This window comes from Centruroides vittatus, unplaced genomic scaffold (genome assembly GCF_030686945.1).
Source record: "Centruroides vittatus isolate TY-2023 unplaced genomic scaffold, ASM3068694v2 contig_877, whole genome shotgun sequence".
NCBI classification, from domain to species: domain Eukaryota; kingdom Metazoa; phylum Arthropoda; class Arachnida; order Scorpiones; family Buthidae; genus Centruroides; species Centruroides vittatus.
The window spans coordinates 67,375-139,463 of record NW_027122569.1 but is presented as its reverse complement, the minus strand read 5'-3'; the positions used below and the strand labels follow the sequence as shown (position 1 = coordinate 139,463).

The following is a 72,089-nucleotide window of genomic DNA, read 5'->3' as shown; positions in this document are numbered from 1 at the left end:
CAGTTTTTCCTCGTCTAAATAATCACCGGACCTTATCCATGGTCAAACTTTAATTATATTTATATATAAAATTATTTTCTCTTTAATTTTTATAACATTAAATTACCTTAAATTTAAGGCCTTAAAGAATCAAAAAATACGTTAATAAAATTATATAAATTTGAATATAAATAATAATAATAATAAATGACAAAAATTTAATTTAATTTTATAAATTTTAGACCAAAATAATAAAATTTTTTAGAAAAAAAAAATAAATTTTTTAAAGTCACTTTAATGTGCGTTAATGTACCTTTAATTATCTCCGAATTTTTTTATTTATTTTTTTTGTGTGAATGTGAATTTTTAAGTGGTAAAGTTTAATTAAAAATTAACTTTAAATAATTTTTTAGGTATTTAAAAATATAACAGGAAGAGGATCTTTCAAATCGTATTGAACTAAATATAGATTACGAATGGATAACCTGATACAAGTCGGACTAAATTTAACCAATAACCTAAGGCTTTATAACATAAAAATAAAGAAAGAAAGAAAAAAAAAACTGGATCAGGACAAGTTCTACAAAACATTTTTTAGAATGAACATTATATAACACGACTAATAATATTTTTTATTAATTTTTTCCACGTATTAAATTACCACATTTCCAAAAATTTGCGTGTAATACGCTTGAGGGTGGTCTAAAAGCCAGTTAGCCGTTTTCAATACTTGAATTTACGTCTTATTTTGTTAGAAAATTGTATCATAATTCATACCATATTTTTCGTTCATCCTGCACGATTTAAATTACTATAAATATACAGCGTATGGACCTAACTTTAAATACTTTTAATTATTACTTATATATATATATATAGAGAGAGAGAGAATGTGTGTGTGTGTGAGGTTTAAAGTCGGTTAATCATTGCAAAGACTTGAATTTCTATCTTACTTGCTAGTAAATTCGTACCAAAATCGGTACAGTTTTCGGCTTAGAATTCGAATTCAAGAGTGTACCCGAAATTCATAGAAACAAATCACGATTAACTGACTCTTGGACCATCCTGTGTGTATACATAAATACACAAATGCCTTTATTTTATAAAAAAAATACAATTTTTTTAAATGTATAATTACTTGAACATATACAAATTAATTCCTCCATTTTGTATAAATATATATATATATATAATTTATATAATTTTTTCTTAAGCTTTAAATTTGAGCAAGTGTAGTCATGTGGAAAGACTAGTTTATCTCTAAAATAAAAATTATATTTATCAGTTGAGTAATCAAGAAAATCAGGGAAATATTTTTGTTCAATTTTATAATATATATATATATAATTTTTTATATGTGGAGGAATATATTTAATTTAAAAAAGTATGATATCACAATACTCTTCGTTTAAGTACCATAATTTCGTTCAAATCTTTGAAGAAATTTCGTGAAGTTGTCGGAAATTTTTTCGTCTTCAACACTTATATTTTTCACATTTTCCAGTCTCTGCTGATAATGCTGCTGCTTTAAATATACCCATTTTCGGTTTCATCCACGACGGTACCAATTTTTCCATCACTCTATATATACAGACATACACACAGACGGTTAAATAAATTTGAAATAAAGATACGGATTTATATTAATTAATTAATAATTATTTATTTAATTAGTATTTTAACTTTGTAAGCATTCGTTTGAGGTCATTTTTATTATTATAGAATGCACGCGATTTAAATAAAATAAAATTTTTAATTTAATTTTAAAAAATTAAACATAAAATAAAATAATAATAAAAAAAAGAGGTCAAGTGCAAATGCTATTTCTATTCTCGGCCAATTGAGTGTACAGAAGCGTTAAATGTTCATGCAACGTGGCCAAATATTCTCTTTAACGTTGTTAAACGATGTATTTGTTCAGTCTGTTACCAGCTTTAATAACCTTAATATATATTTTTTTAATTTATATTTTTTATATTTTTAATTTTTTATAAACTTTAAACCATGTTTTTTAAAACTATACATTAAGCATAATTTTTTAAAACAATAATAATAAATTAGGCAACGAAATTCGGTCGTGTGAACAGGCTTCTACATTTATTCCAAAAAAAATATTAAATTTATATTTAAATTTTATATAAAATTAAATTATAATTTTGTAGTAAAAATTTATTTTTTGATTTTTCTTTATTTTCCGTTTGTAAAAATTCAAAAAAACAAAAAAAATTATTTTATTTCTTTGTTTTAATAATTTAAAATTAAATGAATCAGTTTCAGAAATTTAAATTTTAAATAATCAATTTCAACAATGTAAAATTAATCGATCGATTTCAACAATTTAAAATTAATCGATCGATTTCAACAATGGAAAATTAATCGATCGATTTCAACAATGGAAAATTAATCGATCGATTTCAACAATGGAAAATTAATCGATCGATTTCAACAATGGAAAATTAATCGATCGATTTCAACAATGGAAAATTAATCGATCGATTTCAACAATGGAAAATTAATCGATCGATTTCAACAATGGAAAATTTTAATTAAAATTAAAATCGAAACAGAACAATTAAATTAAAAATCGTCTGTTTCACCATTCAAACAATTGAAATTAAATAATTTATTTTTATATCTTAAAATTTAATTGAATTAATTGTTTTTCATTATAAAACAACATTAATTTTTGATTATAATTAAATAATTTCTTAATTAATTTTAAATTTAAAAAAAAATTATTTTTAAATAAATAAATGTGGTTTATTTAATTGTTTATTTAAAAATAATTTTGTATATTTAAATTATTTATTACGTTAAAAATTCTTTAATTATATTTAATAAATTTAGTTCATACAAACTTTTAAAAAAAATTAAAATATGTTCGACCTGATTTAATAGAAAAAATATTCAAGGACATGTTTTAAGTGTCTTAACACGGAAATATATATGTATATATATATTTTTTTTTTTGTGTTGGAAGATATATATTTATAAGGTTTTATAAAAACTTACCCTATCATGGGTGTCTTTCCTTGTAGATCTTTCATGGTCTTTCCAAGTTCACACACAACTCTATTCATGCATTCTTCATTTTGTAGAGCGGCTTGATACAGGCGTGCATATTTTTCCAATTTTTCACCATGCTCCGTTTCGGGGTCCGTGGCATCCCTCTTTTTTCTTCCACTGCTTACCAGATTACCACTAACGCTGGGTATGAGAAGTCCCAATCCAGCTAATGCTAACATGGGCATGATGAGGGAACTCAAACCATATCTCTTATTCTGATTGCTGGCCCCATAAGAGCTTTGTTGAGGAGAATAACCGGGGTAAGATGCCATCTGAGGGAAGTAACTCGAACCAGATGGTGCATAACTGACCGAAGGCGGGTAAGAGTAAGACGGGTGACTGCTATAAGATGGCATACCATAACCGTATCCACCTAATCCACTTAGTCCATAAGTCCCGTGTGGCGAGTAGGAAGGTGTTTGCACGTCATAATGACTTCCGGGCCTTATTGCGTAAGAATGGCTTGTGCCGGGTGCTGTTGCGTAGGCGTGGGTGGAAGAACTTCCGGAATACATGTTGTCGTGGTGTGCCTTCTTCTGTACGGGGTAGTAGTAGTAAAGATTTCCCTGAGATAAAGGTTGGTTCTTGAAATTTGTTGACGATGAACTAGATGATGGCGAGTAGGATGCATATTCCTCTATCTTCGTGGATGCTGCGGCTGTTATGCCCACGACCATCAACAGCAGACAATTTGGCATCATCTTCTGGCTAAGGAACAGGACAGAAAGGTGTCGTCAGTTAGAATTCTCGGGGAAGCAAAAGAGAAATATTGTTTTAAAGATGTGTTCTATCTTACAACTATCTCTTCGTGGGAGTAAGTGTGTCTTTATGTTCTTAATGGATGACCCGTGGTATTGAGGGAAAATATAAAGAGACGGCGAACAAACTTGACCTATAAACATACAACCTAGAACGTGATGTAAAGATTTCCTGTTATACACACGGGGACATGGTTACTAAATCAAGGTCAAGATCAAAAAGAAATTTTTAAACAGCTCCGACATGCAAACTGAAACTCTTCGCAAACTAGACATTCTTTTACATTTATACGAATTATGCGAAATCGTATGGAAATTTTGCCTCGAATTTCATGAAATTCTGTTATAAAAATAATTTAACGGGCGAAATTTTATAATAAGAAAAGCGAATGGTTTAAAGACACGTCTTCGAGTTGTGCTCTAATAAAACTACACTTTTAACAGATTTTCTACGTGATGAATAGTATAAATTTCAATTTTCTAAAGTGAATAAATAATTCTAAACGTTAAAAAACACTGTAAAATTTCTATACCGACGAGCGTAATTAAATTACAAGCACTTAAAAGACTTATATTTAACTTACCCTTTACCTTGATAATCTCACAATCCTGCACACAACACACAAATGACTACCTGACAGATCACAACTGTTAATTTTTTTAACTGATGGGGCTATGGTTAAATACAAAGGACGGTTACGTGACGTCGTCGGGGGTCGAAACACGAAAAACTATTGGCTGGCAGACGTCACGTGTACTCGAGTTTTTGGAAGAGTTACGTTACGTAACGGTATATGTACTTGAATGCCATCATTCAGACCTACTTCTGTACGTAGAAAAAAAAACAAAATAAAGAAAAGAAAGATACTAGTAGAGCAATAGCCTTAAGGTATATCTTCTGTTTGACCGTATCTACGAGAGGGGGGTCTATATTTAGGATAGTTTACCTTCAAATTGCTTCTGAGCGAGTCGAATCTTCCGCGTTCTCTTCAGGTCATTGATCCGATTCGTCAGGACCAAGTTCATCTGTACACTCTTTATAAATTGATTTTGATCTTCTCAACTATATATACATACATACTTTTACACGGAGGCATCTTTCTACTTCGTGTCTGACTTATGTACAACAGTACAATCTATTTATTTAATGTACAGCGCATTTACGGAACATATCCTGTTTTTTCTATATCGCAGCTTCAATGCCACTTTTTTTTTTAGTTCTAACAAAATTTAACCCTCTTCTAAGCCATTTTTATATACAGTTTTATATTATTTTAATTAAATTTTTTGCCAAAATTTCGAATAGGAATTAGACGGTTCGTAATTATGAATCGTCGTCTAATTCCTATCCCCTGAGGGCATTTTATATTCGATTTATTAGTAAAATTTTGCCCCTCTGTCATACAAAAAAGTAAATTATGTAGTTATATTATTATATTCCTACTGTAGAACGATCTAAAAATACATCTTAATGGGTTATACTTCATCATAAATGAGCATAGTCTCTACTAAAATAACACGTTACTACATTATAATTAATTAAAATTTATGTTTAGAAGGCTATAAATAAAAGTCTTGAACACGTTTCCAGAGGGTAAAATTAATTAAAACACGTGAAAAATCTGTACAAAGATCGAATATAATTTGTTACCGAAGGTAAGCAATCAATTACTAGAGAATTTTAATTCATTAAACTTATCTCTTGTTCCAACAAATTGCTTTTTTGGGGGATTATCTCGGCAATAGTAAAGGTCAAAGGTCACATTTTGAGTGTAGAAATATAGCTGGAATCTATAAATACATATAAATTGAACATAATATTCATTACAAGAGCATAAATCACGTTAAACACTAATAGATTAAGTTCCTCTAAAAAATCGTATTTTCTTCCTTTTAGTAAAAAAATATAAAATTATTATTTTCCTGCTTTTATATTTCCTCTAATCGTAGATTATGTTTCTAAAGAAACGTTTATATGTTCCTGTAATAAAATAAATTCTAATCTTTTGTACTAGTTTCGAATCTTGTACGCCAAACTCAATTTGCATATGAAACCGTTCTTCCTCCCTTATCTACATACAGAAGTATATATTAACACGGGGTTGGATGTTGGATAATATTATGTGGTAAATAAGTAATTTCTACAATAAGATTAGGTGTTATGTAGCTAACTATAAATACACATGCTCCATTTTCGTTAGATAGAAATCCAGCTTTCCCATGGAATACACGTAAAGATTTATGTTTTTGCATGGAGTTAGATATACAAATGAGCACCTAAACATAATTATATGGTGGAAAATAAGTCTTTTATACAATAGAATTAACCATTAATTGACTAGGAACACACATAATGGCAAATCCTCGATTCTTCATAGAACTCCAGCTTTCCAATGGAACACATAAAGATTCGTACTTTAACATAAAATTGGATGGTAAAATGTGTATCTGAACATAATTATGTGGTGACAAATAAGTAATTTATATAATATAATTAACCGTTAAACAATTAGTAACACGTATACGGCCTTAATTCTTCGTAGAACTCCAGCTTCCCAAAGGACACACGATACATCCTGGATTCTCATGGAAATCCAGCTTCCCAATGGAACTTACAAATATTTGTACTCTAACATAAAATTATATAGTAAAATGTGCTCCGAAATATAATTATGTAGTGGAAAATAAGTCATTTATACAACATAATTAAGCATTAAATAGCCATCTACACGCTCGTAACCACGATCGTTCATCAGACAAGACTCCATCTTGCTAATAAATTATAAAGAAAAATATATATTTTAATAGAAATTATATAGATTAAGTAATTCATTTAAACTTTTTATCAGGTTATCGAGTCTAATTTATTAGATAGAAAAAGGAGAAAAATTGGAAATCGGTCACATAACTTCTAGGAAACGACTTTATGGATCACTAATCCACATCAACAATTTCCGTTTAGACCATCTAAGCATAAATTTCTATATTTTCCCCTAGAAAAATTTAGCACAATTATATATGAAAAAAATCTAAAAAATCCTTTCGAAAATCTAAAAAAAAAATTAGATATACAAGACTACAATAAATGCGGAGATATACAAAGATACGTGGATTAAGTAGAAGTTGTATTATATCAGTGTTCAATTTATTATCCAGATAAGGAGAAAAAGTGGATAGAAGAGAAGAAAAGAGAATAAATATAGATGTTCGATAAGTTTTCTCGCAGCTTAATGGGTGGCGTGTAGCGTGAGAAGTGGATATCTATCGAGCGTGATATCGTATATCCTGCGAATTGGGTGGAGTACAGACAACACGAACAGACACTCCGTTATCGAGGAGAAATCAAAAATAAACTCGATCACGTACCGTACATAAAAGATTATGTTTCCGAATCTGTAACCTTATATGCCATGTTAATTCGATCCTCTTCTAATTGTTTAATGCAATATTTCGAACCTCCCGCGGAGGACACCACCAATTTGTATTTTACTGTAATTAAAGTGAACCGAGTAATTTAAAACAACCTGCAAACAACGGCCATTTCTTTCGGTAGTTATTTTTCTGTTTAAACAAAATTGCACACAAAAACCGACCTGCAAACAACGACCAAACGTCAGTGGTATTTACAGACAAAAAGAAAAAAATTCATTTATTTATTTTCTTCTATTTAAATTAAATTTAATGCTTTCGTATTACGAAGGATAAAAGGATAGTTTTATAATAAATATACGGCAGAAGTGGACATAAATAAGACTGGACATAACCTAGATAAAGTGTGTTACACTAGGCATAGGCAAAGAGCAAAAGTCTAGGTCATGTGGTTTAAGATTTTCCTGCAAAGTCGTCGAGAACTGCAAACTCTTTAGGAATACGTCTCGAGTGCAGAAAAGTTCAAAGATTAGGTAATGAGGTCGATCAATTTAGGACGGTAGAAAGGGCTACACTTTGATTCGTTTCGTGTCTGCACTTGGCATTATTATGTAATAAGGAGGAAGACCTTCTTCCTCAATTTCTTCGTTAATTTTCTTTTGTTTATTATTAAAAATAGAAAAAATTTTATGTGTTTTTTCTGGTTTTATTTTTATTAAAAAATTGAATTATTAACATTAGCTTAATTGTAGTTTTCGTGTACAACCTGCGAACAACGGCCACTGACGAGAAAACAAAATAGAAAACAATAACAGTCGTTGTTTGCGGGTTATTTTGTTGTCATATCGAAAAGAAACGTTTGTGAAAAATGACCGCCGTTTAAAGGTAGCCGTTAATGAAGGTTAGACTGTGTATGTATTTAATAATATATACGTTTGTCTATCCACTGCAGTATAAACTTCTGCTCTTCTGGTGTATTTATGTTTATGAAATAGACTAAACTTTTATAACTTAATAATATAAGGAAGTAAAGAGTGATGCAAACGTCAGTTAATCGAAATGTATTTAAAAGAACTGCAGGTTGCAGGCTTTTGGGCTACCCTATAATTCGTTTTTGCTTCCATCTTTTATAAAATACACAAAAATATTACTATGTATCGAAAATTCGTGCCCATTTTTTCTGCTAGAGTTTATTTAAAGAATCATTTGATGTTTTGGAAAGTACACTCGACTGTATCTATATATAGAAGAATTATTGTTAAAAATAAAAATAAAAAACCGGGATTTACCCATCAAACTTTTAGTTTACGTGCTCTTATATAGGGCTAATATATAGACCATAACATTATTTACCATTTAAATGATTGACAGAATGCCATTCCTGCTGGAAAACTCTAAACACATTGTCCTAGTAAACATCATTATTACCTTTAAAAAAATAATAAATGCAGTAAAACCTGTTCAAAACGGAAACCTGCCTAAACGAATAAAAATTCTTCGTTTCACGGCGATTTTTACTATTAAAAGGAGAAAAAAAAACCTGTTTAAAGCGGAAAATACAGTAAAATCTGTGTAAAATCTTCCCGGTTTGGCAAGTTTCCGTTTCGAACAGGTTTTACTGTACTGGATACCGTTCGACCCCGGTTTACGCAGGTTCTACCGTATATAAATAGAGTAAATAATATTATTAATAGGTTCTTCTGGGTGTCCTAATTTCGATACACGAAAGTAGGCCTATAGATCGTTCTGCTGTGAATAAAAATACTATCTAATCCTTCATCACTGATGTACGAATAATAATAATAATAATAATAATATGTATATATATATATATATATATATATATAAATCCAATCAAATCTTGGCATTCAAAATAAAACAATCTTTTATCCGTTCCATAAAGAAACAGGTTACAGGTTAAAAAGAATTAAAATAGAATCTTTTCATCCCTATTTTCAACCTTATCTTACACTTAAACTGATGTTAAAAATAGATTAACCGAAGAAATTACAATGAAAGAATATTTTTTATAATATTTTATGAAGATAAATATTGTTTTAAAATGTACACAACTCGGTATCAGATGAAGGAAAATTCGTAGAAAATAATAGAAGATTTCTATTTAAAAAAAATAATAAAATGATTATCTTCGATTTTTGGCATTGAACTTGTGTTCTAAATATTTTTATTTATTAAAATAAATTTATTATTTATTTATTTAACAGAGGGAAAGTATATGAACACGGTGAGAAAATCCCCCTAAAGTTGGGGATTTTTTCTGTGTTAGTGTTTGTGAGGGGCACGATTTTATTTGTCCTCTTTCGAGCCGAATAACTCCTATGCCCTTTGTCAAAAATTTATGAAATTTTGCAGGGGGGTTTGCGTGTTACGGGTACTAATGCTGTTAAATTTTGAGGGTTAAAGGTCGAGGGTTTGGGGAGATAGAGGGAATCGTTACGAGGGCATTGGCAGTTGTGATTTCTTTATAAAGCTCGTCTCTTACTTTGAAAATTAAGCTTTACGTCTTTTTTTTTTAATAATTAATAATATAAAAAAATCGTAACAGATGGTGCTACGTACGATTTTAATTGTTTTTGCCTGGAAAGTTACGCAACTCGTTAATGAGGATTTATTTTTTTATTGTTTTTTTATTCAAACATAACGGTTTTTACGCTTTCTGTTCTAACTTACTTTTTGGGAATCGTTTGATTTTTAACTTGAAAATGGTCTTTAAAAATGGCCGTAATACATTAATATTTAAATTTTTCTGCTGTATTAAAGGGTGAATGAGATTTAATATCTACTGAAGCGGTTATTTAATGGCGTGTTTAAATTAAAATATAAATACATTATTACATTATATAATGATACTATATGTATATGAAAGTCGAGCAACGAGTAGAGTAACTTTCCCGGCAAAAAAAAATTTAAAATTGTAGGGGCGCCATCTGTTATCTATCTATTGTATTAAAAAAACTTTTTTATGTTATTAATTATTATAAAATGACATTAATTTTGAGGGTAGATATGAGTTTTATAAAAAAAGTTTTAAATGCTAATAACGAGTAAAATCTTCATTAAGTCCGATCCTACTCGAGATATGACACACGACCCCCCCTCTATCTCTCCCCTCTCGACCTTTGACCACCGAAACTTCACTGCAGTAGTTTGTAACGAGTTTTGATATGTTTTTGTCACTGTATCAAGAACAACATGTGTTACGTAATACGACAATAATTCTGAATGTCAAAAAAAAAGAGTCTGTGTAAGTCAACAATTTTATGTAATTTGGCACTTGCTCGAGTGGCACCAACCACTGTGTAACTGAAGTAAATATTTGCCAGGACAACAAATAAAAGGAAGCGCGAAGAAACACCAGAGAAAAAAGGAACGTAAAGACGAATCTGCTGTGAAATCACAATACAGAACACAGAACTACAAAAAAGAATGGGAGAACTTGAGTATCTGTAAAGGTATTTATAAATTTCATTAGTAGCAAGTACTTCTGCAAATTGTATTTTGTGTGTTAATGTTTGAGTATTTTTAGGACGGTTAAGTGAGTTGCCATGGCAAAGAGCACGTGCCCTGAAACACAGAAATAATAGCAGAAATAAGTGTTAATCAACAGAACAATACCGGAAAGAAGCATAAAGGGAAAGTAACTTCAGTTCTACCTGACAAACGGAAGCACATTTGTCGGTGTATTTTTTCGTAAACAGTACATTCCTTTTAACGTAGCTGATCATTTGATGCATGTGCTAAAATACTGCTTTCACGATTCAAAGATTGCTCAAACGATTGCCTTTTGAGCAATCTTTGAATCTTTTGAGCAAATCCAATTACGTTTGTCAAAGGAATCAAAGATTCCTTTGACAAACGTAATTGGATTTGCATTTGATGGTTGTAATGCAATGATGGGAGAGCACAACTTGGTATGTCATGCCCGCCGGAACTATCTTAAAATGCATGTGTCGTTTGTAAGCTTCGCTTTGCACTTATGTGCAAAGCGAAGCTTACAAGCGACACATGCATGCTGTGAGACTGGCATCGCAAGGAAAATGGCAATGATAGATTACTTCGAAACGTGGTGCCGACAGTTTTTCAATCACTTTGGACCTAGCAGTAAAAAAAAGAGCTACATCTTCAGGAAGACATCGATTCTGTGAAAAACTTCCCGCCTGTAACAGCGACTATTCCAGCCAGCAGAACAAGAAGGCGTTTATATACATTAGCACCATTAGCTGGATATGTACCACGGATTTTGAGTCCCAATGACGTTGACAGGATCCAATCCATTGATAACAAGTGGCAAAAACTACCTCGCATAGAACTTCCGGATGGCATACGTGTGTCGAAGCAAGTCGATAAATCTGTTAAAGACTCGGTGGTCCACGCGCAGATTTAAATTAATAAACGTGAAATTTTGTTCAATGACGATTCGCTTTTAATAGTTAACGTACAGTTTAATTGTTTTTATATGTATTCAAAACATGCTGTTAGATTTATAATGTAAATGGCAGTATGTCTCAATTGTTAGTAATACACACATAGGTTTCAAAAAATTAGGCTTACACAACTTAGCACTCTGTAGAACTTTTCTCAGACATTTTATTGCTCCTTGGGCTTAAAAACGTTAAGAAACTCGGGGTTAAGGTATTTTTTTATTCTCTTACCTATTGTAGCAACTGCATTACTAATTTGATCTGTCCAAAAGGTCAAAAATGGGGTTTATCCACACCCTTAATATGCTTGGTGTTGTGTTAACATATAACAAGTTACTAATGCACATTTTGTTTTTATTGGTAGTTTTTTGGTGTTGTTGTTGCATGTTAAAAATGATTTTAATTTATGTAAATTCCACTATTACTGTTAATTGCTATAACTGTAATTGTTTTGTAGGTAAACCACTTCCGGACGACATCACTTGTTTAGCTCTGATGCAGATCTCGTGTACACGGCTTGCAAAGACCAAATTTATGCCTGGAAAAGAGGAATTCGGGTATTTATATATATGATTATTACATTTTTTGATATTTAAGAATGATTTGTTTATTAAACAGAGGAACCTTAACATTTGTTGGAGCAAATAAAACTTTCCAAAAAGAATTTATGCTGTACAATTTTTTTATTTTCGGAAACACATGCAGATGCTTTTATATACTACTTCCACCTGTGTTGTTAATAAATGTTAGATAAATGAAAGAAAATAAAAATGTTTTTGGTCACTTTAATGGCACTCCTCGGGTTACTAAAACTTTTTTACACTTTTAACCGAGCTTGTATGTTTGATAAAAGAATGTTTTACTGGCAAACTTTTTACATAAACTCGAATCACTTAAACATTTGAAATATGTAACATTCTAACTTTGATGAAGATATATAAATTAAATATTTCAGTTAAAGATTACAACATACTTTTTAAAGAGATAAACATAAAATTCAATATAAGACTAGCAGTGCTTGCAGCAGTGTTTGTCTGTTGTCACCCCCCTTTTTGCACCTGCTTATAAATTAAATGGCCTCTGCTGTTCTAAGTTTTGAACATCGTAAATTTTTTGTACTATTTTTGCCTCTCCCCTTTAGGAGGCAGATTGAATTTCTGCTAGACTTAACATTCAATCTAAAATCAACAGAGGTTATGTTTTTCCTATAAAAAATGTAATGTTTAATTTACATATTGTTATCATATTTTGAATGTTTAAGTCATTCAAAAGTTTGTTCATAAAGAATTCTTTTATTGAATGTACAGTACTATGGAGTCAACTTTGGTAAGGAACAAACGTCGGAAGAAAGAGTATGATTAATAATGTAAGTAATCTTTATTAATATTCGTAAAAGAAACTCTACGCAAATATTTATTATTGAATATAATAAGAAAGTTACCATTTACACCGGTTAATGTTACCTATGGTTCCAAGATGGCGGCTCGTCTCCGATTCCAGCAAATATTGGGTTGTTCGGAAAGTAATTTCGTTTTTTTTTATTACTAGAGGAATTAGATGTATTTTTATCAGCCAATTTGATTTTAAATCACATTTTCATTATATACAGTGGTACCTCGACATACGAGTTTAATTCGTTCCGTAACCTTGCTCGTATCTCAAAGCAATTTTCCCTATTGAAATTAATTGAAATGCCATTAATCCGTTCCAGCTCCCAAAACACCACCTCAGTTGTTTTTGTTAAGTGTTTTTGAATAAGAAAAATGTATTTACAAGAAGAAACATTTGTTTATAAATAACAAATACATATTCTATAAAAACATAATAAAAGAAAAAGTGAAGTGCTTACAGAAGCGCTTAATTTTTGTCACTGGTCTTCGCTTTTTTCGTCACGCTTTGCTCATTTTCACTTGCAGATCGTTCAAAAAAACTGTCCAAGGAGGTTTGTTTCTTCCTCCCTTTCAGGATATTGCGGAAATGAGTTAGGCAAGTTTCGTTGAACAACTCCGATGCACGACCAGTTGCAACTTTTTCGGGTTGATTTTTATCCACGAACTCCACAACTTTCTCCCACATTTCCAAGATCTCCTTTATATCTCTTGTAGAGATAACCTCCTCCATCTCTGGCTTCTCTTCAGAACTAATTTTTCGTTGAACCACCGTATGCTGCTGCGAATGTAGATCGTGTAACTCCTCGGTTGTCAGCTCCTGAGACTGTTCCTCGACGAGTTCGTTCACATCTCTCTTATCCACCTCCAGACCCATAGGTTTTCCCAGAGAAACAATCTCCTCTACCACTGACACTTCGGGTTCCAATCCTTCGAAGGCTCTTTCAGCTACAGCCTCAGGTCACAGCTTCTTCCATGCAGAGGTTAAGGTCCTCGTTGTAACACCCAGCCAGGCCTGATCAATAATTCTTAGGCATATCACGATGTTAAAGTGGTCCTTCCAGAACTCTCGAAGGGTAAGGTTTGTGTTCTCCGTCACTTCAAAGCAGCGCCGAAAAATGTGCTTGGTGTACAACTTCTTAAAATTAGAAATCACCTGCTGATCCATGGGCTGCAGGATAGGAATGGTGTTGGGTGGTAGGTAGAGAACCTTTATAAACTTGAACTCTTCGAGTAAATCATCTTCGAGATTTGGTGGATGAGCAGGGGCATTGTCGAGGACGAGAAGGGCTTGCATGGGTAGGTTGTTTTCCTGTAGATATTTTTTAACAAAGGCCAAACACCAGGTTTATCCACTCCACAAAAAATTTCCTGGTGACCTACGCCTTCGGATTTGCCCTCCACATAACTTGCAGTTTTTCTTTTAAAATCTTATGTGACTTAAAGGCTCTGGGATTTTCCGAATGGTATACTAGCAGAGGCTTAATTTTGCAGTCGCCATTCGCATTGGCGCAAAGTGCTAGAGTTAATCCATCCTTCATGGGTTTGTGACCTGACATCGTCTTCTCCTCTGCCGTTATGTAAGTCCTATTTGGCATCCTTTTCCAGAAAAGCCCTGTCTCGTCACAGTTAAAGACTTGCTGGGGGATGTATCCTTTGGCTTCTATCAGTTCGGAAAACGTTTTGATTTAAACCTCAGCTGCCTTCACATCCGAACTTGCTCCCTCACCATGCTTGACGACGGAGTGAATGCCGGTCCTTTTCCTAAAGTTGTCAAACCAGCCCTGACTGGCTTTAAACGAGTCCTCCGATTCCTCGTTTGTGGAAGTGTGTGGGATCTGCTTCAGCAAATCATCGTAAATCGCTCGTGCCTTCTCACGTATGATGCTTTGTGTTAAGGTTCTCCTTGAAGCTGCTTCTCTGTCACCCACACCATCAGTAGTTTCTCCATCTTTTCATGGAGAGACGTCCGGAGCTTAGAAATTATTGTAACGCCCTTAGCTGGCATTATACGCTTTATCAACTCCTTCTGTTTAAGCACATTGATGTGCTACGCCCGTACATCCTCGCCAAGTCAATTACTTGCACACCTTGCTCATGTTTTTCTATGATTTCACGCTTTAATTCAATAGACATCATCATCTTCTTCGGACCCATGGTTATAAAAATAAATGTGATAATGTTTTGTAAATGTACAAAAAGCGTAAAACGCGAACCCAATTTATCAAAAATTCTTCGAAAACGAGGGAAACAAGCACACAGACTGAGGTCTAGTCTAAGGTGGGAGAAACCGTTAGACGCTGCACACGACCCCAACATGCGCCCCGCATGTGGTGTAGTGTGCGATTCCTCGTATCTCAAATCTTGCTCTCATCTCAAAGCAAAATATCGCTCGCTCGGCGGCTCGTATCTCAAAACATTCGTATATTAGGGCACTCGTATGTCGAGGTACCACTGTACTTCGACAGTTGACATTTTAAGGCTTATCTGTAAGAAATTTTGTTCGATTCTGTACAATTGTTTTTTTTCGGTGACCCATCAAATATGGAAAATCGAAAGCATCATTTTCGGTACATGTTTGTAGTGTTTGCATTTCAGAGCACCGTGTTCCACCAAAGAGAATTTCTCTCGAAAGGTCATTCGTGTTTTTAGATAGACTTTAAATCTACAAGCTTTCGGCAATCCGGCACTCGCTAATCTGGTGTCCAGTGAGTGGTTTACAATAGTTTAATGTATATACAGTCGAGTCCGCATAAGTGGACACCCCAAGGGGAAGTGGAAATGTGTCGAGTTATCCGGGTGCGACTTATGCGGACTCGACTGTATTTTATTTTTGAATAGTTTTGATGCACAGAGAAGTTCACGCGCAGATTAATAGCAGAAACCTCGAGTAATTAGGGTGGTTAGAATCACGTGGGTTTCTGAAACCATCTTGTTTTTTTTTGTCATACTAAGCGGGAGCATCCACTACATTGAGCACGAGAAAGTAGGTTGGTCATCTATATTGGGGGTGGTATAGGACTTACGAAGTGACTTCGAAGAGGTGTCTGGGACAAAACAAAGCGTATTAAAATATATATATATATATAAGTGTAAAACATGAATTATTGGTTTAATTACGACATAATAAAAAACTATTATGGATAGGGACAATAGGGATGATTATAGTCATATATTTTCCGTCCATATCGATACTTCACAGTGCCATTTTTACTTTTTCAGCTGTTATATATAAATGAGGGAAAGTATAGCTATTGATCAAAAAATACTCCCTATTTTTGGACTCGGAGGACCCCGAAATGTCGAGAAATGCAAAAACATTCGGGAATTTCCTATGTACAGAAGTTAGTGTGTGTATATGTAGGATGGCACAATTTTCTTCACCCTGTTTGAAGCTTAATAACTCGTGCTTTTTGTCGAAAATTTCTGAAATTTTGTGTATCGGGGATTGATACTATTAAATTTTGATGGTTAACAGTCAAAGGGGTGGGGAGGGGTTTATGTTTCATATCTCGAATAGGGTCGGCTTAATGACGATTTTACTAGTTATTAGCATTTACAACTTTTTATAAAATTCAATCCTACCCTCAATATTAAGCCTTTTGCCATTTTATAATAATTAAGAATATAAAAAGTTTTAAAATAAAATATGGTACCACACGTAATTTCAAATGATGCGGGGAGTCACATAAATCGTTTCTGGAAGTTTTATTCTTCTGTAAATTAAAATAAAAGGGCCTAAAATTATCTTAATATTCTCATTGTCTCTTAACCTTTCCTTATAATCAGCTTCTAAAATTCAGCTTCATATATATATATATATATACACACACACACACGTGTGTGTGTGTGTGTGTGTGTGTGTGTGTCCTATTCTTCCTGCCAGCAATAAAATGCATAATTAAGCAATACTGTGGTGAGTAGATATAGTTCTAGCATTATGTATGGTTTAAAAGCTAAAGTTTCATCTTGAAGTATAAAGTACACCGTATTTATATTATTATTTATTATTATATTTTTTCATTTTAGAAATGAAGGATCAAAGAATAATAGTGGATAATCTAAAGTTGGTGCCAGTGCCATAGATATTAAAGGAAAATCTTTCAGTAACAATGGATATTATTGTAACGAAAGACATTCCGTGTACGGCATTGATGATATTGAATTACAAAACTGTGAAGTCAGAAACTAAGACTTTGTAAGTGCAGTAAGACCCCGCTTAACGCGGGGGATGCATTCCTAGACGACAAAGGGCTAAACGTAACAGTGTTAAACAAGGTCATTTTAACGTAGAGTAAATAGGGAAAGGGGAACACGCGATCAAAAATAAACAGATTTTACTTAAATATAAAAATAACTTAAAATTAATTTGCATCTTATTATATATGTAATTCTTTTCACTGAACTAAACAATAATTCGAACTGTTTATAAGTACTTTAATTGTCCATATGCCAGTTTTAAGTACAGGAGTGGCAACTGAATTACTTATAGAAGACATAAATTTGCAATTAATTGGCTAATTAATAAATAGATTTTTCTGTGTTTTAGTAAATTTGACTCATTGGCACTTTTGAAGTCTCCAAACAATTAGCTACTAGAAGATAATTGCCCATGTGAAAAGAAAGATTTGTATAAGGTGGCACACAAAGACAAATAATAAAACCTGAAACTAAACTTGCTCATTATATAATACCTACCATGCTTCCCAAGGTCAACAGATATGAAAATAACAGTTAAAGTACCCGATAAGAGAGAAGGAATAGTGGATATATTGTGTCTTGACCTTTTAGAGTTCGTAGTAGTGCCTTAAATAATTGTTCAACTTTTGAAAAAATATCACTGTAAATTTAGGAATTTTGTACGTATTTGTACAACTAATTCTAACTCAGTACCTTAGCAAAGAATACATACGTAACTACGAATTGTTCAGGGTTTCGGTATGTCCACAATGGTATGCTTTATTAAATTATTCATGGCAGAAACATGTTTTTGTCGATAATCAGTCGAAAATCTTTTGGATTCTCGGCGTAGTTCGAGAGTCCAAAGAGGCTCTCTTAGTGCCCACAGAGTGGAGTTTTAAAACTACATTTTCGTGCGAGTTCGTTTCTACGTCTCTGATCGGTGATCAAATAAAGAAAACCACTGAACACTGGTAGTTGTTTACGGGTTCTCACCCGACCAACGAGCTTGACCATATGCAGTTTTCTTTACGTGTCTGATACCTAAATACAAGCTACTTTCTTAAAGAAAATTTCCGGAGAGTAATCCATCCCTTGTTTGACAGATCATTCAAGTATTGCTTAGCCTTTTCCCATTACCAGGGTGAAGCGACTGAGACTTTCGAGGCTAAATTTACCCTTCCTATATGTCAAACTTTATCACGAAATTAAATTTTCATTTTGGCGTTTCAAATAGGTCGAGAAGAGTTCCGGTTGTGATTTTATTAATTTTCCGACCGATAGATAGCACAAGAGGATGAAACAGGAGGCCGATCTTCGTCTTCCGTTGGTCTCGATTTCTTCTCTACGAGGCATCCTTACCTTCCGCAATCTTGGCATTGGTTGGCTTTTAATATGTACAGTAAAACCTGTATAAACCTGAATCACACATTACCAAATATTTTTTCATTTTACAGGTTTTTTTTAACGTGAAAACTTGCTCCATTTTAAAGAATTTTTCCATTTACGCAGGTTTCTTTCCTATTCAAGATTTGTTGTAGTACTCAAATTATTCATCCTTTTTATTTTCTGTTATTCTGGGAATCATTTTGTTGTCGTGACACTACAGTTTACTACTTTATTTACATAATTATGTTGGTTGTTGGATTTGCTAACAAAGTATACCTTCAGCAGACTATTCAGAAAAGTAGGAAACTGTAGTGTTGTAAATTGTTAATTATGAAGTATTTTACAAAGTCCAGTAAGTAAAAACAAACTTATACACTAAGTTCTTTAATTACTTTTTATTCCATACCTTAGAAAATTCAATATACAGAGTGAATAATCTATTTTCTTCTGTATGTCACTGCAGACCCAAGCAGAAGTATGGGATATAATCTCTACATATTCTAATAAAATGGGTTCAGCAATCAAAATTTTTTCATGAACCTGTAAGATGTAAATCTGAATTTGTATTAAAAATATATTAATCTTATAAGATTTTTTTAAATCTACTCTTAGGGATAAGGTACATTAAACTATAAATAGCGTGTGGCTACAAAGTTCTTACACGTGATAGAAATTGTCTTGTGCTCCTTTCCATTCAGAGAGCTCGCATGCATGGCATCCAGGTTCGGGACGCTGACGCTCTCGGCAGATCGCTAGCCAACAGGACTGCCCGGCCCTTCGACAAGAATGCACACAGCCATCCATATCGTTGTCCACCAACACAGGTTCCATCATTACAGGCCCATGTCTGTCCATACCATTTCCAGGCACCCAGGTGAAGAACGTTTGGCATTGCGGCAGCAATCATGTATGCTGCCATTGACAGCCACCCACCATTGCCTCAGTTTGGAGTAGTGTCGCTCCTGATGGCATTGGACTGTGACAGAATGGAACTGGGTTGTCTACAGCGACAAATCCAGATTCAGTTTTGAAACTGATGACAGCTGTGTTTGTGTCTGGAGACTCGTGGTGAATGCCTCAATCTTGCCTACACTTTGGAGCAACACACTGCCATCACAATTGCTGTTATGGTCTAGGGCACCATCATATATGACAACTGGTCAAATCTAGTAGTAATCCAAGAGACCATGACAGCCCAGCAGTACATTAGTGACATTCTGCAGCCACATGTGTTGCCTCCTGTGGCAGGGCTCCCAAGAGCCATTTTCCAACAGGACAGTGCTTGACCACACATGGCAAGCGTGTCATCAGACTGCCTCTGCCACATTGTCACACTTCTCTGGCTGGCCTAGTCCCTGATTTGTCACATTTGACAGCCTAGGAGTTTGGCCAAAGTAGAGGATCACTTGCAGCAACTGTGGACCAAAAGGCACAGGATATTAAACGGCACCCGTATGCCTCTATACCTGCCCATATAACATTGTGTATTCATGCTAGAAGTGGCCTAGCATTCTAAATCAGGCATTCTAACTAAAATATTTGATTCATGCTAGAGGTAGCCTAGCATGAATAATGGGAATACTAGAACCTCCTTTCATTTGTAGTTTTTCCTACAACAAATGATCCTTTTGCTTTCACTTTGTAACCACTTATATATCACTGTTACACTCAAGACATGTACAATTTCATTTAATTCCAACAACTCCTTCTTGGTGCACTAATTTTTATGACAATGAGTGTATAACATAATAGTCACATCCAGAATCTCATAACACTACGGAATAGCCATTTTGTATACCGAAAGTAACCGCATGTCCCTAAATAATTGCGACATGCTGATTTTGGATTTGCCACTCAAATTTTCCATCACGTGTTATTTTTGAGATACAATTGATGTCATATCTAGTATAATATGGGTAATTTATATGCTAATGTAGAATGACTTAGTTCGGTTTTAATTTCTAGCAACACTAAGTCATTTGCATTCCAAATGCCATTTGTATGTTTGTTAGGCTCAAAGACTGCAAATGCTCATTGAGCGAAAAACATGACCACGATGCGTTTTGGCCTTTTTAAATCATCCACAATGAAAATTTTGCATTGTGGCTGTCATGATATTAGACCACTACGCGTTGTGATTAAGAAAAGCCATAACGCGTTTCTGAACGTTAGCTGATGCAACCACAATAGAGGATGATACAATGCACAGTGGTTTGTTTTGATGCCAGAACCCATATTTTAAAGTTACATTTTTATTTACAATTTTTAATGCCAAACAACATTAGTTCTACAAGTTTTCTTTAAAATTTTTTTAAGTATGAAAATTTAATTTCTAACGATTAAAATGTATGGAGAAAAATACACATTTGTTATTTTTGTTTTGCTTAAAAGTGCTAAAGGTCAAACTACGTGTACTTGTAGGTGCTTGATGTACTTTACAATGATATAAAAATCAGCTGCTAAAGTTAAAAACCACTGTACGACGGATTTATTATGGTTAAAAGCTACCACACGTTCTGGATGTTAACTAATAATGTGGTGATGATGAGAAAATAAAATTTTCTTTTTCATTATGATATATTTATCTTCAATTATCTTATATAAGTAGGTAGCAAAATTATTCACCACATACAGAAATGTAACTTGGTTACTTTTCAACAACATTTAATCATATGTGAAAATCTGTCGCGGTGCTCGAGGTGTCAACATTTTCAAACAACTAATTTACTAAACATAATTACTTTGCCAGGAACTTTTATTAATAAATCAGTCTTTTTTATGAGAATCAAGAATTTTGCAGAGTTATTTATTTTTACAAAAACTATTACCTTGATATTTCAAGTTGCATTTTTATCAATACTTGCTTACTTCTAGATGTTAACATGGATGTTGAGTGAAGTATTAATGAAGTTGAGGATACGCCCTGAATGTTAATAAAGTTACTCTCAGAAATTGTAAATTCATTACGAGCATAAAGTCAATCGAGACCTTCCTTGTTTCCAGTTAGGAAACAAGGAAGATACCTGATGGATTAATGCTCATAATAATGGCTAAAACATTTCTGGGAGCTGCATGCCTCCTATCAACATCAGGCATTCTAACTAAAACATTTGAACCAATAACAACCTGTCTGTCATATTGTGGTCGCATCAGCTAACGTACAGAACGTGTTATGGCTTTTCTTAATCACCACAATGCGTAGTGGTCAAATATCATGAAAGCACAACTCTGTGGATGATTTAAAGTGGCCACAACACATTGTGGTAGTTTTTTTCGTTCAATTAGCATTTTCGGACTTTGAGCCTAACATGTTCAATTTTCTTTGTATGTGTGTGTGTGTGTGGTGTGTGTGTGTGTGTGTGTGTGTGTGTGTGTGTACTGGCAATTGTGATAATGTATACAACATTTTGTAGTCAAACAAGTGCTTTCATAATAAGTGCAATGATTACAAAGGACTTTGTGATAAATGATGTTAACATCCTTAGCTCTTGGCTGTTTGGAATACTCAAATATATTTTGTTATATATGTGGCAAATTCACCTGAATCTGTGTATTGTCTGTATGCAATGTTCTATATTATGTTCTTGTTATATGTTTTGGATCCCCATTGTATGATCTAGACCAGGGGTGGCCAACTTTTGTGCACATAAGATCTACTTTTTATCGTAAAAATGTGTCATGATCGACTTGTTGTCATGGCATAGTCTAAGTGGGAAGGGGGAAGTGTGAAATATATACTATGTTTATACACTGTTTCAGTACGAAGTGCATTCAGTGGTTATGAGTCGAATCATAACTGCATGCATACAGTTGCGTTCGGTTACAAATATAATACATTAAGTGAAGACATCGCTAGCGATTGACCAAAATTGGCTTGGCGATCGACTTGTTGGCCACCCCTGATCTAGACTGATCAAGGACTGTATGTGTGTGTTGGGTGCTTGTGCTGTAACTTGAAATAATGGTTAAAAATTGCATAATATTGCAAACCATTACATCAAGAGGGATTGGCCAAAATGTGATACATTCCTTCCACCTGGTATACAATTAATTTGCCCACCTTTAGTCAAACCTGGAAAAGTAATATAGCTCTCATTTGACATCAAACTTTGTTTAATGAGAACAATTGTAAAAGCTTAGGACTAGACTGGAAGTACTTTCTTGTGCATGTGAGAAAAATTTCTCCAAATGAATGAGTTTGAGGCCAAAGAAGGAATTTTCATAGAACCTCAAATTAAAAAAAAAAAAAAAGAAACAAACTCAAGTGACAGAATTTGAATCAATTCATTGGATTTGGCAGCAACTGTTTATGCCAGTTTCCTTTGAAATACAAGTTCTGCATAGTTGGGTTGCATTGTGAATGATCTCTCACACAGCTTCAATAATCTGGGTTGTTGCACATTCCTAAAGCTACAACTCCTCCATTCATACTTGGATTACTTTCCAGATAAATTGAGTGTCATAAGCAACAAGCAGAAAGATTTCCATCAGAATCTCAGTGCGATAGGATGTTTACTAATGTATTTCTAAGGGCAAAGGTATTCTATAGACTTGTGCCTGTTTGTTTTGGAAAATAATTCACCATACAAGAGAAAGTAAACGGAAACAGGTATCGGTATGTATATATATATATATATCTTTACCAAAATTGTTGTCAGATGTACTGCATTTGTTTCCTGTTAGATTCAAAAATGTCTCTAAGATAGGTGTGTATATGTTTGCTAACTCTTTTACACTGTATGCACATCAACAAAATGTATCTCAAAAATGTGACACAATACATAAATTCAATGCAATAAAATATTACATTCAGAATACAGATAAAAAGCTGAAATTTGTTCAAGTATATTCCTTATCATCTAGATAATGTAAAATTAATTGAACAAGAAACAAATACAAATTCCAAAATGTTAATAATAAATTGATAATTTAACATTTTCAAAGCAATGTAATTGCTAAAATCATCTAGTCTCACCTTGATAAATAATGAAAGAACAGATGCAATAAATTCAAAATTTCTCTTAGATTTTAAACTTTCATTTATGACCTTCATGAAATTTAAAAGGAGATCTATAGAACCGCCGCCAAGAGGTGCTAACGATCTGATTTCCAGATCAATGGAGGCCGTACTCATTTTCATCATCTCTTCTACGACTTTGAGATCTAAAACATTTTTTTCAAATCATCGATAATATGTAATATGAAAAGGAAGAATTCTGGATAGATAATTTACTTACATTCTTCTTTCTTCACAGCAATTAATACCATTTCTCCAAACTTAGACAAGGATTGAAGTTTGGCAGTTCTAATTTTTGAATCTTGTTCTTTCTAAAAATAGAAATATGTAATAAAATTACGAATACCGTGTTAAATGTATGTGCTTTATGGTATAAATTACATACATTTTCTTCTGACGTCTTCTCTTCTACTACAAACTTTGGTTCTAAACCCGAAACGACCGGCAAGAAGAAAGGCGCATTCTTGGGTGCACTCGGAGGTTCTTTTGGTTTATTTCTTTGCTGTAAATAGAAAAAATATTGCATTACTGTGTGTGAGGTACCAAACTACAATTTTGTGAAAATCGTTGTTTTAAATTTTAGAGAAAAACATTTTTGAAAAAGTGATGAGGAGTCGTTGGAAGGGGATATAATTTACACAGGGAAATAAAGAGAAAATCAGGATTGGATAACAAAAGAAGTTTTCATTCGATATTGTCTTTTTTTGGAAGCACCTCAATGCAGGAAATAGTTGAAAATGTATGAAAGGATCAGAAATGTCATCCGATTCAAAGATTGCTTAATCGGTGTAGTTCGGCCACTTCGGTAGAGACTAACCATTTTTACTTCGGATGTCTAATTTGCCAATGCTAGTCCCAGTCCGGCTCATCTTAGCCAATCACCAAGCCTATCTCTATGTTGTTTTTCCTCATCAGTTCAAATTCCAATTGCTGCTGTCTTCATTCCAATCCTTGAGTACCGTTACATGATCATCATCATTGAAGATAAAAACTTGTATCCTAAAGGCTTCAATTTGCCAATCATGGAGGTATTTATCAGCCCGCAAACAAATGTAAACTTTCTCTTGCACGGTTAGGAGGAAATAGTCCATAATATAGTATCGGGTTTAAAAAAGGCCCATTGTTAAAATTATTTTGTTTATAAAATAATCAAAACATTTATTTTTAACATCATATGACTTTATCATGTTATGTGTAGTTCTATAGTTTTATATAATCTACTCAAATAAACCTGGTTATTTATATTTGCAATTTTGTTGTCAAGTGCATTACTTCTCGGGCTCTTCCCGTCTTTCTTATTTTCCTCCTCTATCCCATTGCCTCGAATTCCCATATGGAAAACTGCAACCTAGGCAGTGTCAGAAAATCCTTTGATCATCCCGCGCGACTACCACACAAGAACTCCTACTTCCGGTTACATGATTATCACATGCATTAATATAAAACTATATAGTTTCACTAGTAACATAGCCTTCAGCATTATAATATTTAATTTAAATAGCATAATCATAATCCTCATTAATAAATCACTTGAGCAAAGTTTTCGACCAATTAAACTATTAAAATTTCACTTTATAAATAGTTTAATATCAAATAAACTTTCAATGTTTTTAATTGCATACCTTAATATAATTGAGATTTAATAAATTACACCAGCGAGAACGAGGCAAAAGCGACAGAGTCACTAGATGCTCGGCTATCTGTTCCGGTGACACGTATTCTTCGACATTCATGTCAATTTCTTCATCACTAGATTCTTCTAATTCTTCATCGTTGTTAGTTCTTGCTAAAAATTTTTAAAAGTTTATCCAATTTTTAAAAATAATTTTAAAATTAAATTTAAAACTAGCTTCCGTAAATAATTTATGGACTCACGTGTATCTTCGAGCGAAGTCGTAGGAAGCTTTAAGAGCAAAGGCTCGTAATCGTCGGCAAGAGGTTGTAAAATCACCGGAGAATACAACGTGTAGTTGGCCCAAAGATAAATTCCTAAATCGTCGACGTGGACGGTGGCCAAATATTCGCCGGTGGGCGACATTGCGAGACTCGTACAGGGAGACGAAACACGAAAGCAATCTAATAAACTATGGAAATACGATAAAACGTTATCCTTAAAATTTAACAAGTTCATATTTATAATGCACGCAGGTGTAACAAAAAAAATTTTGCTACACCTGCATGCAGTTGTTTGAAAATATTTGAAATAGCAACTTTATCCAGAGAGTTTAAGATAAAGTTGACTTCATAAGCTAAGATATCCAAGTATTTACAGATCACTTTGAAAATAAGCATCTTCTGCGGCTATATACTTCTATTAATATCCACAAAATCTGTCAAGTGGTACAGGATTTTCTATGATGTCTTAAAGAACTCGTCAGTGCAGCTTCCATTGGTCATTCCAATCTTCTTGCTCTCTGGATTTAGCTTGCACAGAGTTTTGTCTGTTTCCAAAAACAAAACAAAATATGAAGGGTCAAGGATTCTGATACTGAAGTTTCCACTCATTAAAGATGTCAAAACAGTCGTAAAAGCCATTTTTTGTGACAAGTGATGTCTATGCTTGCAGAAGTACGCACAGCAGAAAAAGCTTACTTTGAAAGTAGTAAATTGTAAAAATTTGCTGTATAATCTGTTTTTATTTGTATACATTAAAAAAGTGGTGAATCTTTAAGATACAAAAAGCATTAAATACAACATTAAAGGATACAAAATTGTGCAAAAAAATAAAGATTTTTAGTAAGTATTCTGCATTTATCAATGAAAACACATTACTATAAATGTATATTTCAAAAAAAAAAATAAATAAATAAATTTGGTTACCTTCCTGACGAGAGATCCCAAGTCCTAATTGTTGCATCCATCGAAGAAACAATAAGCCAGAATGAATCGGGAGAAAATGTCTAAACAAAGATTATTTCATAGTTTCTAAAATTACTTTTCTTTACTGAATACTATTTAATTTTGATTAAATCTAATTACAAATAAATGAGACACTTGATAAACAAGAAAATATTCTGCAATTATATTATTTATCATCATCACTTACACGATAACAATGTAACTATTTAGTCGAACTCCGTATCGGCTCATTAAAATAATATACACACAAAAAAGGAACATATTATTTTAATCCAAAAACACAAATGTTTGTAACAAAAAATGCTTGTATTTTTGTAAACACTTGTATATCCACCAAACTGTGACAAATACGGCCGAAGAGGGACGGGCAACCTGTCCGAAATGCATACCTTCGTCGTCGTAAACCCCACGTCTACCGACGTCTGTACGATTATGCCGACTACATAAATAGTGTGAGATAAGTCCTCCACAGACCCAAAAATTAGTGCTCATAGTCATATATTACAATTCAAATTTAATCATTTATATTTTTAAAACTGTTTTCTGTTCTATCTTAAGAACTTGAAGATGAAGTTAAAACGAGATCAAACCATTAGTTCAGTAATTAAATTGGTTTTCTTACTGGATTTAGATGTCTTTGGAGTTAATTTTAAGCATTACATCCAGTTTTCTGTTTCAATTCATTCCTCTGTTCAAATAGCATTCCATAGAAAGAATCTCCTTAAAAACCATGCCTCAGTAGATGCTCAAATACCCCCAATTCTCACTCTTCTTGAACCTCACTCCAGATCTGACCCTGCTGTCAAGTTACGAATTGTCTCTGTTGGGGTGACATTGACACATCAGAGGTCAATTTGAAGTTCTTTCTTTCAGAATCTGGAGAATTCATTAAAACTATTGCTTCACTGTAGAACCTTTCTTTCATTGTTATGTGAACTTTAGTTCTACAATTTTGGCAAATGCACAGCTTTTAATTGCTTGCTACCATGTAAAACACATTCTCCGCTTTTTCTATTTCTAAATTAATTATTAATATTAAAATAATAAATAACAACGTTACCATGTCAGTAATCCGATTTCTGTGTCCAGAAAATGTTCTGACTACATTTCTTCTTACAACATCTATTATTAAAATAACAAAAGTGTCCAAAGCAACAGCCAACATTCCACTAAACATTGAAATAAAACTTCTATTAGATCATTATTTCAAATAAATTTTAATCCGTTACTTTATTTTAAAAATACCTTTCTCTGTGTAATAACATTTGAGATATTTGATCTTGCGTGTCTAAGGTAGCGAGTTGCGTACGGTCTTTGAATTTCCAAAATTTCAATCTGCCGTCGCTTCCTCCGGTTACCGTCAGCTGATTGAGGCCGTCCGTGACGACTCCTCTAATTTGTCCTTCGTGTGCTAAAAAGTTTAACTAATTAACTTGTTATAAAATTATTATAATAAAATCTTTATTGATTTTTCGTATGCTATAAAAAATTTCACGATTTTAATTCACATATTAGAAACATCTAGAAGAGATTTGTTCATAATGGATTCAAATCTGTAAGTCCTACAAGCCAGACAAACAGATTAACAATATTCTGACCTATCTTTAACTCGAGAAGTGCAATAATAACGAAAATGTATATGAATTGCTTTGTCTCGGCAATTGAAAATATTCCTAAACCCATCACTGCATTTGATAAGTCACACGTTTCACTCTAGTAAGTCTACAACAGAGTAAAAGCTGTATTCAATAGAACACAAACAATAATGCACAGATCAACACATGCAGTTTCAAAAAGATCTGTCACAAAACAAATGTTTCAATTAATGTTGAAATCTCAAATTTTTATAGCTGTAAGTAACTTAGACTATCCTGGAAAAAGAAACATCAATGTAGAGTGGAACCTAAACCAGCAACAACTACTTACTGTGTAGATTCACTGCAAATTATCTTCTATATACGGTTTTACCTCTTCAATTAATATGTCTCGGACAAAGGTCTAGGTCAGGTGATTGACAATGCATCTACACAGTATGACTAAATTACAGATTTTACTCCTGTTCATGAGTGGCAGTGTGAAACCTTATTCTGCATTTTGAAAAAATGTGTGGCAATCGGCAAGCTCACCTGTCACGTTAACTTACTTGTCGTCGAAGATTTTCACCATTTATTTCATATTTTTTTTTGTATTTTCATATTTTAGTTTGATGGTTTTTGTGATTCAATTTTAATAAATGCGAGCTTCACATTGTGAGGTTTATCTTAAGAGTTGTTTTTATTTCTGTGCCTGATGTATGTCATTGCACACATATTTCGTCAAGAGTGTTGGGACAACATACTAAACCTGTACGTGTGACGTGGATTGATAAAGTTTGAGAACCACTGCCCTAGATAATAAATAAAACACAGAAATACTGTATAATAAAGTTTAGATTGAATTCACTGGTTGCACACTGTGGCCACCAGATCCATCACACATTTACTACAATATATTACTTTTTCACTTCAACTGTCGATACTACAACCTTCGTCTTACGCTTTGTTGCTTCTACACACTTCTTCAAAGCCACAGGGAATAAGTAAGAACAGATGTTAAAAATAAGCAAAAGCTTTCTGTTCAACCCAATATCACCTTTACTTAACATAGATTTATGATTTAATTATTACAGTTGTGAAATTTAACACATTATTGCTACTGTGAGATTGCATTCTTTGTTTAGAAGCTTAAACTTTTTACTTTCACATTTGTTTAAATAAAATAGAGTCAAAATGTATTGATATTAAAAGCATATCAAGTATATTATGATTTATGGGTTTTGGAAAGAATATAATACTGTATAAACAGTTTAAAAAAATTCATATTATGTGTAGGGAAGATGCTCCTAAAATTCAAACATGTCAAATATGGTTTGAAACTTCCATTCAGTGAATTTTGATCTAAAAGGATATAAAAAATTTGAGGTTTCCAAAAGCTGTTGCTAAATGCTCAAAATTGCAATGCATAAATAAAACTATACTTCCTTACTGAAGAGATAATATAAAATAAAATAAAATAAACAACCATTCCAACTTCAGCAAAAATTCTTTAATCCTAAGAACGTTTTCAAATGCATTAAACGTCCATCTTCAGTTACTTCTTTAAATCAAATATGAAATTCGAACAAATATTACGTAAATTAACGGTACGATTACAATAAATAAATAAATGAATGAAAAATAAAAATAAAATAAACCGATTTATCGTAATTTACAAAATTATGCCAATATTTCATAAACAAATAAAAATAAAAATAAAACAAAAATAAAAAAAACCAACGTGCGGTTTAAACCAATCACGGATTATCGCAGTATTTCTTTCCAATTACCCTCATCCGTCATTAAAGACTTAAAACAAGACCAATATCAGCTCTAGGATTATTGTACTTCTATGTTTAGTCCAAATCTTCCCACAAAGATTTCCAAACCGTGGAAAGCCCATCAGCGTCCCTATAATTAATGCATTGCGTACTTCTCTGCGCTCTGTGGATTTTCATTTTTTTGAAAAACTTTATTGCGTGTCTCGATCTAGTAGATCTGATGATAGAGGCTTGGTCCCAAAAGACCGTGATGCCCTGCTGCTTAGCATAATTGGCCAGGACCGTACTATCAACTGATTTTTCCACCGATCGCTTGTGTTCATTAATCCTCTTTTTTAAATTTCTCAAAGTTGCCCCTATATATACTAATTTAGAATCGAACCTATGATCCCTTAATAGTATCAAATAAATTCCTGTTAGTGAGTTACGCTCATACTTCATCTTATCATTCCTTAAAAGCTTGTATATAGTCGGATTGCATCGATAAATAACTTGCAAATTCCTACTCCTGGAAATCCTTTTAACTAACGGCTTAAGAAAAGGAATGTAATCGAGGATCACTTTTTCTCTTGGTTGGTTTCTATTTCTCCCACGTGTTCGGTTATGGTCGTCCTTCTTGATGAGAGCATCTATTTTTTCTGTTCTGTAGCCATGTTGCAAAGCCGTTGTTCGGATGTATTGTAGTTCTTTAGGAGGGGAAATCCGCACGAAAGTCTATCACAAACCAACATCATTCCCAATCGTTATCCCTAGGAACTCCGCAGACCCTGGGCATATCAAGATGGCAGTATTTCGCTCGTGGATACAGAGAGCACACACACACTGCACAGATGTTTTGGATACAATTAAAGAACTACAATACATCCGAACAACGGCTTTGCAACATGGCTACAGAACAGAAAAAATAGATGCTCTCATCAAGAAGAGACCATAACCGAACACGTGGGAGAAATAGAAACCAACCAAGAGAAAAAGTGATCCTCGATTACATTCCTTTTCTTAAGCCGTTAGTTAAAAGGATTTCCAGGAGTAGGAATTTGCAAGTTATTTATCGATGCAATCCGACTATATACAAGCTTTTAAGGAATGATAAGATGAAGTATGAGCGTAACTCACTAACAGGAATTTATTTGATACTATTAAGGGATCATAGGTTCGATTCTAAATTAGTATATATAGGGGCAACTTTGAGAAATTTAAAAAAGAGGATTAATGAACACAAGCGATCGGTGGAAAAATCAGTTGATAGTACGGTCCTGGCCAATTATGCTAAGCAGCAGGGCATCACGGTCTTTTGGGACCAAGCCTCTATCATCAGATCTACTAGATCGAGACACGCAATAAAGTTTTTCGAAAAAATGGAAATCCACAGAGCGCAGAGAAGTACGCAATGCATTAATTATAGGGACGCTGATGGGCTTTCCACGGCTTGGAAATCTTTGTGCGACGATTTGGACTAAACATAGAAGTACAATAATCCTAGAGCTGATATTGGTCTTGTTTTAAGTCTTTAATGACGGATGAGGGTAATTGGAAAGAAATACTGCGATAATCCGTGATTGGTTTAAACCGCATGTTGGTTTTTTTTTATTTTTGCTTTATTTTTATTTTTATTTGTTTATGAAATATTGGCATAATTTTGTAAATTACGATAATCCGGTTTATTTTATTTTTATTTTTTATTTATTTATTGTAATCGTACCGTTAATTTACGTAATATTTGTTCGAATTTCATATTTGATTTAAAGAAGTAACTGAAGATGGACGTTTAATGCGTTTGAAAACGTTCTTAGGATTAAAGAATTTTTGCTGAAGTTGGAATGGTTGTTTATTTTATTTTATTTTATTGCAATGCACAAAGTAATTTCGAGCATTTAACAACATCAAAATGTTGAAATAAAATGGTATTGGCATAATACTTTGTAACCATTTTCTACAGCATTTCTACAGTTTTTGATATCGTCTTGATGTTCTTGAAAGTAGCAAGCCAATTTTCTAGTTGTGTCCCCAATATAAAATATTTTTGCTCCCATTTGTGTCTGCTGTAAAGGGACAAAGTAGATCCCTGACTTCTGAAAAAGGTATCCGGCCGAAGAGGGACGGGCAACCTGTCCGAAATGCATACCTTCGTTTCAAAATGGTTCGTTATGAAATGCTATACCTATCATTTCAGAATATTCTGAGCAGGAGAAGTCTGCAGTTTTAAAAATTGCGAGTCAAGTTGGGTAAAAAATTTTTAATTTACACATCAAATGCACGTACAAGCTCATTGCTACATAATCTCAATTTATGCTTCTTTCTCTGGATACTCCCTTCCACTGCTGACACTTCCTCATTTTGACAATGACGCTATGCCTACAGAATTGAAGTTGGAGCCAGGTCGTGTGCAGAATGGAGGTAGCCAACATATTTGGTTTGGAAATTCTGGATTAAGTAACCTAAATACGTTGGGTAATCCAGACCCGACGGTGACCACATCTGTTACTATGTGATCATCGAGAAGAAAGCCGACGAAGACGAGAGATTCGTCCAGAATGCCAAAGTCGGAGAACATCACGAAATAGCTCTGACACCAGTGTCTATTCTGCAGGCATAGCATCATTGCCAAAACAATGGTGGAAGTGTCAGTATGTAGAAGGGGAATACAAAGAAGAAAAAAAAAAGGTCAAACCATAGTCAAAGTGATTTCAGTAATCTAAGTAATGGGAAAGTAAACAAATCTTACCCGTATCTTCTCCGTAAGAGCCTCTATATATACCGGACTGAATATTAAACTTGTCGACGTGTCCAGTATTATATCCAATAATTACGAAGTTTCCACAAATGCTGATAGTCAAACACTATTTAAACAATAAACAATAATTTACATAAATATAATGCTACAGTTAAGTCTGTAGATGTTGAAAACACAAATAAGAGAGTGTTTTAGAAGGAATCAATATTCTAAGTATGATTTATACTCTTTTATATACCAAGTTATAGTATAAGTAATGTCTAAGATAAAATACAATTGTTATCTATTATTTTGTATAGACTCTTTATCCAAGGTTAAGCTTATTAGACCAACAGTAAACAATTTTTTAAATAAAATATAATAATCGTGACTTATATTATTGTCTTTATTGTTCTTATAAATGCATTTAAAACTCTAGATCCTCTTCAATATAACAATATACTTAATAGGACAATCTTTTTAAAATAAAAACAACATTACAGTAAATTAGGATTAAAATCCAATAACATAAAGGAACAGGATCCAAATTCATCCGCTACATAAATTACGAGAATCTAAATTAGGTTAATAACTAGATCTAAGTAACGGGAGGCCAAAATCCTAACACGCAGTCATCCAGATAACTTTATTTTATGCCGTTGCCATTAACATTAATGCATTTTTAAAACAATACCAACAGAATCTAGTATTGTCTTTTTGAAATTATTTAAGATATGCCCCAATTAAAATCAAACAAAATAACTGATAATATTTTATCTTACCAGAGGTACAACATTTCTCTGCCCCTTAAATCTGTCGTGCAACAGTTTATGTTTTCCCATACAGCATCTGTCGTAGTTCCACGTAGTGACGACGTTCAGATTTCGATGACACACTGCTATACTGTCCCAGTCTTTCTCTCGTGCACTTTCTGTTTATTAAAGTTTTGTACGTTAAAAGTTACTTAAAACATTATATACACCATATTAAAAAAATTAAGCATTATACTATTAATCATTTTATTATAAAACTATTACTATTATTAATATAATGAACTTAATATACCGACATCTATACACAAACTCACTCTTTATAGCTAAGTTCATATCAATTAATTATACATTAATTGAACTCTAACGTGTTTACATTAAAAAAATCTCAATTATTTTAAACTATAAATAATAATAAATACAATGCGTTAATTAAGGAAAAAATGTCAAATGGCATTAGAAACTTAGCTTTTATTTGTATAAAAATGTGGTGGAAATATATTCTGAACAACATTAGAAAAGGCCCCGAGATATAGCCCAAATTTAACTGTAGTAAGAATATTAAAATTTATGAGTATATCAAAGAATATATAGTTTTACCTGGGTCCCCTGCTGGTGAGCATCTCAGGCAAAACTATTGGGTTGGTTAATTAGTCCATGCATTTTAAGTAAAAATAAAAGACATATTTTTATAGAAAACAAAAATTTTTTCAATAATATATTCACCGTTTTTATCGAGTACCTTTTACCATCTTTCGGGGTGCTTCGTAATACCTTGTTTAAAAAACTTCAGTCTGTTTGGTAAAAAACTGTTTCAAGTGCCATTTTACATCATCATCAGAAATGAAGCGCTGCTAGTTTAAAAAATTTTAAAGGAAGCGAAACAAATGATAATCAGAAGGGGCAAAATCGGGAAAATATGGAGGATGAGGTATGACATCCCAGCCAAGCTCCGACAATTTTTGCTGGGTTAGCAGCGATGCGTGAGGCCGGGCATAATCATGATGGAACACAATGCAATGATTCACATATTCTGAATGTTTCTCCCAAATTACTGCATTTAATTTGTCCAGCTGGTCACAGTGTTCATCAGAATTGATCATTTTGATTTTCAGAAGCAGTTTGTAAAACAAAACACCCTTCCAATTCCACCAAATTGAGAGCATGACTTTGCTTGGGTGAAGTCTTGCCTTTGAAGTGGGTTGTGGCAGTTCTCCACACTTTCTCCTGATCTTTTGCAATAAATGTTGACATAAACAATTTACTTTTCACTTCAAAAATGGGTCACTTTCCTCGTGTTTTTTAAGAGAATTGCAGATGGAAATGTAAGTGATGTAATTGGCTTAACTAAGTTTGTATGGAATCCAAAGATTTGGCTTGCTGATGTATCCAAGATGATGCAGATGATTTTCCATGCTCAATTTTAATATGTGAAGAATATCTGTAATCTCCCATGTCGCATGGCATGGATTACCGTTGACTAATTCTTTTATTTGATCGCTGTTAATCTCAACTGGCCGACCCGATCGTGGTACATCTTAAATGGAAAAATCTCCGGAATAGAATCTTGCAAACCCCCTCTGGTACAAATGTGTTCTTTCACCACACACCTCACATATATATATTTTTCTTTTTGCACGTTTGCATCGTGTTTTGGTCTTTTATCAAATAATAAAGCATACTGTGTCAATATGCATGTTTTGTTCACTCATCTTACACAGAAGTTCCAATTGCATGTCCACACAAAACATTAAATATACGATGAAACATATAAAGCTACAATTTGCAAATTATTATAACAAATTATATTTGATGTAAATTAATTGTTAATCTGTTGCATTAATACCAAATTATGGAGAAATTATTACAATTTTATAAAGTGTTTGTTTCTCGTTTTATAATGACTACAACTAAACGAAATTGCTTACTTCAACATATTAAAATTTCTAATATGATCTTTTATATATTGTATAATATTAAATAAGATATCATACCGGAAGCAAAATTCATTATCGGTGGTAACTTTGCAACGTCATATTTAACTCCTTTTCTTTTTGCAGCTCTCCTGTTGTGTGATGCCTGCCCGAGACTCCTGTTCAGACTATCTTTTACGGTCGAAAAACGACGCACGGAACTATCTAGACCTGTAGAATAAAAATTTTTATTTTACTTATTGAGTATTATTTTAAATATTTGATATATTAGAAATTAATTTATTCTTGCAGTATTTTTCATCATAAAGTCTCTTAAAAGGATAACAACAAACACACTGCTGTCCCTTCTATCTTCACAATTATCTCACTAATTCCACCTACACTATGGTTATAAAACAGTTTGACAAAAGCCTAACAGATATACAGTATATTTGTGGTAATTTACTGTTTCGTAGCCAATGCATCCGGTGATCCGATACTAGTTGACTTGGGTATTACCCGCAAGTTGCAAAGCCGTAGACAAGCTTCGTGTCAATTCAAACTCTAGCTTCTTTTAAATTTGAACAAGCTCAGACTCAATATTAAAGACTGTTGGGCTTGTCATTTTAGAGTGCAGATAAAAAGCATTTTATCTTAACACAATACTGTAAAAATATAAAAATAAGCCCCAAAAAGTGCCGAAACATTCACAAAATTTCACGGAAATCCACTAACTTGGTTATAGATGAAAGCAACGTGCTCGTGTGACTAAACAGAAGACAATTGAAAATTTCAAAAGATTAGAGATCAATTTGAGAATACTGAAATTCAGCAGCATACAATTGCTCTGTTTTCATATTGTTTTTGCTGCACTATACATGCTTTTTGATGAATATAATGTACAAATATTAGGCAAATAGAAGAATGTTTGTGTTCTGAATGATTACTTCTAAAAATCTGGCACTCTCCAGTGGCGTAGCAGACATAATTGGTGCCTGGGGCATAACACTTTATTGGTGCCCCCTCCCCCTCCAGAAAGAAACACATATAGTTTGTCTTGGTGACCATTTGGGTGCCCCTCTGTGAGTGGCACCCGGTGCACGATACACCCCCTTGCACCCCCTCGCTACGCCACTGGCACTCTCCTTAATCTTATTAATAATAATCCCTCCCTTTTTGGTGTTTAATATACTTAACAATATTTATTATTAATAGTGGAACCGTGAGAAGAACCCCATAACTATTAATGAGATTAAACTTATGTGAATCAATGGAAATTTCCAAGCTTACCCAAACACAATCGGATTCTCCAAAATGGCAGACAAGTGCCTTTATTTCTTTGGCCGCACGATATACATTTATCTTAAAACATTCTCTAAATCAATTTCCTCAAATAAACTTACAAATTCTACATTTATTAATTTCTCAAATACTTCATTCTTGTAACTCGATATTACCTGAACTGAGTATATTTTCGCCATTAGATCCGTGGAAAGTAATCTTGGTTAGAGGAGCGGCATGGCCCGTACGTCCTTTCAAGAAACGTCCACTGCCGTCGGGCATGTCGAATATCCATACCTATTCAAAAATTATAGTACTCGTAAGCTTAAAACTTAAATAATAATTAAATTCTATATTTTTATAATTTCTCTTCAGAATTTTCACAAAATCCTGACACTAAAAACACTTTTAAAAAAAATTTTACATTGATTTATGCAAAAAAATGTGTTTAAAAGTTAAATCCACTAGTGTTTAATTATGTTCTTTCACAACACAAGAAAGATATAATATAAAGATAAGTTTACAGTAGTTTTGTGTTCGTCTTCAAAATACATATACTCAAAGTAAACCTTGTTCCTAGATTCTTCTTATGATAAAATCTTATTGTTCAAAAATTGAATAAAGGTTTGTTACAAGAAACATACAACCAAAAGAGAGAACAACAAGCAATCGAGTACTAATTAATTCAAATTACTAATTCGTCATAGGGAATGTCGCCGCATGATAAGTTTGCAATAGATATTTAATGTTACAGTAAACATTAAATACAGCCTTGATAGTTAAAGGTAACCAAGAATAAGGCAATCTTGCACTATCAAAAACTTTTCATTGTAAAATTGTAAACAAACTAGTTTATGCTATCTAGAATTTTAGAGACAGTAAAGACTTGCCAATTTTTTTTAACATCAATCTTCTTTTTCCATTTTTCTCAAGAAAACTGACTATATACATCTTAACATATTATACTCTGTATAAAAAACCTTGCAAGGTATACTATATTAGCATGTTATACCATGCGAAACGTTCATTATGTAAGTTAATGAAGTTTAAAACAAAGATAAGAATTCGCTGCTTATGCACGGCAACAAGTCACCGCTCTTCAGTCGGAGACGAAATTCTCCTAGTATATTATACTGAAATGTTGCTTTAATAATAACACTGATAATGATGATAATACTAATAAATTATACTTAAACTACATAGGATTAATAGAATATTCATATACAAACTGCCATATTTTAACTTCAACAGAAGAATATCACTTTATCACGCATTTAAGTACTGTAAAATTTCCATTAAACGAATTATAAACTAATGACAAATTTATCGACAAGTAAATTTTCTCAAATTTTTGCATTTATTCAATTCATTCTTCATCTATTCCACAGAAAAATGCATTAAAACCTTTTCTTACCTTTAAACTGTTATCTGGAGAAGAAGTAATAAGCAATGGCTCGTTAGGTAAAAATTTCAGACTCGTCACTTCGCTTTCATGAGCATCTCTTATCTGACTGTGTAACTTCTTTTCGTCCAAATCCCACACGGAAATGTGTCCTGCCGAACTTGCGGTGGCCATCATTGCACAGTCGTCTATTTTAAATGAAATGAATCGTTATTTTATCACTTTTATTACTTATAAATTACTTAATTCCTTTTATAAATTATTAGTAATGGAAGATCATGGGCCAACATGAAAGGCAATTTATGCCCGTAGCTTTGGCCCGTATTCTTCCAAGCTACAGAAATATTGACAGCATAAACTTACAGTGGACAAGAATATTTCCATAAGCAATAGTTATGGTTTTTTTATTGTTTATAACTTTTTACAAGTAAATCTATGATGTAAATACCCAAAACAATTTACTTTTTACCTGTTCTGAAGGATATAGCCGTCACAGAACCCCATTCTTGAGAGAACGTCATAATTGTCTCGTCGTATTTCAAATTATGAATAATTATTTGGCCATTTTCTAGGCCAACGGCGGCGACGTCTTCGGCCGGTGCCTGTCGAAAAATTTTATAAATCAGAGATAGTTAATAAGTTGGCTCACACAAGACTTTTGTATGTATTCATTCGCCCATGATATCCAAATCCAGGTCTAAGAAATGAACACTTACATAACTCAAATATTTTAATGCCAGGGTAAGACTGCAATTATTATTATAATTGTGAATATTGGAATTATAAAAGCTGTTGTCTTCGATGCACTTATACACAGGGCATACACACACTGTTCTAAAGTGAAGACAGACAGTTGGAAATATAACGTATGAAAGAAATTGCTGTAAAACAATTGTAACGTGAGTCTAATTTCCTCATTATCTTGAATGTTAGAGGAAAGGATATAACAACAGCCAGATGTTGAAGAGAACAGGCAAGCCTATACTGTTTTAGAATACAAACATATGCTCAATAACTTCTGCTAAGATCATGAACTGTAAGATTTCCTGCATGAGAAACCATATACAGTCTTTAAGCTACTGAATAACAGAAAGAATAAGCTAAACATACATGCAGTTCCTGGAGTATATGAAGTACCAATTATGGATCTCAGTTGTAATGCATGACTAACTTGTGCTGGTGCTACATGTATATTGCTTGAGGCTAAAATTAAAGAAGACACCTATGATATCGGCAAGAATAAACAGACAACAGTTCTCACCCAATTTTTTCCAATATCGGTGGAAAGTTCTTAACGTTTATATTGATGCCGTGTGAAAAAATGTTGGTAATTAGAAATGGATTTTGTTTGAAATATCGAAATTACACACGAAATATGCCAGTTCCACAGCCAACCCTATACATTAGCAATGACCAAACTACCCACGTGCTATAATAAAATATACAAAATATTTGTGGTCAGCTTGTCTATAATTTATGTGCAATTTGGTCCATCAATCAAAATGTTTCAGTAACGCTGGTTTACAGGAACATTGTGTCATTTTTTTATATGGCATTTGGTTGACAAATCCACGTGTATCTCCCATCTTTATTTAACTGTAAAACTTCAGAGTATCTTTGTTTTCTTGTATTAGCTTCATAATCACTCATTTTCTCTCAAAAACAAGTTAAAGACTTCTGAAAAGTGACAAAGAATACTCCAAATATAAATAATATACTTACAATTCACAATAATAAACACACTACAGCATCCTTTCTAAGTTATATAGCATACCAATTATACAAAGTTCCAAATTTTAGTAACAACAAACCATCCAAACTAATTTATAACTATTAAAAACCATCGTATGCCAAATCATTTCAATGATGTTTTGATTTATATTAGTTTCCAATAAGAATTCAATGAAATATTATTAAAATTTACCTGTTCTAAAGCAGTAATTGGTTTATTCCATCCCTTAAATGTATATATTAATTTATTTTTTAATACATTCCACAGTTGCATTTCGCCTTGCCGACTGCCAAACAGTACTTTATTTACGTACGTGTACGGATGTAACATGGCCGTTATTTTAAAGACGTTGTTATCGAAATTCATTTCCAAATATATTTCTGAAATGATTATAAATTTTTACAAAAGAATTAAACACATTTAATACAAAATAACTTTTAAAAATAGTAAAATAAAAGAAAAAGTAATTCAAACTTCAACTACAATAGCCAATTGCTTTAAAATTATTTTTAAGTCTATATAGAAGGTATTCAAAAAAACGGACAGAATTCTACAGGAGGAGGAGCGTCGTTATAAGTTTAATCTGTATCGTGATCGGCGAATGCACGATCTTTACGAATACGAACCGACGGTACTCCGAGGGTAAGAAAGGAGGAAGAAATTAAGACGACATAATATTTATAATACAGAAACTTGATTTGTCGAAAAGTATGACAGATTTTCACAGTATTAAGTCAGGTTTCGCAAGATGATGCTGGTATGAATATGCAATAATCTATTATAGTTAAAAGTTGGCAAAGTATGAAGATCGGAAGACTCGACAATACAAAACAAGTGTTTCTGCACGATTCCACTGCATAAATATAAACTTTTAAATCACGTGCGGCAAATTAATACAGGTTAATTTTTATTGAAAACGACTCCTAGCTCATTAATGGTGTTGGTGTAAGGAGTTGATCAATTGTTAATACAACAAAGCAATGAACAATACGTAGCAAAGTTTAGAGGTTATTTTGATTCTATGATTTAGTTTTTCTAAATCTGTTGCAGGGCCAAATTATCCAATAGACAAATTAGACAAATGTCTAGGACCCGTAATTCGGAGGGGCCCGGCTTCAGTGCAGAATCTTTCTCTGTTTTAAAACGAGTTAAAAATTATTTAAGAAATTCGATAGGACAGGAAAGGCTGTCTTTAACAATGCTTACTAAAGAAAGAGACACTCTCAAACAGTTAGATTGATCAATTTTCTCAAGTGAAAATCCAAAAACAAAAAATTTAAATATTTTAAAGGCTGATTAATGGATAAAATTACAGTAGGGGAGAGCGGGACTACAAGTTCCGTTTTTTAATCAACCTTATATTTTGTTAAGGAAACATAATTCTAGCATAAGTATTAAGAGATTAAAATTTAGTAATATATCTAACTTTGCTATAAATACAGTTTTTGGGGTTGATTTTTTGTAAGTTTTTTTAGAATTAATAATACAATACCTAAAGTCGGAAAGTAACAACTTACCCCGGTTCGGGGCTAGTTGTTAACAGGGTGGGGCAAGTTGTTACAAGATCTATGGAAGGTGTAATATGTAAAAAAAAAACAATAAATTTATTTAACTAAGTATGTATTTAAAGACTAATCAATAATATCTTATCAATAATTAGTTGTTTCTCTTGAAATTATTATAAAGAAAACATTTATAACTTTTACTTAAAGAAAAGGGGAGAAAGGAACATCCTTTCCAAGTTCTAGTATAACACCAGAAGTTGCAGGCAAATTTACAACTCCTGATCACCCTGGCTGATCCAAGATTTGTCTTTCGTCAGTAAAGCTTACATTTAACAAATACTCTGCTAACTTGTTTTCCTGTTCTTCAATAAAGACCAATCTTACTTTTTTGTAGCCAAACGCAGCGTTTTCTACTCCAGTTTTCTACTTCTTTACAAATCTATATAACGTCATATGACAAATATCTAATTCTCTGGCAACAGTTTTTATTTTTTAACCATCTTTAATAACTGCATCTGCAGCTCTTTGCATCAACTCCCGAGATACAGAACCCCGTGTTGTTTTTCGAATATAAGTCCACATACTGCAAAAGGAAAAAAACATTATTTTTACTGCATTACCGGTACAGATGAACTGGGGCAAGTTGTTCCAAGGTCACAACATGCCCCCAAAGAAGGGATAACACATGGGTTCAAAACAGCAACTACTAGATTAGGTTACGAGACATATACAGTTTTAGCGTAGTATATCAAGATACTCGATATATTTTTGAATAAAAATACCAAAACAACTAATCGCTAATTATTTAAATTCGCCAGATATACCAAAAATATCAAACACGAAAATATTTACTTATGTGGATCAGTGACGTACAGGCTCTTTCCAATGTACCGGACGTCACTGGCCTGATTAAGATAGCTGTCGTCGGTGCGCAGAAACGCTCGATTTCATGACATATTTACTAATTATATATATATTTTTTCCTCGTGGAGCTATTTCAATCAAAACAACTTACCCCGGAAACTTTTAGCCCCGCTCTCCCCTACAGTTGTCCCTTGATAGTCCGACGTTTTCTAATCCGACATGCTCAGTAGTCCGACACACCTCCCGTCAAGGTCACCGTAGTCCCCGTCCCCGTTGTGTGTCTGCTTGCACAGAAGCATGTTGCGACATGAATCTCCCCACCCAATTCTTACAGGATGACACACATTTCTTGTGTTTTCCATGAGCAGTTCTGTACGTACTGTATTATTTATGCCTACATATACTGTATGTACATTTATTGGCTTCCATATTTCTTTTAATAACATGTTTTAGTTAACCGAAATGGGTGTTTCATTTCCATATTAACCTAGGCAGCATTTTACTCATAAAATGTAGGAATATTGTAGGCTACTGCTAGCAAAACAATGCCAAATATGTAATCACTTTAGGTAATCCAGACACTTTTGGTAGTCCGACACCCCTTTGGTCCCATACCTGTCGGATTATCAAGGGACAAATGTATATACATTTATCGTTGTATAAGAAACACTTTTTCTGTACAATTATTATGTATTAGGGTTTGTATTTTCTATTATTAATAAAAATTTTAAGTGACATTATTTAAGATTTGTTTAGAAGCAACTTATTTAAATGGGGCCCCAATTTAAATTTTGTCTAGGGCCCGCTAGAGGCTTAATCCGGCGCTGATCTGTTGGCTAAAATGATTACGTTATTGTTTTGTAAAGTGAATGGGTTGTTATTGTTGAACTCGACGCCATCAGTTTATAGTACGATTTTTGTCGAATGGTGGTTAACGAGAAAAAATTTTGAAAATTGTAATTGCTTAAGCTAATCCGATAATTACAAAGTAAAAAGTAATTGTTGAGTCATTTAACATACAGCTATAAATGTTGAATTTGTGTAATATAATTGGCTGGAATAACAAAGGACTTTTTAACATCTATGTATATTATGATGCCATTGTTTATTACAATGTTTATACATTGTAATAAATACATACGTACTATAAATAAAAATAATGTTAAAATTTTATTTAGAGAAAAAAATGCTTTAAGATTCAAAGAACATATAAATGTGTTGAAGGAGTGAATTTACCTCATTGTAAACAAACAGGTTCGAGTTTTCATACTGTATATTTTAAATTTTTATACCTTTGCCTTATATACCTGTAATTATTTTAATTGTAGCCTGAAGATAAATATATTGTTCATCTGAAATGCATAGCATTAAAGATTTAGAAAGTTATTTTAAAAGTCTTGGTCTTTCTTTAAAAACGGATATCAAAGAAGCATAACATTTGTCTATTCATTAGCCTGTACAAAATTTAACCAGAAGACCTAACAAAATTATAATACTACTCGGGATTCCTACAAAGTCAGAAAAATTGGTTTGAACTGGAGTTATATCCTATTATTTAATAAAAGTTAAATCTAAACTATGCTCATATATAGTTAAACATTTCATAAAAATATTACTTTACCTTGCGACTCGATTTCCCATATAAGTACGGTGCCGTCCTCGTCCACGGATAGCAGATGTTTATCGAAAGGCATCACGATACGAACATTACTCTTGTGTCCTTCGTAGTGATATTTCAACTGAATTAAGAAATCGTTAATTTTATTATAATAAAATTCTTTAATGCAATATAAATTTATTATTTCTAAACTGTATTTTTAAAAAACTTGATAAATGAATGTATTTGATAAACAAGAGCTGATAAACAAGTTTAAACAACAATTTGCTGTAATTACTGTAGTATTTGCAGTACATAGCTTTTCCTGCTATACTGGCTCTTGCAACTTTCTTAGGTCACAAAAGTATCACTTTCCCAGACTTCATTTTCATAAATCTGGGTTCTGTGGCGAAAGCCAACAACTTAACAGGAAACCACCTCAGAGAAACATTTGCCAATTGTCAACATGTGCAGAGGGCCAGAGCCATTTTGCAGATAAAAATGTGACAAGAAAAAGTCCTCAAAAAAGAAGTTGCCAATCAATAGAGTGATCAAATAAAGAGAAAATAAAAATTGCAAATTCTTTTGTCAAAATGCACATTCGTGGCTCATACCTTTCACAGGACGGCGCTCTTCAGAAAGCAAGAAAAGCTTTGTGTGACGAATCCCCCTAGAATGATTACTGCATACAAAGTGACTATTTGTTAATCAGAAAGTGATGTTTTAAGCATTCTACATTTTGATACGATAGTTTTACTTACACATAGACATTTTTTAGTGTTTTGTTTTTGAAGGTTAGGTGGAGGAGATTTCAGATTAAATTGTAATGCATTATAATTGTGACAGAGGCAGCATATGACAGTAAAAGCAGTACAATACCATCTGAATCGCTCGGCCACCCAGTGTAGGCAATCATCTGGGATTATTTGAGGTGGAGCACAGTTTCGCACAATTTCATTTTATGCGATACTTGCCGACACAAAATCCCCACATAAAACAAGACTGTATTGTAAATAATTTTGAATTTTGTTAAAAATGAATAATTCCAGAAAACAAGTTCTTGAAACAAAGACAACTTGACAACTCCCAAAACCCATAACAGTTCAGGAAACACACACAAACACTTAAAGATTACATTTTTTATAGGAAAAACATAATATTCAGTCTAAAACCAACAGAGATTAATTAAGCCTAGCAATCTTCCTCCTAAAGGGGAGAGGCAAAAATAATACAAAAAGTTTACAATGTTCAAAACTTAGAACAGCAGAAGCAATTCAAATTTATAAGCAGGTGCAAAAAGGGGATGTATTAACAATAGGAAAACTAAATCTGCCGCAAGCACTGCTAGTCTTATACTGAATTTTATGTTTATCTCTTTAAAAAGTATGTTGTAATCTTTAACTGAAATATTTAATTTATATATCTTCATCAAAGTTAGAATGTTACATATTTCAAATGTTTAAGTGATTCGAGTTTATGTAAAAAGTTTGCCAGTAAAACATTCTTTTATCAAACATATAAGCTCGGTTAAAAGTGTAAAAAAGTTTTAATAACCCGAGGAGTGCCATTAAAGTGACCAAGAACATTTTTATTTTCTCTCATTTATCTAACATTTATTAACAACACAGCTGAAAGTAGTATACAGGTACTCCTCACTTTATGACCTATCTGCTTAATGACTAATCGAGTTTCGACCTGCAATTCGAGGAATCCCCTTTCTCAGCTTGAGTGTCGGTCAGTGGCAAATGGTGACATGTGCACTAAGTGTACTATAATAGGCAAATAGCATACTATAATAGTCTTTTTACGAATACATTTGAAGTTTGTTGCATAATTTGTATAATTTTGCAACGATCCTATATTCCCGGCACAAGCTCCTCGCTTATCAACTAATTTGCTTAATGACGTAGTCGTCGGAATGGAACTCGGTCGTAAAGTGAAGAGTCGTAAAATGGAACTCGGTCGTAAATTCTTTTTGGATAGTTTTATTTGCTCCAACAAATGTTAAGATTTCTCTGTTTAATAAACAAATCATTCTTAAATATCAAAAAATGTAATAATCATATATATAAATACCTGAATTCCTCTTTTCCAGGCATAAATTTGGTCTTTGCAAGCCGTGTACACGAGATCTGCATCAGAAGCTAAACAAGTGATGTCATCTGGAAGTGGTTTACCTAAAAAACAATTAGTTATAGCAATTAACAGTAATAGTGGAATTTACGTAAATAAAATCAATTTCAACATGCAACAACAACACCAAAAAACTACCAATAAAAACAAAATGTGCATTAGTAACTTGTTATATGTTAACATAACACCAAGCATATTAAGGGTGTGGATTAACTCCATTTTTGACCATTTGGACAGATCGAATTAGTAATGCAGTTGCTACAATAGGTAAGAGAATAAAAAAATACCTTAACCCTGAGTTTCTTAACGTTTTTAAGCCCAAGAACCAATAAAATGTCTGAGGAAAGTTCTACAGAGTGCTAAGTTGTGTAAGCCTAATTTTTTGAAACCTATGTGTGTATTACCAACAATTGAGATATACTGTCATTTACATTATAAATCTAACAGCATGTTTTGAATACATATGGAAACAATTAAACTGTAAGTTAACTATTAAAAGTAAATCGTCATTGCACAAAATTTCACGTTTATTAATTTAAATCTGCACATGGACCACCTGTCCTATAGTCACGAACCACACATTGAGAAAGGTTGCCTTAACTGGAGTCACTCATAATAAATTATGAATCCAAATTATATTTGAACACAAATCCTCCACAGCAAGGGCCAGATGATTATGCATCAAACAGCTATTTGGCCCAGCATCTATGTATCAAGTTGGTAAGTGTGAAATACAGTCAGTAAATTAATTTAGTCAATATTGACCACAGTGGCAATCTTTGATTTTATTTCACCAATACTCAATGACGAGATCAAAACATGATTTTAACCATAAAATTTGTTACCTAATGTCGACCGATGGATTTCTCGACAAAACTACAACAAAATGAAAATTAAACTCAAAACATCCGACCGATGGTAGGTCTAAGTTTATTTGCAAAGGGAGATTAGTGATTGCCACGAGGCTGGCGGCCATCATCATCATTACCGTTAATCTGAAGCACGATCAGTTCAAGTCGATCGACCTTAAGAATGGACAATTACCACCCGGGACCCACATGCAAAATTGAAAGAAGCCTCATTTATTGGTTTGGATTAGTTGATTTTTTCAGTTCAAATGAATTAAGTAAAATTAATACATATTATAACTGAAAATCTGGAATCATATAGTAAATATTTGTAGCATCAAAACTTTTCCTAATTTGAAATTCTGAATATAGACAAAACTGTAACAAGATGTACAACACTTTAAATGTATTATTTCTTCAATGATATTGTAATACATATCTATAGGATAGGGTTTTTTTGTATAACTATTCAAATTATACATTAAATTCAACATAAAATCATTTAAATTAAAGTCAAAAATACGAGTACTTCTTACTTGTATGTTCTTAGTTTCATAGCTTTAAAACTTGACATAAATCTTTTATTTGCAACATTCAAAAACTTTGTACATTATAAGATTATCACGTTTTATATCTATGTAACAAAATACAAAATTCAATAGGGTCTGATATAGGTTCATTTATAACACAGATCAAAGTTTTCAATCAAATTTCCTAAGTTATATTTGATCTAGTGGATTAACAAATCATTGTGCTATCATTGAAAAGCTAAAGTTTTCATCTTCATGTTCAATTATTTTTAACTATCAAAGGATCAACTGATTTGCCATTCTATTAATAAAGTCATAATTTAAACACAGCATGCTCCAGACAGAAAATTAAACATACAATTAATTTTTAATCTAAAAATATCACATAGTAATATATTCTGGCATACAGTAATTCCTGCCACTCTCTGGTCCTCATAACAGGTTTACCTTTGGTAGTACTAATATTTCCTGATTTCAGCCCATACAATTTGTTCTTATGGAAATACATAAAAAATCAGACATTTATGCCACCACTACCTCCCAGCTTGGATCTCCCAGCATAGGAATCTGACAGTTGGTCAGATGCATATCAGATTAAAAAGGGTGCCACATTGAGCACTTGTATCCGAGACAAAATAACATATCGGTCTTTACTCCTTTTATCGATTCTTGATGACAGAAAGTCGAAGCATTTGAATTTTAATAGATGTTTTGGTTCTGAGTAAACCAGTTTGAGTCTTATTTATGCTTCAGAGGATCTTACTGTAAGTTGCTTCAGAGCCAGCCTCTGAAGCAACGTGCAGTAAAATGTAAACTCCAAATAAGGGGTTTTTCACCCCCAGAGTTGTAGACCTTCTGTACAAGCAAAACAGACAAAGAAACCATACCTGTATATGCAACCTTTCATCAGATATCTACCTCTAAAGGTCACTTTTTATCACATATCTGTATACTGCCAATTCTCCTAACTCTGCATGGGGCAAGCCCAAACACTTCCCCCAAAACTATATAATATCAAGAACTCCAGAAACAGTCAAGTGGGCTACCCAAAGCGAGCAGGAGTGCACAGACTAAATAGTTACACGAAATAGTCTTAAGCCGTGGTCACACCTTGCAATTTCCAGCCATTCAGGCAACTGCAACTGCGACAGCTGTTCTCATTAACTAGTAAATTCCCTTTGAAAACTGGTGCAACTGCAACCACAACTAGAAATTAAAAATTTGTTCTACTTGTGCCAATTACAAATGCACATCCGATCATCAAAAGCTTTTGTGCCACGTCATACGGTGGCAACAAATGGTACATCATCATGGCGGAAAGTAAGGAGATTGATACTTTTACAGAACTGAGATCGATCGAGCTTATTCAGACTCACAAATGCCTATGATATTTTAATTCTCTGTTTTATCAAATATTTTATCTCTTATCGTATTCTTGCCAGCTCTAACAAAATCATCACTTTTTCTTTTGTTCATTGCAGAAAAGAAACTGCTTGCCATTTTAATAAGAAAAGTGACTAAAATTCCATAAATACTTTGAAACAGAATGTAGATCATCAGTAAAATCACGAAAATAGTCAAAAACAAGCTACCGTAATTTTATTGGTTTATTATGAGGTCACGTGTTTCCGAGCTGCAATGCCAACGAACAAGATGATCACTACAACCGGCGGTTGTTGCAGTTGTGGTTGCCTGCGTGGCCAAAAATTGCTAGGTGCGACCACTGCTTTAGAGAAACGAGGCAACTCACAATTGCAGACAACACGATTTCGGGGAGCAACATCTTACGATAGGTCATAGACAGAATATGGTTCCTTTGACTGTTTTGCTCCTATCGACCAGGCCTTCGATAAGGAAGCCAGGTGGAGAGGGACGGGGCCCTATATATCCGGATGGATCACCATTCGAAAAATTCCCGGGGTTTTTCGATTCGTCTCGATTGGATCCCGAGTCTTCCACGAGTAATAGGGGTGTCATCTTAACCGTTCGGCTATCCTTCCTTCAGTACTGAGTGACTGTTTTAGTTTTTTTACGGCTGCCAAATTTTCTGTGGCCTCTAATTACGTAAAAACACGTTCGATTTTCAGTGAATTTGCCAAAATGAATACACCTCCAATAAGGTTCCAAGCATCTGATTCAGAGGTGTAATTGTATTCGATTTCCTCTACTATTACAAGTTGATTATGTGAAATGATGATTTATTAATACCAAAATTTATGATACTAAACTCCTCATTACGTATTAGAATATTCATTGATATATTTTATTAATCAAACAATGAAAACAAGTCACGCTCTTCTCGCGTATAATCACCAAAATTTGTCAAGACATCTAAAAATTAACTGATACTTACTAGCACTTAAAAGCACCAATTTTCTTCCCTGTAAAGTAAATAATTTAAAAATTAATTAAAAGAACGACATTTTTCATTTTATTTTTTCTATTAAATCTTACACTGTAAGTATGAAATGATTTTCCAACGCAAGTAATAATCAGATTTTCCTTTCTTCTTTTAATATATCTGATTTCTAACGGCACGTGATTTGTAACAAATCCCAATGCACGATATCCAACAAATATTTTACTAGGTTTACGCATTTTGAAAAAAACTAAACTCGAAAAATGCTTCTCGATTCGTTAATCTAATAAACCTTTTTAAATTCTCGGTTAAACTATTCATTTATCCACCCTATCGATCACGTCTTCCTAACATTTGTACAGTTTGAAATCCCACAAACACGTGCATCAACATGCTTTCTCACGTAAAGTGTTGCCAGATGTCGTAAACAATTTCACCAAAAAAATTTGTATTACAATTGAATTTAAGTTTTATGAAAATATTAAAATTTAAAAATAATTATTGTTGTTTATAAATATCCGGGAGGAGCAAGTTGCAACTATCTATCGCTGCTGTGTTTATTCTTATTTATTACCTTAAACGCCATTAAAGTTATTCCGAACGCTATTTTCTAATCGAACCCGCAACATAAAAGTTATTATAAAAATGTATAACAACATTTTAATAAATGGTATTTTCAAATAATTTAATTCATTGATAAGGCGACCAGAATTTTCAGCATACGGCACACCTCTACAAACTTACGATAGGTCATAGACAGAATATGGTTCCTTTGACTGTTTTGCTCCTATCGACCAGGCCTTCGATAAGGAAGCCAGGTGGAGAGGGACGGGGCCCTATATATCCGGATGGATCACCATTCGAAAAATTCCCGGGGTTTTTCGATTCGTCTCGATTGGATCCCGAGTCTTCCACGAGTAATAGGGGTGTCATCTTAACCGTTCGGCTATCCTTCCTTCAGTACTGAGTGACTGTTTTAGTTTTTTTACGGCTGCCAAATTTTCTGTGGCCTCTAATTACGTAAAAACACGTTCGATTTTCAGTGAATTTGCCAAAATAGAGCAACACTTTTGCGATGCCAATTAAAAATGTTAATTATCTTTAACATTTCGCTTCTATTTTTAAACACATTCATATTGTTGCTTATATAACTAAATCAAAGCATATGGAACGATTTACATCATACAAACTTCATCCGCACAGGTTAGATTTACAGGTGTTTTATCGCTTGATAACAAAACAACGCCATTTATATAGCATTTATAGCGATTAGTCTATACAACTCTGTACATTTACGAAGCATGAATAATTTTGTAGAAATAGATTCAATCATAATTTAATCAAGATCGATTATTGTAAATAGTCTGATTGTAAATTAACCAAATACTAAACGTATAGTATTTACTGTAATTTTGTAATTTTCCATGTGGTTGTATTATTATATACAAGGTTACTTACATAATGACAATTAATACATAAATCTTCGAAGTTTTGTAGCTGAGTTTCCTTTCAACAGCGTATTTAAAATATGAATTTATTTAAAATCATTTTATGTATTTTTCATGCGTGACATGGATACAACCAGGCCAGGACCAAATGGATTTGGATTTCTACCGAGAAACTCGACTTAATAGATAATTAATATAAGTGTTATCAGTGTTTGAACTTTTATGCTTTGGGACACGCTAATTCTGATGATAATAAACAACTGCTAAGACCGTCTGTGATTACAGTAAGCGGATTGAACTATACTTGGTTGCGTGACCCTACCTTCTCTATTGTACTAAGATATAGTCAATATTATGCCGAATACAGGAATTTTTAAAATTGTGAGATTTAATTAGAATGCGATTTTGCGTAAATGTCAACAATTAAACTCGTGGGTGAAAGCTAATTAAACTGATGTCCCAGTTGGCACTTCTGGTCGACTGCGAACATTTGCCATTATAGCGAACTAACATTTACGTAATAATAATATTTACATAATTTATAATTAACATAGATGTTTTGTAGATATTTCTCACTAAATTAGTTAATTTTAATACGTACTTAATTTAAGCTGGTCAAAATTTTGATATCCTTTAATGGGAGCCAAAATGGCTCCCATTTATTAAAAATGGCGACTGTCTTAATAGTTTCATTTTTATGGAGAAAAATAAAGAAATATGAATCTGTATTTGAAACTGTTTAATTTTATATTTAAAATCGTTTAAAATTGTCTACCGATAATTTGTGTTAGGCGTCTTACAAGTAGATATTGTTAGTTGTGGCGTACAGATGGCGCTAAATAGACGCCGTTCGTCGCCATCTTGTTTTTTACAAGTGTTTATAAAAACTACGCTTTACGATAGCAAATTCAAATATTTGTTGAAATTTTATTTATATGCAATTTTGTAAAGCTGTTTTATCGAGCAGATTTATTATAAAATGCCATAAAATACCCTAAAAAATGTGTAGAAAATCTTAAAAATAACCCAAAGACGTCTGATATTTGTATTTGTTATAAAGACGTGTTTATATTTGTAGACGAACAATAAAAATATAATTAGCTTCTACGTATAGATTTATGTAGAGGACTTAAATAAAACTTAAGAATATTTAATTCACAACGGGTTATTGTTTCTCTTCACGATAGAATGGAATAAAGCAATATAAGTTATATAACACAAGGCCAATCTGGCATGAGGTGGTGCCTCCCGAAAAAATTTCTATAGAAAACTGGTCCCTATTTAAATATTACATGAAGAAAACTGAGAAATTTCTGCCTGGTCAGCCCGTTGGAGAAAAGCGAACCCACGACTCATCTGGCATTTGTGATGTGTTTATGTAAACACGCCACAAATGCCAGATGTGTTTAATTTCGTAATTACACTTGATTAGTATATAAGAGCTGGTTCTGCAGCGAAAATTTATGCTGAGATCCTCGAAGTTTCACACCAGTTGTCTCTCCACAATACAGTAAAGTATGAGTCCATTTAAATTTATTTTGGTTTCAGTATTTTTTGTTGATGTACTGAATATAGTTGCAGACAGAGGTAAGAATTTTTCCAGATTATTTTTAGTTTATTTAAAATATTTTATTATCAGTATGGAATTTGCTAGTGTTTTCAAAATTTACTACAGTCTGAACAGACCCTCTACGAAACGGAAACCTGCCTAAATGGGAAATAGATTTCAGACAGTTTTAACATTATGACTTTCATTGTAACTATGGCATACATTACTGTTTCTCACCAACTTTCTATTTGAGTAATAAGTATTAAACACACAAACCTGTATATAAAGGAAACCTGCTAAAACGGAAACGCTTAATTTTGAACGGAGAATATGATCGGTTCCTTTTAAATAGGTTTACTGTATAAATATAAGTAGTCTATCAGTCTCTGCGTGTAATAAACAATACGACGAAATTAGCTGCTGTTTTTTGCATCACAAACGCATGATCCTTTATTCTAATTGCAGTATTTTAAATTTTATTTAGTGAAAAATCTTTTCTTAGGATTTTATGACTTGATAGCAATTATTTATAAAAATTTTTGTTACGTTTTAAGTTTATTTTTTGCCAGTAAGTTTTAAGGTCTCCCTTTTCTTTTCTTACTAGGTTTTTCAATTTAAATTGTTTACCCCGTGGCGGCTGCATTATGTAAATATTTAGTGTTTACGACTTCCACAATTGCTATTTATTAGTTTTATCACAGTCGATAGATATACTGGCTTTTGTGCCTCCAATAGCTGTAATGCTACTACACTGGTTTAATAAATATTTGTGAGATAAGCAGGGAGTCAGGGGTTAATCCCTTCCTGACCACTTAATCTGCACGGAATGGTAAAGCCTGACCTCGGTGTCGTTTCGGATGGCTAGGAGGGCAAAACGTGAGTGGGAAGGTCGTAAGTAAGTCGACAGGTGTTCTTTGATTGACAGGAGACATAACAACATTAACATTTATTCTAAATCTAAAGGTAAGATATATAGGTTAAATACATGCGGTTACATATGCGATTAAATACAGGTACAAATACTCCTATGGGGAGGAGAACCAGATAGTTTTACGTTGCTCGCGAAACGCGTGCTCATTCTATTTCTAATGGTTTTCTCGCGGAGAGAGTTTACAAGTTTCTAGCCCCCCCTAAATATCTCTCTTATGCGTAGCGGAGAGTCGGTTCGACGAACTTCGATGTATGAAAGGGTCGTTGTCGAGGAGGTTCTTCCAACGGGTGTCTTCTCCTCTTCTTGGGTCCAGTCCGACGTATGGAGGCCCGGGAGACGGGATGCGCACGATGTTCCGATCTAACTTCCCGTTGAATCGCTCTCCTCGAGTTCCGGCGACTCTCGCTTTATATTTCCGTCGATTCTGTTAAAAGTTTAACGTTGTGAAGTTTTTTTTTTGATGGCAACATCGACATTACTTCCGAATATCGTCATGTTCCGTTGAGTCAGTCGTTTGACTGTGGCTTTTTCTTGTGACAGACTTGATTGTCTCGCGCGCGTTTGAAATAGGAGGGACAATTTTCCTCACATTTGGACCATATGAATCGCTCGATCTCGACAGATTTTTCGAATCATGTTTTTCTCGAAACAATTTTTCATTTGAACAGCGCGTATGTGAATATGATTTTTTTCGTTTCATTTTCCTCCGGACAAAATGTTTTTTTTTTTTTATCAACATCGGCCATTTGCCGAAGCTTTCTCGCGATATATGTTATCACCACGCCCCAGCGAATAAATTGTTACAGTTTTTCTCATTGTTATCTAACAAAAAGGGAGTCTACATTACTACTAGTCAAGGGCGTCGCCAGAGGGGGGCAGAGGGGCAGTTGCCCCTCCCTAGACATGCGAAAAAAATTATTTAAATGCTAAGTCATTTATTGCCCTATTTATAATTCCCGCGCGATGCGACCTGAAACGCACACCTATGCGTGTTTATGTTGAATGTAAAAACGATGCCATGCATTTGTAATAAATATAATTTTTTTAAATCATAAAGTGACATATCTTTTCTATAATAAAAATAACTTTTATCATCACTAATTATTTCATGTTTTTTTTAAATAGTTAGAATTTTTCAGATACTTATAAAAATTTCCTCAAAATTTAACATATAAATTCAAATGTTAATAAATAATTAACTAAGGCTTACAAAGTGACGGCCGGATGGCCGAGCGGTCAAGGTGGCAGCCTGCCGCTCTGGGGGACCCGGGATCGAATCCGAACGGGTCGAAAATCCCCAGGAATTTTTCGGGGGGTGGTCCGTTCGGATATGTCGGGCCCCGTCCCTCACCACCCGGTCGCCCCATTGTGGGCCTGGCCGAACCCATAATGGGCCTTCTAAAAGAGGCCCTCTTAGTGCCCACAGGGCGGAAAGAGTTAAAAAAAAAAAAAAAAAAAAAGGCTTACAAAGTTAACATATGTTTATATGGTCTTAATGGTCTTGCAATGATGAGTGTCCATAGAAAGATCATCAATGAGAACATAAAGGATTTTAATAATAAAGTAGTAGAAAAATTCATAAAAAACCCAAGAAGATTATGTTTTAATTAAAATAATCTTAAGCTTCTTAAAATGTATGAATCGTTTTTATTTTACCTCCAATTCATATCCTCTGTCAATTTATATCATCTTGCCCCCCCTGGCCCATTGGCTGGCGACGCCCTTGCTACTAGTTTCGATTTGGTGACAATTGATTTAAATGCGCACGCGTATTTACAATAGACCTCGCTCCAGTTGGAAGATGATATCCTCCCTTTCACAAGAAAGAGAAGCTACCATTTACAATCGGCGAATAATCCAGTTGGAGTAGGGTGTGGCAGCCGCGGAAGGCCCTCGTTTTGCCGACCGGTCTCGGCGACCTTCGCGTCCCGTACCGCTCCCACATTTGGTTGTATACTTCCCGAAGACTTGGGAAGAACCCAGGGGTAATCGCTTACTGGTCCTTGACTTCGGAGAGCATAGTTGTGTGTAGGTTGTGACGGGATCACGGGTTGTTCGACTTCCGTGTCTCCGGCGGCGGTGCTCGTGATACTGTCTGGCTTTGCTGCCGTGAATCTAAAATGATTTTTCGTCCCAGGGGTTAACCTGTTCTGTTTGAGGTTGCACCTCCGTTAGGGGTGACGGATCTGCGTTTTTCGCGCCAGGACTTCCTTCTTCTGCATCGGGTGGTACAAATTCCAACCTAGCGATTGCAGGTTTCAGCCTATTAGCATGCGTGTGTAATTTCTTCCTGGATTGGATGTGTTGGACCATAAAGTCTACGGGGTTCGTTTCCGCAATTATTCTATAGGGACCGAGCCATCGCGGGGCCAATTTTCGCTTCACTCCCGCGGGTATAACTACCTCATTAACAAAAACTCTGTCTCCAATTGAGAATTTGTATGGCTTGTGCATACGTTGATGATAGGTATTTTTATCGTGCGCGGCTTTTTCCGCGTGTTCCTGGGCTAATTTGTGGGCTGAAATCATCCTCGCTCTTAACTCGTTCGCGTAATTTTCATTTATGTAATATCTGGGTCTATTTGGTTCGATAACGATGTCAAAGGGGTAAGTCGGATGGCGTCCATACAAAAGGAAAAAGGGCGTTTCGTTAGTGCTCGAGTGTACTGTCGTGTTGTACGCGAAGAGAGCATACGGGATCATCTCATCCCAATTGCGCTGATCCGCGTCAACATAACGGGTTAAAATATTTATCAGCGTTTTGTTCGATCGCTCCACCATTCCGTTACATTGGGGGTAATACGCTGTAGTAAGGAGTCTTTCTATTTTTAACAATTCATAAACCTCCCTCATAACCTTGGAAACGAAATTGGATTCTCTATCAGTGAGTAATTGTTTCGGGACCGAATGTCTGAGAATAATCTGCGTGACGAACGCTTTCGCCACTGTTTTTGCCGTAATGTCGGGCAACGGGATCGCTTCGGCCCATCTAGAAAAATGATCGATAAAGACCAACAGATATTTGTTGCCGTTACTAGTAATAGGAAGGGGACCCTGGATGTCCAGTGCAGTGCGTTCGAAGAGTCTCGACACTCGAGGGAACGTCTGCAGTGGGGCTCGGTGTCCGTGTTGTGGCCTTTTCCTCATCGCACACTCTTGACAGCTATCGCAATAATGGGCTATGTTCTTATTCATTTCTGGCCAAAAGAACTGTGTCTGTAGTTTCTTTCGCATCTTTTTCTTACCCACATGTCTTGAACTAGGGATATCGTGGAACATTTTTAAGACATAGTCTATCATAACCTTGGGTACGACTGTTCTATCCCATTTTTCGTTTCTCTCGGGGTTTTCCTTTCGATGATAGAGGGTTTCGTCTGCGTCTAAATAATAATCTGCGAAGTCTACGTTTGTTTCATGGGAGGACGAATTTCCCATTAACTGTTGTCTAATTTGCTTACAAAAGAGATCCTTTAACTGTTGTTCCTTTATTTGTACCTTTATTTGTACCTATATATAGGTTGCATCTCGCAAATTTTCGCTACGGGCATTCGGCTTAGCCTGGTTTATGAATTATTTCCAACTGATACTCTTGTAATGCCAAATTCCATCGACTAAGTCTCGAACTTTCGTCTTTAACGTTAATAAGCCACCTAAGGGGTCTATGATCTGTGATAATTGTAAATTTTCTCCCGTAAAGATAGGGTCTAAAGTGTTTGATCGACCAAATCACGGCCAAACATTCCTTTTCTGTTGTGCTGTAATTTTTCTCGGCTGATTTTAACAATCTGCTTGCGTACGCTACAGGAAGCTCTCCCCGCTCATCCTTTTGTGATAACACTGCACCTATCGCTGTGTTGGAAGCATCTGTTGCCAATATAAAGGGGCTGTTAAAATCTGGGGACCTAAGCAAGGGTACTGTAGTCAAAATTTCCTTTTATATTGATAATGGCCCGACGGAGTGCTAAACCCCGTCTTTTCTTTGGATTCAGGGCTCAAGGGAATCTGCCAAAATCCACTTAGGGTATCCATGGAAGCAAACATGCGGCGCGGCAAGGAAAAGCGGTGACGCAAACGCGTCTTCGCCGCGCGGCAGCACGACCACACAAGCGGCAATCCGTTTACATTTCGGCGCATGCGTTCAGTATTCAAGATGGCGAACGATATCGACGCTCCGCTATCCACGTGTTTACAACTTTTGTTTTGTACGGCTCGTTTTATTTAGCTAGAAGATTTCGTCGAAGATTCGAATGAATATTTTGGATTAGAGATATCGTATTGGCAAGAATCTTGCAGAGATATTTTGTTGGATCGATAAAGAACTGATGTACAAAATAGGCTTATTCTTCGATTAAGATCTCTCGATAAAGAATACTATTTCGAGTAAGATTCGGTTGTTTTGTTCTTTGAATTAAATAATATATGATTACTGTATCTGTGTAGAATTTGTGTTAAATTTATTATTCTTTCCTCTTTATTATGATGTTAGTTATCTCGGTTAACCACGTCGAACTTTCCGCCATTAAAACACCACGTGATTGTATTTTCTCACGTGACAGCCAGACGAAATGTTATTGGCTGATAGAAACGCGTCTTGGCGGCGGCCGCCGCGAAAGATAGAATTCGACCAACTTTTGCAGCATGAGAAAAGCGGCACGAAATAGACCTCTGCGGCGAGAAAAAGTGACGTCATTCTGCCGCTTTTCCTTGCCGCGCCGCATGTGTGCCATTCGGCTTTAGGGTATCCATGGAAGAAAAGTATCGCGCTCTTCCCAGCAAACTCAGTGATTCCTGGATATGGGGCAACGAATAAGGGTCTAACTGGGTAATTTTATTTAATTGGCGATAGTCCACCACCATTCGATAACTTTTATCAAATTTACCGCCCATCAAAGCTGGGAATGCCCACGGGGAGCTGGAGAGCTCTATCACTCCGCTCTTTATCATTTTATCCACTAATTCATCCATTATTTCTCTCTGGGCATATAGAATTCGATATGGGGCACGACGTATCGGGGGATTATTTCCAGTATCTATCTTATGCTCTACTAAGTCACAATAACCCAAATCGAAATCGTCCTTCGCGAATACATGCTTATATTTATATAACAAATCTAATAGAGGGGTTAATTTATTCTTTCCTACTTCGCTAAAGTTAAATAAATTCGCAAATTGAGCTCTAGTTAGTTCGTTTTCGTTTAATCGCGTCATTTTATTTCGTTATTCCTTTGTTTCCTCTTCCGCTAAGAGAAAAGTTCCTAACTTACTTCCTCTGTTTAATCGGTTGTGTTATTACATTCATTATTCTAACGGGTACTCTACCCCGCTTCCGTGTTTTGACTAACATGTGGGCAACAAACACGTCTTTCCGTTCGGGGACTGTCGGTTCAATAACTCCTAATTGTCCCGTCAACGGGAATGAACTTTCCCCTCTACAATGACTTCTGACCGCGGGGGAATGACGTAGTCGTCGGCTAACGTCACTTCCTCTAACGTCACCTGCTCTAAACTATTAACCTTTGTTTGTTTTAACTTCTCCCGTTTAGTTTTTCGCTTATTATTTCGCTTGCGTTTATTTTTCTTTTTCGTTTCCGCGTTTTCTATATTTCTATTTTCGCTACCGCTACTTAAAGTTACATTTAAATCGTCTTTTGACGGTGCGCGTATTTTTACGCCTGCTTTCTCGCGCTTAATTTCGACGCTTTCGTTTAATTCTGAACTATCGTCGCTTTCTTTTATTTCGGCTAGTCCCAAAACGTCACTGTGGGTCACTCGGTTAAAGGTCGTAACGTCGTATTTTTGAATAATATCTCTACCTAAGAGTCCGTCGTTAGGCACGGTAATCTCGGGGTGCACTAAATAACAATCATGGAAAAAGGTCAAACGTCCGATTTGGAATTTTAACTTAAACTTTGCGAATGTCTCGATAACGTGTCCGGTGACACTTATTAACTCTACTATTCTAGTCTCCGCTCGCGGCAATCGCGTTGTATCGGGGAATAGCTCTCTAGAAATTAAAGTAACAGCTGCACCTGTGTCTATTGTCAGCTGAACCTTCCTATTTTCTATCTCGCAAATTATTGTACAAGGAGGCAATTCTCTACTTCTTGATTTATTGATTCCCGCTAATTGGGGTGTCTCTGGACCTATCGGCGGTCGATTTATTTCGCTATTTCGTTCTCTAAACGCAACCGATATGACTCTGTCGGAGTCTCGCGTTTGTTTATTATCTACGGGCATATTTTCTGGGGCAGGTAACTCTAAAAATCGAGGGGCGGCTACGAGGATCGGTGCGCGCTCCGTATCGAAGCTGCTTCCGACCAACCTAGACCGTAACGCGGGGGATAAAAGGGCAACGGAACACCTTGTCCATTGTTTTCGTATTCAAATTGTCTAAATCGCGTAGGGGAAAAGGGTATCTGTTCCGACTGACTAAATCTAAAGGGGTTCGGCCGATTTCTAATGGGTATCTGCCAGTGGCGTGCCGTGACATTTGATGATAGGGAAGCTGTGTTTCAGTAAGAAGCCGACTTACAGGGGCAATCAATTAATTGCGCGTCAGGGCCCGTTCGTATTCGTTTGTTCGATAAGCCAGTAAAAACCGTATACTTCTTTAAATGTATTTTTAATAGATTATCTGACGTACTTAATAAATAAGAAAAGTTCAATATAATTACCTCCGTTATTAGATTCAATAAATTCCCTACGCCCTCTAAATGCCAATTCTCGCTTTGAGAAAAAACATATAACTTCTATTAATTTAAATATATCTATTAATCGTAATTATCTAGTTATAATTTTCAATATTTATTTTATATTGTCTACCAATGTTAAATTCTATTCTATTTTGATTTCCAAATTGTTTCAATTTTACGAAAGAATCGTCATTCGTCATAAATTTTATCGTCAAAATGTCGAAATTTTTTTGTCGACGTATTTATATTTAATTTAGGCATTGGTCTTTCTCTTTTAATAATGTTTTCTTTTTCATTATATGGTCTCGAACCAAAACTTTTTTAAAATAAATTTTTGAATCACTAGCCACGATGTAAGGGCTAAAATTAAAATTATAAAAAAAACTTACTTAGTAAAACAAAATGTGTGACGAATATACATACCTAGTACAAAAAATTCTTCAATTGTATGAATATACTTTTAAAGAAACTTATAATTAAATATAACTTTGTGAAGAAACGTACATAAAAATAACAAAATATTCTTTACTTTTTAAATCTTAAAACAATCCACTACAATTAGTGAAATAGCTCCCTACGAGTGGCTAATGAATGGAATCGGAGACGGTCCAGGTAGGTGTGTGCGTGCCAAATCCGAGGGTGCCGATACCGGTCAATGTCAAATGCCTCTTTTGTCGCATCGCTAGTATAATCTCAAAGGACGCGACGGGGTTGTTGTAGATTTTAAACGTTTCTCACCACAGCTGTAAACATCTAAATACTGTTAAACTTAACAGATTGTCCGTCGTTGGTTTTCTAACTAATTCGTTTTAGGACCGAGTGTTCACGGAAATTCCCAAAATTTACAACTTTTCGGTCACTCTCATTGAACTGGAAAAATTTGTCTTTATTACGTCTAATATTACGAAGAGATCAGACCCCACTGTACTCGGCAAGAGATTGGTTCGGTTAAGCTTCTGTTTAAGTAAAATTTCGGCTCTTTCATCGGGGTTTTATTTATGTTTCTAATTCCCTAATCGCTTAATTATTTAACTACTACTTAAGTAGAAATAAGTCGAAACCGGTTACTTTGTACTCGAATATCTGTAGTCTTGGGAAAGACAGTGGAAAGACAAATTTTTATGACAACGGATATATAAATCGTAAATTTAAGGAAAATAAATTCTAGAGCTTTTTTTGTACCATTGTACAGTACTTCTCATTCATTAAATTTGGTTGTAAATGATGCTGCCAAAGTAACAGTTAATTTTTTAACACTGTACTAGAATTGTACACGTTTTTTCTGCATCCCTTACAGATGGGACGTACTAAATCGTAATATCACCGGTTTAACATTGAAATCCGTAAGTAATATAAGATGGGAGAGCGATACGCAGAATAAATATATCAAATATTTTAATGGATTTTTTAAAACTCCTGTCAACTATACAGAACTATCATAAAAACATGCCAGTAAACTCCTATCGGTTGGGTTAAGTTATAAATCTAGTCTAGGGTGAGCAACCGTTTTCATAACATGGGCCAGAATAAATTTTACGTTTTTTCCGCGGTCCGTAGTAGTCAATTGACGCCTTCTTGTAACTCGTAATTTTTTTAGTCTGCAAATATGAAATAAATAAATAAAAAGTTAATTACTACATTTATTTCTCTTATCGTTTTCGAAAATTACAAAGAATTGGAAAAATAACTATTAATTAGTTATTTTTCCAATTTAATAATCTATTAAAGATCTCGCGGGCCGGATAGAAACTTTTCGCCAGCCGTAGCTGGCCCGCGGGCCGGGGGTTGTCCGCCGTCGATCTAGTCTGCTCGTAATTCACATAATCGGGCGAGGGTGGCCGAATATCTAGCAGGCGGCTAACGGCTCAGAACCGGTCCGGGATATAAAATTGGACTCTTTACGCGTGTGTCGCTTCTACCAGCTAAACGTCACGTTGGTGCTCTGTAAAGCGCATGCGCCAATGCCTATATAATCTGGCTGATTGGAGACTAACCACGGTTTCGACATTCCTTCCGCCACCGAATTATTCGAATATACAATAGCAATCTTATCGTTTTTTTTTCACATGTAGTATAGAAATTTGTAAAAGATACATAATGCAGTTATAATAAAATATTAATTTTAATTAATTCAAAGTACGTTAAAATATGAAAATTTATATTTTATAAAATACAAGGGAAGGTCATTGGAAGGTGAAATATAGTTTACATAGTTAGATTTTTACAGCTACTGTGAGAAACGTTTAAAATTTACAACAGCCCTGTGGCGTCCTTTGAGATATACTGGTGATGCGACAAAAGAGGCATTTGACATTGACCGGTATCGGCACCCTCGGGATTTGGCACGCACACACTCACTACACACCTACCTGGACCGTCACTAGCTAGTTCCATCCATTAGCTACTCGTATCAAGATATTTGACTAAGTGGATTGTTTTAAGATTTAAAAAGTAAAGAATATTTTATGTTATTTTTATGTACGTTTCTTCACAAAGTTATATTTTAATTATAATTTTTTTTAAAAGTATATTAATACAATTGAACAATATATTGTACCGGGTATGTATATCCACCGCACATTTTACTTCACCGAGTAAGTTTTTATAATTTATTTTTAATTTTAGCCCTTATATCGTGGCTAGCGATTCAGAATGTAATTGTGATATTAAAAATACATTTAGAGAAGTCTACAGTTTTTACTGGCTTATCGAACAAATGAATACGAATGGACCCTAGACCAGTGATTCTTAACAGGGGGCCGCGGCCCCTGGGGGTCCATAAGAAGTTTGCCGGGGCCGCCAAATTATGCAAAATTTCCTTCAGAATATAATAAAAAGAAAATTGATGTATAATCCGAATATCGTATTGAAAAGTGAAATAAGAAAGATAAAGTTTTCCTATTTAGTTTTTATTTATTTATTTTGTATTTCTTCCTACATACAACTTTGTTAGTACAGAAGAAATAAATGTAAATATGCTACTTACACCGCAGTATTTACTTCTTTTATTCTAAAGCAATTTTAAGAAACTATTAATGCTTGGAATTTTAAAAATAATTAGGAAAAATAGTAGGCTTTGAAAATTTAAATATTTTGGCAAAAGATATGCAAAATCCTTACGACAAGTGGGCGTTTTAGTTTTAGTTTAGTTTTAGCATCGGCATTGGATCGATTTATCGACATGTTTCTTATTTTATTTTCTGTTAAAAATTAATGAGTTTTCATGTTTAATTGTGAAGTTTGAATGTTATTTAAATAGATAATGAAATAATAAAGTTATGATTTACATTTATTATATAAAAAATAAAGCAATAATAAAAAAATCAATTTATTATAGATAAATTATCAAATTATCAAATATAAATTATTATTAAAAAATGGGGGTCACAAAAAAATTATGAAATATTTGGTGGGCGGCGAGTATAAAAAGGTTAAGAACCACTGCCCTAGACCATCACTGACGCGCAATTAACTGATTGCCCCTGGAAGTCGGCTTCTTACAGAAACACAACTTCCCTGTCATCAAATGTCACGGCACGCCACTGATCGGCAACCTCAGGCATTAACTGTACTTGAGAGTATAGCGCAAGAAGCAATATATCTATCGACTCTGGTATGATTAAGTATTGATTACGAGTAAAGGTATCGTCTTGAGTGACTACGAAAAGAGTGGTATTTATGCTCTGGTCACTGCTGGCTGGTCCCATAGGGTCAATTCTGAAGTTCGCCGCGATTCAATATCTTCGAGGGTAGACTAATGGGCGCGAGCCCTCTCCTTCTCAAGAGGGGCCAAATCAGCAGTTATCCAATCCGCGGTGGTCCAAAAAGGAGACCTCTTCAGATTAAAGTTGAATAATAGCTCAAGTATCATTCAGGAATCATTCACGAACCTTCCTCTGATGTCTTCAAGAAGTGGATCACCTAAAATATATCAAAATAAAGGGCAAACCAGCTTTGATTAAAGGCACATGAAGCAGCAATTAGAGTTTAGCAGACGGGCTGGACAGAAAAAGTCGTGGGTTATCTTCAGCAATGAAATAAGTTTAACCTGGATGGATCGGATGGATATCAACGATATTGAAGAGACACCCAGAAGAAAGCAAAGACCTACTCGAAGCGACAGCTCGGTGGTGGATCCACAATGATTTGGGCTGCAATTTAATGGGGCAAAAAGTTTGACATCGTGATTGTTGATATTCGTATGGGGACTACCAGCAGATGCCTCAAGAGTCTCTTCTCCCAGTTGAGGAAAAACTGTGAGGCGATGGATGGATATTTCAACAAGATAACGCACCAATTCACCCGGCTAATAGCACTCAAAGATGGTTTTCAGACCACAATGTTGACGTCATTGCCTCGCCATCGAGAAGTGTCGATCTTAATTCGATTAAAAAGATCTGGTCACATCTCTCCAGGATGGTATATAATGGTAGCCAGCAGTTTCATGACACCAGTTCACTCGAGATCGCCATCAAGTAAGCTTGGTCCAAAATCGCTCAATCGGAGGTTCGAAAGCTCATTTTCTTAATGCAAGATAGAATATTTCAGTGTATTTTAAAGAAAGGCGATAAAACTATGTATTGAAATACAATATTTTTTTTTTAAGTAAAATTAATTAGAAAATTTGTATAAAAGAACTTGGACTTACAATTTTGTCTCTACATTTTTCATATTATTATATGAATAAAAAACTAATTTCTGTGTAATGTTTTATTACGTTACGAGAAATTAAGTTTTTATAGTGGAACGAATTTGTATTATGAAGGCTGCCTGCTGGCCGCCAAACCGCTGGTGGTCTTAAGGTAGTTTATATACAAAAATATTATCTAGTATATAAATGAGTACATTTTATAAATTTTATTTTCATTTTTAGTTTGTCCTAAACCAAATGAAGAACGGAAACCTTGTGGAGCTTGCGATGGAACGTGCACTAATCCAAATCCTACTGTGTACCCTTGAATGCGGACCAGCTTCGTGTGGATGCATCAACGGTACTGTTAGAGATAAATATAACAAATGTATACCAGTAGAAAAATGTTGTCCTGAACCGAATGAAGAACTGAAACCCTGTGGAGCTTGCGATGGAACGTGCACTAATCCAAATCCTATATGCACCCTTGAATGCGGACCAGCTTCGTGTGGATGCATCAACGGTACTGTTAGAGATAAATATAACAAATGTATCCCAGTAGAAGAATGTTGTCCTAAACCGAATGAAGAACTGAAACTTTGTGGAGCTTGCGATGGAACATGTAATATTCCAAATCCTATATGCACTGAAGAATGCGGACCAGCTTCGTGTGGATGCATCGAGGGTACTGTCAGAAACGATTCTAATATATGTATCCCAGTAGAAAAATGTTGTCCTGAATCTAATGAAGAACTGAAACTTTGTGGAGCTTGCGATGGAACGTGCACTAATCCAAATCCTCTATGTACCCTTGAATGCGGACCAGATTCGTGTGGATGCATCAACGGTACTGTTAGAGATAAATATAATAAATGTATCCCAGTAGAAAAATGTTGTCCTGAATCGAATGAAGAACTGAAACCTTGTGGAGCTTGCGATGGAACGTGCGATAATCCAAATCGTATATGCTCCTTTTTATGCAGACCAACTTCGTGTGGATGCATCAAGGGTACTGTTAGAAACAATCATAATATATGTATCCCAGTAGAAAAATGTTGTCCTGAACCGAATGAAGAACTGAAACCTTGTGGAGCTTGCGATGGAACGTGCACTAATCCAAATCCTATATGCACCTTGAATGCGGACCAGCTTCGTGTGGATGCATCAACGGCACTGTTAGAAATAAATGTAACAAATGTATCCCATTAAAAGATTGTTGTCATTAATTCGAAGTTTTGAATTATATGTTTAATTCGAGGTTATACAATGTATTGACTAGAACATTTTACTTGTAATGGAGTGGAGTGAGAATCGTGGAAAAATACATAGTATTGTCGAGTCGTGTATAAATCCAAATTCTCAATATACCGAATTGCTAAAGATGTGTAAAGAGAACCGTCAAGAGGGCTGTTTATAAGGAATAATATTATATACAGCGGTACGTTTCATGTCTTTGTGATCTAGCTAAGATAATTAAATATTAACTATTGTTCTTACAAGTGTTGGTTGTATTTGATAGCTGACACAAATTTCCAAAATATGTTAGTACTTCAATTCAAAACATAAACATTCAAATGCTAACGTTGCTTAAATTTAATAAAACAACGTTAAATACCAAATTTCTCGTGTTTGCAAAGCATATTGTAAGTTACGATATTCTAAAAAATCTCGTAAACACAATGTTATCTAATAGTGGCATGTCTAGATTTTGAGATATGGATGCTGCTCAAGGGGGACGAAGGCAGGTGCCATCTGTCGTATTTTGGAGAAAGTTACTCAGTTAACCTACAATTACTTAAATTAAGTAAGATTAGGCCATTCATGCTTTACAAAGACCTTAGCGATGTAAGCGATGCTGGTCAATGTAGTCACTATTCTGAAGGTGTAAAACGTAATGGCGATTGTAGTAAGTCCATAAATATTCATATCATTAGGACAATGTCTTGTGGAACAAGAAACAATTTAAAACAACCACTTATTACCTTGATAAATAAAGCAATCTGGCGTGGAGGTATACATGCACCGTATTCTAGATATCCTGTGAGAGATTTGCTTACAGATGTTACAACTGCCGCTTCAAATCACTTACACTCAGTGGTGATATTCGAAATATTTAACAAAGGGTTCGCTAGCAGAAAATTTTTCCCTGACAATCACCGACAAACGAAATGAAAGTTTTGGCTAGAAATAAATACAATACCTTTTCTTGCGATATATCTAATGATCAGTGAGGTATTTGGAACGTAACGAGCCCTGGGCCAGGACCAGGTAAAAATAGCATATTAGTGCTGTCGACCTTGTTGTTTTTTTCTTTTAAGGCACAGAAATTTTTCACCCCGAATCGCACTACTCATAGTAGACAGATGTCATCATCTCTTGTAATACAATATCCCAATATCCTTTTTATTTCGCTGTTCATAGCCCGACACGTGTTCCACAGCCATCTTGTATTATCTCGCGCGCGTGAGATTGTGGGATCTCTCTTATGACTGGATCTAGTTTCAAGAACTCTCTTGAATCGATCGCGATTAAACCTCGTTTCGGTCGAGATTGAAACGGTCGAGAGAGATCGCACCAAGACATAGTCCCCGACCTTGCTCACAATCTAGATTGAAATGCTCAGTGCGAACGGGGTATAAGGCTTTAGTTTAGTAGTATTACAGAGTATAATACGTATATTTTAATATATTATTAAAAAAAAAAAACAAAACCACTGAGAAATGTTCCGTGTGTTTAACAAGGTTCGGGAAACTGAAAATTTTAACAACGGATTCGGCCGAACCTGTGCGAACCCGCTGAATATCACCACTGCTTACACTCGTACCACGTGTTTTGATGGATCCGTCTAGACATGTAAAGTTCCATTCCTCACCATCAGGCTGCTCCGTTGTAAGCCTCGCCGAACCTAAAACAGACTTGGTAAAAAATACCCTTTTATTGTCCACAGGACAGAAAAAATTTTAAAAATATACTCTCATAAAATAATTTATAAAAACACTAGAAAATAATACAGATTGTTTCAAATACTTCTACAAAAATATTTTCAAATTTTCAGAGGTGAATTAAATTGAATTGATAGATAATGCAACACAATATAAGGGTAATCTGCCAAAGAGGTGCCTTCCGGGGAAAGTTTCTATGGGAAATTGGACCCTATTTAAGTGTTTCACACGTGAAGAAATCCTGTTAGTCAAGCACTAACTGCCATTTTCTTAGAGTTAGTATCAAAGATTAACGCACTGACTCAAAATCATAGCAACCAAGCCTGCCTCCTGCCAAATTACTTAGTAATTATTTAGATTTATATTCCGATAAGGGGTCCTGCTGTTTGTTTGGTATTCGAAATTGAAGCAAGCAATCAAAAAACGTTACAATAAAAATTACGCTTTTCTTCTGTCAGGTATTAGATAGGCAAAAGGCCTGGGGCCGTAAGCTGTAGTTGCGTAAAGCGAGACTTTAATTTCGTACAGTAAAGCCAGCGAACTTGAAAATAATAGAGGGAGCTTTATTGTCTCTTTGCAAAGAATCAGATGAAAGCAGTCGACGCCATATTGGAAATCATAAAACGCATAACTTTGTGTCTATTTTTATAGTCTAATTACCGGGTTTTCTTCACGTCTATAACACTTAAATAGTGGCCAGTTTCTCATAGAAAATCCTCCCGGGAGACATCCCCTTCGGCACATCGCCCACGTACCTCTTTGACGTAAACAAATAAACCAAACCAAACATTACAAAAAGAATGAACAGCAATAATCACAACACGTGACTTATCATTACACGTGAGCTGCAGTGTACAGTTGATATTATTTTACAGTTGACAAATATGAATATGAATAAATATATCAATTAGCTACTACATTTTTTAATTCTTCAAAAACAATATCAGAGTCCAAAATCTCATATTACAGGGTGCGATACTTAACATATTTAATGATCATTCCGTATTAGTATATAATTTTTAAATGATTGTTAGAAAGCCGTCGTTAATAGAAATATTAACAATGACTTTGTAACAAATCATTTGAAACAGGAACCTTTTCGAATAATTTAAATAATATGGTCATACCAATATACAAAAATAAAGGGTCTAAAAGGGACATAGAAAATCACCGTCCGATTATCATCATCCTCTTTAATATCTACTCGAATGACCTATTTGAAGTGATATCTCAGAGTTTTGATAGATGATAAACTCAAATACGATAGACACATCGAAAATTTAACAAAAACTGTCACCAAGTTTACTGGCATAATCAGAAAAATACAGGATTTCCTAAACATAAATACGATAAAACGACTATATCACATCTGTACAGAACCGAAAATTCTATACGGTATAACTATATGGGGAACTACATCCGATTATATCGTTAACCGTCTGCAAACACAACAAAATCACCTAATGAGAGCCATCATCAAATTAAACTACTACGAATCAACTTCCAATTGTTTATCAAAAAAAAAAAACAAAGAAAAAATCGACAACATAGAAACTATATACGTAAAGCAAACTATACTTTTCTCCTTTAAATTTATAAAACTTAAAACGCGTAACAGTTATCTTCTAAGCATTTTCGAAAATCATCGCAGGAAGGAAAACTACTGCCATCGTCTAAATTATAACTTCTTAAAACCCTCAACAAAACTTTCAATTGGACGAACTGATCCAGTCTTTCAAATGATAAAATACTGGAACTTGTAACATAGAAATTTGCAAGAAATAACTAACAAGAATAAATTTAACACAAACATAAGAAAACCCTCTCAGTCAGATCTTCAAACGTTCTAACCGAAAACAAGAAAGAAGAAAAAAAACCAACGATTCTGCTGATCAAAAACTTTTTCCTGCATAATCAATTCTAACAATGATAATTGATATACACCAAAAAGAAAAGAGGGAAGAAGGGCGAAGTAAATTTTCCGATATATTACGTTTAGATTGGTGCCAGAAGCTATATTAAGTATACCTATGCTAATTTATAATTATATATGAATAAAGAATTGTGATTTACCGACAGTTCTCCCCTTCTTTTCTCTTGTGTGCGGCCCGCGTCAGTTCAAAAGTTTTGAAATGCGGCCCTTACGTAGAAAAAGGTTGCCCATCCCTGGCCTAATCTCTTTCATGTCTTAAAAAAAAAATAGAGTTATATATATTTATCTGAAGACATTAGACATTTTTTGTTGCATCTGACTAATATTTATCATCATAATATATATCATATTAGTAATAATTTAATAGATAATGTATATAAAATTATAATAAATATTGTAATTTGAAACCGACTCATTATTATGTCACTGGCCATATTTAACGAGTTAATGATAAAATAATAGAATAATTAATCTTTGTATTTATTATTATTTTCGACTATACGTTCTGTAACGTAACTGTCGTAACCTGTAGAGGTTCATTTTACTCATTTTGAACGTCATTTCTCGTGTTTTTTCATTCTAACAAGTGAATTTCTCTGTGATATCATTTGGAACTTTCGAAAATATTATGAAAGTACTAAAATTAATTGTACATTATTTAACGATAAAGTGTTGACACTGAGTACCGATCTAATACACGTTTCATCTATTGTTTTAATGAAAACATTTTATTTTCAAACAAAAGTCTTTATATGGAATTAGTCACATATCTTACATAAATTATATGTATTATATAGTTATATATCTTTAGTGAAAAAATAAAATCATATTTTTTTGTAAATTTAGATAACAATTTTATAATTATTTAATAATTTAGGGACTACAAGAATTTCATCTGAATTTTAAAGTAATTCCATCATTTATTACTTTAGTTTTTAAAAATTGACTCGGGGGATTTGTTGTAGAACGTTACGGTATTACCGGAAACGTAACTGATGCAAAGTTTATCAACCTGTAGTCCGGGGACTTCTTCAAAGGCTCGGTTAAATCACGTGATAAGAATAAGACGTCACTGATATATCACGTGATGTCTCCAAAGTTCAGCAAATTACTCCGCGAGAAGATTAAGTTATTAGGAAACACGTCAGAGATGCGAGGCGTGGCCGAAACGAGTGAGTAGTCACGTGACCGAAGGGAAACGAGAAATGTCACGTGACACGCTTCGTACGCGTCCGCCATCTAATGTATCGCTCCGCGACGACATCGTGCTTAAGCAATTGCGTCTTCGAACGGGCTACACTCGGTAAGTATTCCGACAATTTTTTATTTCTAGCATATTTTATATTTCTAACTTCCAACAAATTATACGTGTTTTGGACATGATTAAGTCAAATTAGTCTAGAAATTATTAATTTTATGGAAGAAAACCTCTCAAATAGCCGTCCCCCTAGTCTGCACAAGTGCCCAAATATTCAGGTACAAAGTAACCGGTTTCGACTTATTTCTACTTAAGAAGTAATTAAATAATTAAGAGATTAGGGAATTGGAGACATAAATAAAACCCTGCCGAAAGAGCCAGAATTTTACTTAAACAAAAGCTTAACAGAACCAATCTCTAGCCGAGTACAGTGGGGAGTGATTTCTTCGTAATATTAGATAATAAAGACAGAAATTCTTCCAGTTCAACGAGAGTGACGAAAAAGTTGTAAATTTCCGTGGACACTGGTCCTAAAACGAATTAGTTATGTGAAAGCCGCGAATTTACGCATTTGACGGAACTTCCAAGTTGTCGGAAATTGTAACAAATCCTACCGAAGAACGCGCCCGGTGAGGAATTAGATCATCATCACGGTTTTGATAAGAATCTGATGGGAAAATTGACACGTAAGTCCAACTCAGCGCTGTTGTGTCAACTTTTGACGGTCATGTGACCTTCTTTCCCACGTTAAGGAGATAAAAAGCGAGAGTCGCCGGAACTCGAGGAGAGCGATTCAACGGGAAGTTAGATCGGGACATCGTGCGCATCCCGTCTCCCGGGCCTCCATACGTCGGACTGGACCCAAGAAGAGGAGAAGAGACACCCGTTGGAAGAACATCCTCGACAATGACCCTTCCATACAACGAAGTTCGTCGAATCGACTCTCCGCTACGCATAAGAGATGTATTTAGGGGGCTAGAAACTTGTAAACTCTCTCCGCCAGCAAACCTTTAGAAATAGAACGAGCAAGCGTTTCGCGAGCAACGTAGAACTATCTGGTTCTCTTCCCCATAGGAGTATTTGTACCTGTATTTAATCGCATATTTAACCGCATGTATTTAACCTATATATCCCACCTTTAGATTTAGAATAAATGTTAATGTTGTTATGTCTCCTGTCAATCAAAGGACACCTGTCGACTTACGACCTCCCCATTCACTTTTTGCCCTCTTAGCCATCCAACGACAACGAAGTCGGGTTTTACCAACCCGTGCAGATTAAGTGGTCAGGAAGGGATTAACCACTGACCCACTGCTTA

The 72,089-nt window shown here is 34.3% G+C and overlaps 3 protein-coding genes across 3 annotated transcripts; 1 reads left to right on the top strand and 2 right to left on the bottom strand.

Moving 5' to 3' along the window:
• Positions 1-1,330: 1,330 nt before the first annotated feature.
• On the bottom strand, positions 1,331-4,485 carry LOC136983176 (uncharacterized). The gene is made up of 3 exons (XM_067279832.1): positions 4,388-4,485; positions 2,992-3,753; positions 1,331-1,560 (listed from the first exon to the last, which is right to left on the bottom strand). The coding sequence occupies exons 2-3, from the start codon at positions 3,744-3,746 to the stop codon at positions 1,455-1,457; spliced, it is 861 nt and encodes a 286-aa protein (XP_067135933.1). The 5' UTR covers positions 3,747-3,753; positions 4,388-4,485; the 3' UTR covers positions 1,331-1,454.
• Positions 4,486-18,950: 14,465 nt separating this feature from the next.
• On the bottom strand, positions 18,951-49,807 carry LOC136983143 (WD repeat-containing protein 36). The gene is made up of 20 exons (XM_067279781.1): positions 49,544-49,807; positions 49,443-49,470; positions 45,655-45,755; positions 43,603-43,720; positions 39,805-39,992; positions 38,350-38,482; positions 37,893-38,068; positions 36,655-36,775; positions 35,279-35,428; positions 33,297-33,445; positions 32,527-32,641; positions 27,692-27,857; positions 27,507-27,615; positions 26,408-26,487; positions 25,463-25,671; positions 25,210-25,373; positions 23,973-24,089; positions 23,808-23,898; positions 23,546-23,733; positions 18,951-19,110 (listed from the first exon to the last, which is right to left on the bottom strand). Exons 1-20 carry the CDS (start codon positions 49,685-49,687, stop codon positions 18,955-18,957), a joined length of 2,703 nt encoding a protein of 900 aa, XP_067135882.1. The 5' UTR covers positions 49,688-49,807; the 3' UTR covers positions 18,951-18,954.
• Positions 49,808-52,399: 2,592 nt separating this feature from the next.
• Positions 52,400-66,197, top strand: LOC136983175 (prestalk protein-like). The gene is given in 3 exon segments (XM_067279831.1): positions 52,400-52,483; positions 64,942-65,830; positions 65,833-66,197. Coding segments are annotated over 2 exon segments (966 nt in total). The 5' UTR covers positions 52,400-52,483; positions 64,942-64,956; the 3' UTR covers positions 65,925-66,197.
• Positions 66,198-72,089: the final 5,892 nt, after the last annotated feature.

Coding starts and splice junctions, on each gene's coding strand:
- LOC136983176 (XM_067279832.1), bottom strand. CDS start 3,746: ATGATGCCAAATTGTCTGCTGTTGATGGTCGTGGGCATAACAGCCGCA. Junction 1,561..2,991: donor GGAAAGACACCCATGATAGG/GTAAGTTTTTAT, acceptor CTGTATATATAG/AGTGATGGAAAAATTGGTAC.
- LOC136983143 (XM_067279781.1), bottom strand. CDS start 49,687: ATGCGTAAACCTAGTAAAATATTTGTTGGATATCGTGCATTGGGATTT. Junction 38,069..38,349: donor GGCTATATCCTTCAGAACAG/GTAAAAAGTAAA, acceptor CATTTAAAATAG/ACGACTGTGCAATGATGGCC. Junction 23,899..23,972: donor AGAAGACGTCAGAAGAAAAT/GTATGTAATTTA, acceptor TTCTATTTTTAG/AAAGAACAAGATTCAAAAAT.